The sequence below is a fragment of the Geotrypetes seraphini genome, chromosome 9, assembly GCF_902459505.1.
Source record: "Geotrypetes seraphini chromosome 9, aGeoSer1.1, whole genome shotgun sequence".
Classification (NCBI taxonomy): Eukaryota; Metazoa; Chordata; class Amphibia; order Gymnophiona; family Dermophiidae; genus Geotrypetes; species Geotrypetes seraphini.
In genome coordinates this window covers 170500997-170573085 of record NC_047092.1, presented here as the reverse complement: position 1 = coordinate 170573085, position 72089 = coordinate 170500997, and the positions used below count along the sequence as shown (strand labels likewise).

Below are 72089 nucleotides of genomic sequence, written 5' to 3'. Positions count from 1 at the left end.
TTTAATGAGACAGAGTCAGTATGGGTTCAGTCAAGGGAGATCTTGCCTCACCAATTTGCTTGACTTCTTTGAAGGTGTGAATAAACATATGGAGAAAGGTGAGCCAGTTGATGTAGTGCAGGGGTAGGGAACTCCGGTCCTCGAGAGCCATATTCCAGTCGGGTTTTCAGGATTTCCCCAATGAATATGCATTGAAAGCAGTGCATGCAAATAGATCTCATTGGGGAAATCCTGAAAACGACTGGAATAAGGCTCTCGAGGACCGAAGTTCCCTACCCCTGATGTAATGTATCTAGATTTTCAGAAAGCTTTTGACAAAGTTCCTCATGAGAGGCACCTGAGAAAATGAAAGAGTCATGGGATAAGTGGCAAAGTTCAGTTGTGGATTAGCAATTGGTTATCGGATAGAAAACAGAGGGTAGGGTTAAATGGTCATTTTTCTCAATAGAGGTTGTGGTAAGAGTGGATCGTGTAGCTGGTTTTAAGAAAGGTTTGGACAGTTTCCTGGAGGAAAAGTTCATAGTCTGTTATTGAGAAAGACATGGAGGAAGCCACAGCTTGACCTGTATTAGTAGCATGGAATGTTGCTACTCTTTGGGTTTTGGCCAGGTACTAGGGACCTGCATTGGCCACCATGAGAACGGGCTACTGGGCTTGATGGACCATTGGTCTGACCCAGTAAGGCTATTCTTATGTGATAAAAAGTACCCAAACTAACCAGATTCAAAAGGAAACCATCTCAGTGCTACTTTCTCTGATTGCTTGTACACAGTTTGGGTAAACATTAAAAGCTGGAATCATTTTTTTTTTTTTTTTGCACATTCTCACAAAGCTACTGTCTCAGAAGATATTTGACTACATCCCCATTGACATGGGAACCTAAAAGTGCCGATGTCAGGTCAAAAGTGCGCCGGGAAAAAGGCGCGCAGACAATTGAGCGCAGCGCGGAGGCGCACGCCAAAGAAAATTACTGTTTTTAGGGGCTCCGACGGGGGGGGCGTGGGGGGAACCCCCCACTTTACTTAATACAGATCGCACCGCATTGTGGGGGTGTTGTGGGGGGTTTGGGGGGTTGTAACCCCCCACATTTTACTGAAAACTTCACTTTTTCCCTGTTTTTAGGGAAAAAGTTAAGTTTCCAGTAAAATGTGGGGGGTTACACCCCCCAAACCCCCCACAACGCCGCCACGATCTGTATTAAGTAAAGTGGGAGGGCTTCCCAACAAAACCCCCCGTCGGAGCCCCTAAAAACAGTAATTTTCTTCGGCACGCGCCTCCGTCTTGCGCTCAGTTGTCGGCGCGCACCTTTGTCTTCCACGATTATGTCTATGAACCAAAAGTGCCAGACTTGCTGAGAAGTCCTTGTTACAATGAATCTCCCAGTTATCAGCCTGTGCTTGCAGTTCCCGAGACTGTGGATTTAGCAGCAGACTGCCAACTGCAAGTTCTGGCAATCTGGCAGCGAGACGCGTTGATTCACATTCGCACAGCCAATTTTTTTCATTTTCGGGTTTGGCTTCGTCTGAAACCAAGCGATATGTTTCAGCTGCAGTTTTGGGCTTGGGCCGAAAGTGGTTAAACAGTTTTGAAAGCCACTTCAGTTTCGTTAGAAACTGGAAAAAAGCCATTTGGGTCTGAGGGGGTAGTTACTTTTTCACATGGGTGATGGGTGTTGGAAAACATTGTTGCTTAAATAAATGAAGTAATTCTAAAAATGTGTTGTTTCCCTTTACCTAATATCATAGGCAGCGGAACGCTGCTTTGTTTGAGGGGGCCCAGGCTCATGACCTCTAAACAACTCCCAAGTCCTCCACCCACCTCCTCCCAGCAGTCCTAGGGGAATAATTTTTGGTAAAGCATCAGCTTGTGGGGGTTTTGGCCAACTAAAATGTCTTTTATTTCAGAAAGCCTGTATGATTGGGCATAAATGTATTATGCAATTTGGGTTGCAGAAAGAATCTCCAAGTTTTTGGCATTGGAGGAATCAATTACATCGCTTATTTTTATTTGAGAGTTGGGAGGTTCGATGTTCGCCTAAAAAAACTCGTCTTTTTATGGACGTTTGGGATCCTTATATTCAGAATCTTTCACCAAAAATATGAAGTTTGGTTATCAATGATTTATTGTGAAAATTTGGTTTACTAATTACATTCCAGTTATTTATTTTAGTTCTTTATTTTCGTCAACTTTCATCCAGGGGGAGGGATTTCATTTAGGGGAAGATAGTGGGTAGGAGATGGAATTAAGGGGGGTGTAGATAAGATTGAATTAATTCAGATGGAAATTAAATTTGAAAGAATGATTTAAATTTGTATGAAATATTATTGTAATTCTTATTGTATTGAATGTATTTTTGTATTATCCTATTGTACTGATTATTTGATTCTTTCAATAAAAATTGTTATACATAAATCTTCAGCAGCCGCCATGCAGCGTCCATGAGCAGGCCTGCCCCTGGAAGTAGAATGAAGGGTTCCGGGGGCAGGCCTGCTGTTTGACGCTGCCCAAAGATTTAAGCAAACACTGAGAGAAGGGTGGGCAGGAGGGCCAAAACCAGAGCGACCGAGAATTTGGGGGGAGGCCACGCTCCCTATGGCCTGCCCCATTCCAACACCTATGCCTAGTATTACATTTTGTTTAAAGACCAGGAACCATTCAGAGTGATATATATGCAACAATAGAGGCAATCAGAAGAGCGATAAATACTTTTTCACATTACTATAACTGCCCGGTTTGAATTTACATCCTTCTATGAGCGCCAGTCCTAAAGAATATGCCTGTTCTAATTGATCCTTTCATTGAGCCATGTATGTTTGCTGCTATAGGTGCTTTTCAATAATCCAGCTATTGTTAACAAACGGAAGGAGATTAGGAGCTTTGATTGGTTTTCCACCTCAGTGGCATACTACATGTAGCTTTCTGGCCAGCTTCATTCATCGTGTGCAACTAGTGAACTCATACAAGAGACGCCATTAAAGAGTTGCCCTATTAGGAAGATAAAATAGTGAATTTATTTTTACTACTATTTACACCAGACACTCAAGAGCAGGGATCTCAAAGTCCCTCCTTGAGGGCCGCAATCCAGTCGGGTTTTCAGGATTTCCCCAATGAATATGCATTGAAAGCAGTGCATGCAAATAGATCTCATGCATATTCATTGGGGAAATCCTGAAAACCCGACTGGATTGCGGCCCTCAAGGAGGGACTTTGAGACCCCTGCTCAAGAGGAAAGTGGAAATAAGTATGTTCTTAAAACAGGGGTGTCAAAGTCCCTCCTCAAGAGCCGCAATCCAGTCGGGTTTTCAGGATTTCTCCAATGAATATGCATGAGATCTATTAGTATACAATGAAAGCAGTGCTTGCAAATCGATCTCATGCATATTCATTGGGGAAATCCTGAAAACCCGACTGGATTGCGTCCTCGAGGAGGGACTTTGACACCCCTGTTCTAAAAGAAAAAGCCTCAGTGCAGCTAGAATGGTAAGCAAAGCTCAGGCATTCATCTGTCTTTATGTTTGTGTTATTTTTCCCACAGCCCCAATGAAAGAATTATCTCTGCTCTTCATTAGCCCAAACAACAGAGATCCTGAGCTCAGGTCTCTTCTCTGATTCCCCAGATTACAGGAATTCATGTTACCACACCACGCAATGTCAAGTTGGCTCTCGTTGTCAAAGTGCTGCACTTATCACACTCATCTCATCCTGTATTTGTTTATTTAAATATTACTGCATATTTTTTTTCCAGCTATATATTGAGGTAGTGAATAATTAGCTTCTCCCTTGTAGTAGTCGGTGCATATTCATAGCTTATTCAGATTTCAGAGGGATGCCTCGGGACTAGAACAGAAATGTATAATGTACCAAGGCTCTTTGTCGGTGGGCAGAGCTGTCTGTGGATAAGGTTTATTGTTGATTTTCTGTCTTACCATTGTTAGGCTGTCTCTCCTGGGACAGATATTCTGCAATGTCTTGTACTGAGTCATTACATGACTAATTTTCTAGGGGCACAGAATTCTCTCTGCATTGGGCGTAGTTTTGCTCCGTCCATTTAAATATTGTGATTTATACATATCTCCTGTTTTAACTCCTCTGCACTCCCTTCTCTTGCCGTAATAGGAATCATGCTACCAGAAGGCGTTATGTGCAAGTTTCCAGGTCCATGCTGCCCTGTTGCCGGGGAGTGATATATTGCGAACACAGATGGTTTCTGTCTCTGTGCAATAGCAATGAGTCAAATCTTTAGGGGATTATCTAAGGTGCCTTCTTTAGACTGAAATTTCAAAATGGGGTCTAGGGGGGAAGGAATACATTCTCCCCCGTGAGTTTGTCAGTCTTGCAGTAAGTAGAGCACTCAAAAGAAGCTACATAAGGTATAAATACCGGACCCCGTTACAAAATCACCTTTGTTATTATTTTGTCAGCAGCGATTAGAAGTCAGAAGGCAATTTGCTTTTTAGTGGAAGATGTTGCGTTACTATCTAGGATAAAATGATAAATATAAGAAATGGCTGTAGGTGTAGTAATAAAAAAAACAATGCTAGCCTTTACTGTGATATCAGAATACCTGATTTTGACATGTAATCGCCATGCAATGTGCACAACAACGGGACCCGCCCAGGGTTAACACCACATCTTGCTGTGTTGGAGACCCCAGTTTCACTCTCACTGCACCATCCAGCAGGGTCTGAGTGTGCCGTGGAGGAAGCGTCATAGTCCCAGTGGGAGGGAATCCAACAGCGCCACCTACTGTTCGGTTTATGGTGAACGCCATTGGAGCCAGCTGTGTGGGTGCTTGAGCACTTCCAGTATTGACCAAACTCCTTGACTGTGTCCAGGGAGAGAGAACTTCCATTGGGTATAGCACCCCCTAACCATTTTGAAAAATTGGCTCCCACGATGGACACCTACTATTTCTGAAAGTAAGTCTGGTCTGTGACTCTCCGCCCCATCGGTTCTGTTGCTGTCACGACTGGTTAAAGAGGAAGAAGGGTAGAGAACCCCACAGTGCCCTGACCACCAGGAAAGGCAAAGGATGTCTCAGCTGTGAACCAACCTCTGCCATAAATGATAGTGTGAGGGAATGGAGTACTGTGAAAACAAAGCTAAAAATAAAAATACATAGGGACGTGCCCTCTGCTGCTGATTATATTATTACTGCTGAATCATTATTTCATTACAATTCTATTATGACTTTGGAGACAATTAACAGAAGAACTTTAAAACACTGCAGAATTCCCCAGCCATACAAAATGGCTGAATAACTCCAGCTTTTAGTCCATGGCAGTTGCTTTATTTTTTTAATTTGAAATTTATTGAATTTCAACTCAAATGCCGAAAAGCTCAAATCCAACAAAATGCCACACTGTAATGGGCTTAATTAGAATCATTTTACACTGTTTCTTCAGTTAGGGTTACCATAAAAAGGAGAACGGATTGAGACATCTGGGTTTTACTTCCATTGCTTTCAGCAGAAGTAAAACCCAGATGTCTCAATCCATCCTCCTTTTTCTGGAGCCATATGCTAACCCTATTTCTTAATCTAAACTGAGCAGGAATCCTCCAACTACAGTCCTGCCAGCAGGAGGTGCTGTTTCAATATCATATATTGGCAAGCCCTGCAGGACTCCAAGGATTGCCTGTCTCTGATGATTAAAAACACAATATTGAAATACCACCCCCTACTGGGAGTAATGCTAGGGTTACTAGGTGTTCAAATTTACCAGAATATGTCCTCTTTTTAGAGGACTGTCCAACTGTCTGGATGGATTTTGAAAATCCTGCAGTTTGCCCAGGTTTTGGAAGGCTCTGGCTCTGAGGTCGCTTCTGGAGGGCCTCCGAACATGCACAGATATGATGTGATGATGTCACACATGTGTCTTAAGAACATAAGGTTTGTCATACTTGGACAGACCAAAGGTCCATCAAGCCCACTATCCTTTTTCCATCAGTGGCCAATACAGGTCAAAAGTGCCTGGCAAGATCCCAAAAGAGCAAAACAGATTTTATGCTGCTTTTCCTAGAAATAAGAAGTGGATTTTCCCAAGCCCATCTTAATGGTTTATGGACTTTTAGGAAATTATTCAAACTTTTTTAAACCCGTCTAAACTAACTGCATTTACCACATTCTCTGTCGACAAATTCCAGAGTTTAATTACACAACCCTGACCTGCTACTCATGCCAGTGTCAGCATTTCCTCTGGCATCACTTCCTGGACCCATGCTTATGCGCAGCAGGAGGGGATGTGGAAGGTGGGGGTGGGGAAAAGAAGGCAGGGGAGGGACACCACTTATTTATTGAATTTACCTGTAAACCGTGCTGAGCTCTATCATTATGGAGATGATGCGGTATACAAACTTAAGGTTTAGTTTGGTTTAGTCCCGGGCACCTCTAACTAACTATTCCTTCTTTGAAAATAATTGGGACCAGAAGAGCAACCATCTTTTCAGTATTAGCTCCCCAGCAGTGGAATAATTTGCCAATTTACTTACACGGCGAACCATCCTTAGACAAATTCAAGCGCACCTTAAAAAGCTTCCTTTATAAAGATGCATTCAACATATAGATAGAGTAATCAATTAAATACAATATCTTGACCCTAAAGAATTAAACGAATAGGTCTTCAAAGTATAAGATTTAAGCATTCCCTAAAACCTTTTTTCTATAAAGAGGCTATTAATACATAGACTATTCAATTAAACCTAATCTATACAAATTATTAAAGTATCTTCATTCTATTCATTTTATACCTTTCTTTGTTTGTATAACAATTTTTATTGAAAGAATCAAATAATCAGTACAATAGGATAATACAAAAATACATTCAATACAATAAGAATTACAATAATATTTCATACAAATTTAAATCATTCTTTCAAATTTAATTTCCATATGAATTAATTCAATCTTATCTACACCCCCCTCAATTCCATCCCCTACCCACTATCTTCCCCTAAATGAAATCCCTCCCCCTGGATGAAAGTTGACAAAAATAAAGAATTAAAATAAATAACTGGAATGTACCATTAGTAAACCAAATTTTCACAATAAATCATTGATAACCAAACTTCGTATTTTTGGTGAAAGATTCTGAATATAAGGATCCCAAACGGCCATAAAAAGATGAGTTTTTTTAGGCGAACCTCGAACCTCCCAACTCTCAAATAAAAATAAGCGATGTAATTGATTCCTCCAATGCCAAAAACTTGGACATTCTTTCTGCAACCAAAATTGCATAATGCATTTATGCCCAATCATACAGGTTTTCTGAAATAAAAGACATTTTAGTTGGCCAAAAACCCCACAAGCTGATGCTTTACCAAAAATTATTCCCCTAGGACAACCTACTATCGAATTACCCCATAAAGAACCCCAAAATAATAGGATGGCAGACCAAAATGAGTTGATCAAAGGATACAACCAAAAAGCATGAGATAATGTGCCAGGATCTTTATTACATTTAATACAAATTGAGGTATCTATTAAATTTGCATGAAAAGCTTGAATTTGGGAAAAATAAGCCCTATGCAAAATTCTATAAGTACATTCTCTCCAAACATACCCTTTTATAATCTTTTATACCTTTCTTTAAGTGATCCCATCCTTTATGTTTTTACCTTAAATGTTCCTCTTTTTTTTTTTTTTTTTATAAATTGTAGTCCCTCCCATTATCCATTTGTGCCAGTTTGTATTAGTTTGTAATAGAACAAAAATGATCTGTATGTAATGTCTTATCTTACCTTATTTTGTCCACCCTGTTTTTTTATTTTTTATTTTATATAACAGAAACATGTTATACGTATTGAATTATATGACTTTGCGTAAAAATCAAACTCTATTAAACTTGAACTTGAACTCCCTTCGCCACAGAGCATATTTACCAATTTTGACGGCTGCTATAGAACATGTGGAAAATTTAATGGACGGCGTAGGAAGGTTTATCTTGGGGGAACTCCTGTGATGGTCTCAGCTCCTGAGGACGCCTTTCAGTGAAACACAGTCTGATGTTGAGCGAGACGTATTCACACTTGCCGGATGAAATTAGATATGACGTCAACTTGAACCCATTTAAAGGGGAATTATTTTCGGTTTGAAGACTGGAAATAGCATTGTTTTTGAACCTTGGATTTCTTCATTTTAAGAACAAGAAATATATTTGAACAATGATATGAAGACTGTTTTAGAACTACAGGAGTTGTATCAAGGACTATGTAAAACATATGTTAGGAAATGCATGAATTTACTAAAAGAGAAGCAGTGTAATAATAATATATAGCATTTTCATATCTTGATATTGTATGTGGTTGTTGTTATTTCAGGGATTGTGTAACAGCTTCTTTATAGAAGGTGGATCTGTAGGTTGCATAGTCATTGATCTATGGCCCTGACCGAGAGGCAAATTCTTTCATTAGTATAGAACAGTAGTCTCAAACTTGCGGCCCGCCAGGTACTATTTTGAGGCCCTCGGTATGTTTATCATAATCACAAAAGTAAAATAAAACCGTTTCTTGATCATATGTTTCTTTAGCTATAAATTACAAAATTATTATTAAGACTTAGCCAAAAGAAAAGATTTATAAACTATAAAGAGTTTTAGAATGCAAAATTGTAATTTCTTTAATAAGAAGACATTAACTATTTTTTTCTGAGGCCCTCCAAGTACCTACAAATCCAAAATGTGGTCCTGCAAAGGGTTGGAGTTTGAGACTACTGTTATAGATGCATCTTCTAATCATTAGAAAGCCTCATTCTACAATTTATTTTTACAGCTTTGGCTGAAATGTGCCGGCAACCCTGAGAAACATGGTCAGAATATTTTTCAGTTCCTCTGCTTCACTGTAGTCCGAAACAAGCAATGAAAACAGAGGACATGAATCCATTGTCTTCTGGCACATTGCTAATGAATAGCAAGTGACGTCAAACTATATGCTTAGTGACAGGGGTCTTAGGGCAGGTGGTTAATCAAAAGACCATGTGACCATTGACTGAAACCTTGTGTTTGAAGTTCAAAGCTGTTCCTAAACACAGGGTTATAGAGTCCCTCAAGGGCAGCCTGCTTTTATGTCCTGTGCCAGAGTACAGAGGACTTCCCTATGTGTCCCTGTGTCTGAGGAAACCAGTGATGAACGTTTGACTAAAGCGCTGGCCCTGCTCCCATTAAGGGCGATAAATCTAACCATAGGCTGTAGCATAATTATCCACGCACAAATATAAATATGGAGCCCACTACGTATGGGGAGTGTGTGGTGCAGTGGTTAGAGCTATAACCTCAGCACCCTGAGGTTGTGGGTTCAAATTCCTCACTGCTCCTTGTGACCCTGGGCAAATCACGAATCCCCTCATTACCCCAGGTACACTAGATAGAGTTTGAGCCCACCAGGTCAGACAGGACAAAATGGTTGAGTACCTGAATGAATTAATATAAACCGTTCTGAGTCCCTCCCCCCCCACCCCATGGGAGAACAGTATAGAAAACTGAATAAATAAATAGTGTGAAAATCTTCAGCCTCTGATAACCAGAGCTGGTATTGTGACATCATAATGCCTCATTCCACCAATGCCTAAGAGCCAACCTCATCAGTGATGTCACAATGGCTTGATTGTCTTATACTTGGCTCACTTTTACTACATTTTGATTTCTAGAGTGGCGCAGTGGTTAACGCTACAGTCTCAGCACCCTGAGGTTGTGGGTTCAAACCTATGCTGCTCCTTGTGACCCTGGGCCAGTCACTTAGGCCCAAATTCTGTAACCAGCGCCTATAGGTAGGCACCTATTTCGGAGGCGCCCAACTAGATAGGCGCCTATCTAAATTGAAGAAGATCAATTAAGCTTTTTAATCAGCACCGAATGATACATAGGCGCCCATCAAGAAAGCGCGATTCTGTAACAAGGCACCTCTAAAAATTTAGGCGGCCTTCAAAAAAATAGGCGTGATGCATGTTAGGCCTGGACGTGGCTACGTGTTAGGCGTCTTCTTACAGAATCGCTGCTCTTAAGCGTGCTTACGCGCTCGCATGGGCGCCTAACTTTTAGTTGTGTCTAGAGCTGGCCTATTTATTGGGCATCTCCAAAATAGGTGCCGCTCAGCGCAATTCACTAAACAGCAGCCAGTTTGACTTGAATCGCGCTGAACAGTGCCTAATTAGGCGCCTAACCTTTTGGCCGCTTCTTATAGACTTTGCCCTTTAATCCCTCCCATTGCCCCAGGTACATATCATAACATTGTGCTTATTGACCGCGTAACCAGAAGTTCAACGCGGTTTACAAAAAGTTATAAAAGTAAACATGTTACATGAAATAAGATGATTCGTTAAACAGTCAAATATTTAGAACAAAGATAGGTCTTCAGTTGTTTTCTAAAATGGCCATAGGAATGGGTAGTAAGCAACGATATTCGGAATTCGTTGTCATGAAGAGCTGCCTGAGATGCCAAAGTATGATTTAGAAATGGGACTCGGACAAGAGGTCATGGACTGAAACTGAGGACAAATATCAGGAAATTCTGTTTCACACAACGAGTGGTGGACGCTTGGAATGCTCTCCCGGAGGAGGTTGTGACGGAGACCACCATTCCGGGATTCAAGGGCAAGTTGGATGCACACCTTCTTGCAAATCACATTGAGGGATACGGGTGAACAAGGTCTTCAGCAGGGAACACCTGGATTGGCCTCCGCGTGTGCGGGTCGCCGGACTGGATGGACCTAGGGTCTGATCCGGTGAAGGCATTTCTTATGTTCTTATGTGAGCCCACCGGGACAGATAGGGAAATATGATAAAGTACCTGAATGTAAAACCACTTAAGATATAAGTGGTATATAAATAAATAAATAGAAACATAAAAAAAAAAAAATAGGAAGGTGCTTACCAGTGAACAAAATATTTTTGCCTCATGTTACTAAAGCCGAGTGTAAAGCGGATTTGGGATTTGAAAACTCTGTGCCAGTGCTTTCATATACACGCATACGGCACTGCAGGGGAATTTTTTATTGGGTGAAATGTTCTCGTTGCACACCGGCTTCATGGATGCAGCGGTAGCTGTTTAGAAACCCCATTCAGTTTCATTTGCATATTGTATTCCATTACAGATGTCTTTGCCTTCTCTGTGTTAGGAAATCTAATCAAATCAGAGCAGCCCATGACATCAGCAGCTGTCAAATAAGAAAGCCAGGCAGACAGGGCCTGACTGCAATATTTCACTGGATTAAAAATGCTGATGTTCAGCCCTTGCAATGCCCCTAATTAAATTTCCTGTTTCTATTTTCCTAGCTTCCATGTAGATTTCCTTTGAGCTTATGTGTACTTTGGAGGAAAGGCGGGAGAGGGGAGATATGATAGAGACGTTTAAATACCTATGTGATGTAAATGCTCATGAGTCGAGTCTCTTTCATTTGATAGGACGCTCTGGAATGAGAGGGCATAGGATGAAGTTGAGAGCTGACAGGCTCAGGAGTAATCTAAGGAAATACTTTTTTTACAGAAAGAGTGGTAGATGCGTGGAACCGTCTCCCAGAAGAGGTGGTGGAGACAGAGACTGTGTCTGAATTCAAAACGGCCTGGGATAGGCACGTGGGATCGTTCGGAGAGAGAAAGAGATAATGGTTACTGTGGATGGGCAGCTCTATGACCTCACAATGCAGGCACAGAGCCTTAGCCTATAGGAAGAGGACATGCAAATGTTAAGAACCTTAGCCAATAGGGAGAAGAGGAGATAATGGTTATTGCGGATGGGCAGACTGAATGGGCCATTTGACCTTTATCTGCCATCATGTTTCCTTTAGATACCAAATAGGGAAAACTGTTTAGTTCATCAGACCAATTGTCTCTTCTTGCTCTGGATTTTCAGGTTTACATGTTTCTTGCCGTGTTGGTCTTTTCTCCTCTCTCTCTCTCTCTTTTGTTTATATTTGTTTTCTGCTTTGGATATGTGGATATGTGGAATCTCACCTTGTTCTGTAGCCTGTATGTTTCTATTCATGTAAAAAAAAAAAAAAGGACTTTAAATGTATTTAGATGTTTTCGTTCAAATTATTTTAATATAGAGGGGAATTTTACGACAAGGCAGTTGGACAGAAAAGGACCTAGGCTCATATGTTAAACCTGTTTCATAAAGTTAAACTGTGTACCCATGTGCCTTTGTTAAAAAAAAAACCCAAAAACAATCCTACCAGAAAGAGCCTGTACAAAGTTATATAGAAACATAGAGTATGACGGCAGAAAAAGGCCATTGGCCCAACAAGTCTGCCCAAAGAACCCTCCCTCAACAAAACCTTCCTTCTATGCATTTCTCCGGAGCGAACCCACATGTTTATCCCATCGTCCCTTGAAGTTGAGTGCGTTACTGGCTTCAACTACCTGACATGGAAGACCATTCCATCGATCAACCACCCTCTCGGTGAAGAAGTATTTCCTGATGTCACCATGAAATCTCCCACCCTTGAGTTTGAGCGGATGCCCTCTTGTTGCCGTGGGACCCGTAAGGAAAAAGATATCTTCCTCCACCTCAATACGGCCCGTAAAATATTTGAATGTTTCTATCATGTCACCCCTCTCTCTGCGTTCTTCGAGAGAATATAACTGCAGCCTGCTTAGACGTTCTTCATATGGGAGATCCTTAAGTCCTGAGACCATCTTAGTGGCCATTCGCTGAACCGACTCCATTCTCTTCACATCCTTTTGATAATGTGGCCTCCAAAACTGAACACATGCATTAAGGCCCAGATTCTTTAAATGACATCTAAAGTTAGGCGCTTAGATCAGTTCGCTTAGCTGATCTAGGCATCTTAACTTAGGCCCCCTTTTATGAAGCCACATTAGGCTTTTTTATTGCTGGCCACGGCGGTATTAGCTCGGACACTCATAGAATTCCTATGAGCGTCGGGGCTAATACCACTGTGGCTGACGATAAAAAAAAAAGCCTAATGCGGCTTTGTAAAAATAGGAGATAACTACTTAAAAAGCTTAATCGGTGCCAATCACTGGTAAATAAAAATTTGTAATTGACATGCATGGCACTTAATTGGATGGTAGGCGGTTACCACTTTCAGGTAGGAGCCTAATCCTAGGCACCTACCAGAGAGTAGGTGAGTTGGGGGGATGTGGGAGGATCGTGGGCATGTTGATTAGGGGTTAGGGCATGTGGGTTGGGGTTAAGGGGGGAATCGTTGGCATGTTTTTACATGCCTGTTTCGGAGTTAGGTGCCATTAGGCATCTAACTTATGCACCGGTATTAAGGCCAAGAAAACCCTGGCATAAATATGGTGTGCCTAAGATTAGGATCAATGGCATAGTAAGGGAGGGCGTGGGGGGGCACTGGCACCCTTCCTCCTCTCCACCCCCACCCCCCTCTTTCCCGCTCCTTCCCCTGCCACACGCACACCTTTACTTCCTCCTCACCGTACATTTCAAAACAGGAAAGACAGCCATTTAAAGGAAGTACTAAAGGGAGGGCATCCCATTTGTAAAGTGAAGCTAAAACGAGAGCGAAGCTCTAGAAATGAAAGCGTATTAGAGGCTAAAGCAGACATGGCCAACTCCGGTCCTCGAGGGCCGGAATCCAGTCGGGTTTTCAGGATTGCCTCAATGAATATGTATGAGATCTATTTGCATGCACTGCTTTCAATGCATATTCATTGGGGAGATCCTGAAAACCCGACTGGATTCTGGCTCTCGAGGACTGGAGTTGTCCATGTCTGGGCTAAAGGCATCTTTAAATAGAAACGTTTTTAGTTTTCCTTTGAAACGTTCTAATACACTTTTTGTCCCATAGATCTGGAGGCATTGCATGCCAGAGAGTAGGGACTGTGAATGAAAAGTTTGTTGTTTGTGTAGTACTAGGGCAGGGGTAGGCAATTCCGGTCCTCGAGAGCTGGAGCCAGGTCAGGTTTTCAGGATATCCACAATAAATATGCATGAGATAGATTTGCATCTCAAGGAGGCAGTGCATGCAAATCCATCTCGTACATATTCATTGTGGAGATCCTGAAAACCTGGCCTGTCTCTGGCTCTCGAGGACCGGAATTGCCTACCCCTGGTGTAGTACTAAGGATGCGGATGGATGGAATGGTTAAAAGATTTTTTGACTGTGACCTGAGTATTCTAGTTCTTAACACTTCATTTTAGTTCTTCCTTTGCTTTCACCTTCTCGTATTCTTTTTCTATTTTTCTTCCCTATCCTATCCTCCTGTTCTTAACTCTTGATATTGTAAACTTTTCCTGACCTTGATTGTCACTTTGGCCCTCTTTTAGAAAGGCACGCCAAGCGTTGTAGCGCAGATTTAGCACGTGCTAAATCAACGTGTGCGCTAACCGCTAACGCGTCCATAGGATAATATGCACGCATTAGCGTTTAACATGTGTTTGGCACGCACTAATATTTAGCGTGCACTAAAAAGCTTAGCGCACCTTTGTAAAAGAGGGGGCTTGTGTCTAGTATTGTTAATTGTACAGCATATGTTTTCCTGTTCTGGTTTCTTAAAAATGATTTCCCTTTGATTTGTATCTATTGTTAATCGCTTTGATTTGACTTTTTTTGTTGTTAATAATGGCGGTATATCAAATAATATGATATTAACCATAGTAGGTGTTAGCCAGTTTGCATGCTAGCTGGTTAATGCTTCCGTGCCCATCCCCTGCCCGTGCCATGTTCCCTCACGTAAAAATTCTTTAAAAATCAACAATGTGTGGTTTAATGTGTATAAACAGGGGAAATACTGCAAAACGCTTTAATGCATTTTCACAGAAGCATATTTTATTTGTATACAATTCATCACTTTTTCATAGTGTAGTTGGTTTCAAGAAAGGTTTGGACAAGTTCCTGGAGGAAAAGTCCATAGTCTGTTATTGAGAAAGACATGAGGGAAGCCACTGCTTGCCCTGGCTCGTTAGCATGGAATGTTGCTACTCTTTGGGGTTCCGGAATGTTGCTATTCTTTGGGATTCTGTTTGGAATGTTGCTACTATTTAAGGTTCTGGAATGTTGCTACTCTTTGAGATTCTGGAATGTCGCTACTCCTTGGGTCTTGGCCAGGTATTAGTGACCTGGATTGGCCACCATGAGAACGGGCTACTGGGCTTGATGAACCATTGGTCTGACCCAGTAAGGCTATTCTTATGTTCTTATGTTCTTATATTTCTGCGCCATTAAACATTCCTTAAGCCTCACACAATCTCATTTTTTCTATCTGCATTTTTTTTTACAGACTCCCCAAAACATCTTGAATTCCAGCAGGAGAAGCATATTACCTCCCTGTGTCCATGTCTGTGATTTAACGCCAATGTGGTTCCTGCATAAAAGCGCAGGAAACATTTCCAGCTGAAGTCCATGCTGACACATCCCTTTTGAATACTGCGTTGCGCTCACCAGGCTTTCTTAAACCGTTGGCCTCTTTCTGAAGACAATGAGTGGCTTCTTTTCGTACATGGATCCAAGACGGATCCAGTGGGGTGCCACACGGCATGCCATCAGCTCCAGGATTTTGCGCACCAAACCAGTGGAGTCGATGCTAGAGGGGACAGGAATGACCGGCTCTCATGGAACCAAACTGGCCCGGGTCCTTACCACAATGGATTTGGTTTCGCTAGGTGTTGGGAGCTGTGTGGGTACCGGAATGTACGTCGTATCTGGCCTGGTCGCTAAGGAGATGGCAGGACCAGGCGTCATTGTCTCGTTCATCATTGCAGCTGTCGCTTCCATTTTGTCAGGTAAGCGGTTGACGCCAAGGGAGATGAGCAGGAAAGAACGAGTCCGTCTAGTTCTGCACATTGGAAGCAGTTCTATAATTGGGTACTCTGTTGTAGGTGCCCTAGTTCTGCATGGTTCGAAGTTTATTTAACAGTTGATATACCGCCATGGAGGAACATCTATGTGGTTTACTTATAAAACCAAAAATTAAAATAGTATTAATAAAAACAGCATTTCAGTGCCCAAATTATTTTTTTTTAGAATATTATCATAACTTGGCATCAGAGTACCTGTATTTATGCAGCCACGGTTACCCCATCCACGGACCTGACAGAACTGGGCCTGTGGCGTAGCCAAGGGAAACCTTGGAGGCTTAGGCCCTCTCAGCTTTGCTTTAGGCCCCTCCTGCTTTAATAGCTGGTGGGAGTGGCAAGCCCTGCCTGATAAAGAGGTCTCCTCGCACGAACCACTTAAGTCAGCAGATGCTCTTTGGCCACCGATGCTGGGTCTCTCGCCCATGCTCAGTTTAGCGACTGAACAGAGTGGGAGTGTCAACGTCAGAGGCTGAAGTGGCCACACAGAAAGGACTGACATGACAACCTCTTTGACTGGCAGGGCTTGGAATCCCCATCAGCATAGGCAGCAGGGGGCGAGGAGTGGAAAGAATACCTGGCCCCCTCGGTTCACCTTTGAGCTCTCCCCCCTGCCCCCATTGACTTTTGACTATGCCCCTGAATTGCGATCACATAAAGGCAGCAAGAAATGCATAACTGACAGTGCTTTATATTCACTGTAAGTTGCATGCCTAAGTGGAAGCAGTGGGGGGGGCGAGGGGGCCATGTTGGTTGGGGCGCCGTCACCCCTCCTCCCCCACCTCTTCCCATTCCTCCCCTCCACGTGCACCCCCCCTTCCCTTCCCCCATACTCTTTGCGATCCCTTCAGCTCTCCCGCTGACATCACTTCCGGGTGCCTCGCATAGAAAGTGATGTCAGAGGGAGAGCCGACGGGGTCGCGAGGAGTACGTTGTTGACCGCCGCAAGCAACAACTTCAACTAGAGGTACAAGGGAAGGGAAAGAGCATGCGGCAGGCGGGATCGGTGAAGGAGCGGAGGAGGCGGAGACAAGGGCAGGGGAGGGGCTCCACTGAGTGGCAGCCCAACCCATGCTAACACTCCTTTGCAATACACAATATGCCACTTAGGCTTGCCCCTACAGAATAGAGTTCGCAGAAACACCCTCCAAAGGGCTGGCTTGGAGGGGGGGTAGGGAGGGGTGTGTGTGACTGACTGGGGAGTGTGCGTGGGGTGTGTTTGCTTGTTTGATTGCTATGTGTTGTCTGGTATGTGTGTTGTCCCTTGCGTAGGGAATTTTTGGGGAGGGATGACACATATTAAAAAACTTTCTGAGGCCACCAAGAGAGACGGGCTGTTTTTGCTCTTGGACAGTCCAGTGTTTTAATGGCGCGTATTGAACTTTTGTTGCTGACTCATGTGCCCTTGTACTGGCTGCTAATGTTTGTATATTTCCTGTTTTATTATGGAACCATGCTTGCTCTCGTGTGGACTCTTTAATAAAAAATGATGTTTAAAAAAAAAAGAATAGAGTTTACCCATGAGAGCGCTAGGATTCCGTTCATTTATGCCCAAAAGCGGCCATGTAAATGTGAGCACCAGTTGTGGAAGTGCCCTTCACGTGCTTAGATGCACCAAAATTGGTTTTATGGTTTGTCTTATATTGATTTGATATACTGCAAATAAATGTGCATATCTAAATGGGGTGGGGCTAGGGCGAGACTGAATATTAATAGATGTCCCGTTTCGATGAAAAAAATAAATGGTCACCGCGATTAGCACAATTATAGCTAGCTCTTCCAGAACTTTATACAGTAGATCAGTGGTCTCAAACACGCGGCCCGCCAGGTACTATTTTGAGGCCCTCGGTATGTTTATCATAATCACAAAAGTAAAATCAAACAGTTTCTTGATCATATGTCTCTTTAGCTATAAATGACAATATTATTATTAAGACAAAGCCAAAAGGAAAGATTTATAAACTATAAAGAGTTTTACCTCATGCAAAATTGTCATTTCTTTAATAAGACATTAACTATTTATTTCTGAGGCCCACAAGTACCTACAAATCCAAAATGTGGCCCTGCAAAGGGTTGGAGTTTGAGACCACTGGCCTATAGGAAGAGGAGATGCAAATGTTAAGAGCCTTAGCCAATAGGGAGAGGAGGAGATAGTGGATGCTATGGCTAGGCCATTTGGCCTTTATCTGCCATCATGTTACTATTTCCATAACCATAAAGTTCTATGACATCACAATGCAGGTGTAAAGAGCCTTAGCCTATAGGAAGAGGAGATGCAAATGTTAAGAGCCTTAGCCAATAGGGAGAGGAGGAGATAGTGGATGCTATGGCTAGGCCATTTGGCCTTTATCTGCCATCATGTTACTGTTTCCATAACCATAAAGTTCTATGACATCACAATGCAGGTGTAAAGAGCCTTAGTCTAGAGCAGTGGGCTCAAATTCACGGCCCGCCAGGCACTATTTTGAGGCCTTCGATATGTTTATCATAATCACAAAAGGAAAATAAAACCGTTTCTTGATCATATGTCTCTTTAGCTATAAATGACAATATTATTATTAAGACTTAGCGAAAAGGAAAGATTTATAAACTATAAAGAGTTTTACCTCATGCAAAATTGTCATTTCTTTAATAAGACATTAACTATTTATTTCTGAGGCCCACAAGTACCTACAAATCCAAAATGTGGCCCTGCAAAGGGTTGGAGTTTGAGACCACTGCAGTAGATCAAGTCAGATTATAACGGCATGAGCAAGGGCGTGGGTGCAGAGCCTTCTCAAAACCAGCTACTCAGAGGGGTGAAAGCACAACAAACCAATTTATTTATTCAAAAAAAATGGTGCATCCTGTTACCTGGCTCCCTGCTCTGCCTTTGACTGAGCCACACCCTTTCTGCTTTGTCCGCACTGCAGGATTTAAAGTGGCTCTGTGAGAGAGTGTTGCTAAGGGGACCCAGTAATTTCCACTCCATCACACAGACCTATTCCATTTTCGCTTTGTGATCTTTGCAGTATGAGGTAACTCTGTTTACATAAGCGGAGGAACTGTGCGAACCCCAGGAAATGGATGTGAATTGCCAATTAAACAATTACTAGCACGTGAAGACAGGGCACGAGTGCACACTGAGACATTGTGGTTATGCTGTGAAGTGCTAGGCCAAGCTAGAACAGTCTTTAACCAGAAAGCAGAATTATTTACACACCCCGGTACTTTCTTCCTTACTTGCATTCTGAGTAAATAAGCGGGTAAACATGTAATGAAGTGGGGAGGGTGCTTTTTGTGAAAATTATCAGCACACGGCTACATGTTATCATTATGAAAACAGTCCCAATACAGACAAGGCATGGAGGTCCTGAAGTAGGATCCAGTGGAGTGCAGAAGGGAAGTGTGTGTCTGCCGCCTCACCTCAGTGATGTCACAATAGAACAAGAGCAGAAATTCCTATCCCGATCCAGGTGAATTAAGAGCAGTAGAATTTCTGCAGTTGGAAAATTATTCAACTACTAGTCTTTAAGCCCGTTACATTAACGGGTGCTAGAATATATGTCTGTCTGTCTTTCTTTCTGTTTTTCTACCTGCTCCTGTCTTTCTTTCTGTTCTTTGTCTATCTGTCTCTCTCCCTGCCCCTATCCCACTTCCCTATGCAGCAGCATTTCCCTCCCCCCTCCCCCAACTTTCCTGTGCAGCAACAGCAGCGGTATTTTGCGTGCATTCTAGAGGAGGAAAAGAATCTAAAGTGCCTTTCAGGCGATGCCTGGTCGGGACCTGGCGAGCAAAGAGTCCCTTCCCCTCCGCTTGGGTGCCTTTTGGATTGCCGCCAGCAGGTGGCGCTGCCACCCCTTCCCCAATGGCGTCCCGCACCCCTGAGCCCAGATCCTGTCACTCCGCTCCTCGCCCGCCGGTGATCATGGTGCTGGAGGGGGCCCCCGTCACCTTCCCCCCGCGGGGAACCTGCCCTTCCTCCTGCTCGGGCCCTGCCAGCTGCCTGTCTCCCTGGGGCGCATCGGAAGAGCAGCGGCTGCTGCCGGGGAGCGGCTCGCGCTGCTCAGCACCTCGTTTGTGCTCCAGGGGGGATGCATCACACAACCAGGCGATGGTGCACTGGACCGGCGAGAACAGCAGCGTAAGTGCAGCCCCGGAATGCCTGGGAATACCTAGGCGCACGCTCGTGCATACTCTAGGCTGTTTTACGGCGAGGCCAGCAGCAGGGTGACAGGTCAAAAGCACGCGCCGAGACAACTGAGTGCAGCGGCAGTGTTCTGGCCTGCCTCCGTGTTCGAAAATTGAATTCGGCACAGAAGTACACCTCATGGAGCCAGGAATCACAAAACTCTAAGTGCGCATGCGTGCTTAGAGTTTTATTATTATTGATTCTATACTGAACAGTGAGAAAGTAAAATGAATAAACAGTCCTACTCTTACTGTTAATAAGCAGCAGGGTCAGACCAATGGTCTAACAATAGCCAAGCCAGCTCCCAAGTACTTGGCAGAAACCCACAGAGTAGCAACATTCCAGAGCAGAGCTTGTGATGTCATAATGCCTCATTCCACCAGTGCCTAAGAACCAACCTCAGCAGTGATGTCACAATAACTTGATTGTCCTATACTTGACTCACATAAGAATTGCTGTACCATCAAGCACAGAATCCTGTTTCCAACATTGGCCAACCCAGGTCCCAAGTACCTGGCAGAAACCCAAATAGCAGAATCTCTCCCACCCAACCAACACCCCCCTCCCCCCTCCAGGAGAGATGTTCAATCTCTCCTGCCACCAACCAACACCCTCCAACTCCCCTCGGCAGTGGGAGAGATGCCCAATCTCTCCCACCCAACCGATACACCCAGGGGGGTGCCAGTACAGTGACAGCACTGTTAAAAGTGCATCTTGTAGTGTGTGTTTTGAATGTGGCTAATGAAAAAAATTACATGAAGAATCAAACTGTCGTCTATTTTATTTTTTAGTGGTAGTAGTAAAAGCATGCTTCTTGCGCCTGTGTATTATAGCCCCCTTTGGCAATGGGAGAGATGCCCATTCTTTACCGCCACCAACCGCCACACGCCACCAGCAGCGGGAGAGATGCCCAATGTCTCCTGACACTAACCAACACACCTCCCCAGCAGCGGGAGAGATGCCCATTTGCGCACACATTCTTCTACCTTTAAGTACAAATTACGGCACTGTAGACAACCTCGAACTCCTGGCGTGTCCCACCAAGTCTGAGCCTGCAACATTTTCATATCCTGTGTAACTCCACGCATCGTTAAGCGGCAGTTAACCAATCAATCACTATTTCTGCTCTTGCAAACTTATGGCCTGATTTACAAATGCTCATTATCCCATTCTGCAAGTGTATCAAGGGGACAAGATCAGGCCCCGAGCAAGTCTCATATATTTTAGGTCCTCATACCGGCTGGAAACCGTTCTGAGCTCTCCTGGGAGAACGGTAGTGAAAATTGAATAAATAAATAGGAAGTATCTGTATTGATACAGTGCCACTTTTTCTACCAGGGCAATAGTGAAGCCAGTGGCATAGAGAGGGTGACCGGTGATAGGCGCCCGGGGCCTTCCCCATATCTTTTTAACTCTGGCATAAGCAGCGGCGAATTTGCTGCCCGTTTTGGCTTTGGAGCGCTCTATGATGTCACTTTCCTCCCGAAAGTGACATCAGAGAAAGCACAAAAGCTGACGCGGGCAGCAAGTGCGTCGCTGCTCATGCCGACGTTAAAAAGTAAGGGAAAGGGGCAAGGGCACGCGGGAGGCATGAAGAGGAGTGGGAAGGGGAGCAGAGAGGAGGAGGGGTGCCGGCCCCCTGAGGAAGACAGCGCCTGGGGCGGACCACCCCCTCGCAATCCCCTTACTACGCCACTGAGTGAAGCATTAGTAATGGTGGAAAGTTACAGTTCTAAAGGGCAGGGGAGGCCTGTACATAAGACAGTGCCCCCCACCCCGTTCCTGTAGTAATTAACTAAACTAAGGTTGTGTCCCTGTACCTGAGGAGTTTGTGTTGTTTCAGTCGTAGCAGTGGTCAGCCCAGGGGTGGGCAACTCCGGTCCTCGAGGGCCGGAATTCAGTCGAGTTTTCAGGATTTCCCCAATGAATATGCATGAAATCTATTTGCATGCAGTGCTTTCAATGCTTACTCATTGGGGAAATCCTGAAAACCCGACTGGATTCTGGCCCTTGAGGACCGGAGGTGCCCATCCCTGGGTCAGCCTATGTGCTAAGGAAAATGACCTAAAACAATTAGAACACGCAAGTAACTATCTCATTTATTTATAAACATCTACCTCCCCTCCTTTTAGTAAGCCGCATCAGAGAAGCATCGGAGCAGCGTCAGAGCATATAGCGCTCTAAGCCGCGGTAGAAACCTGTACCGCAGCTTAGTAAAAGAAGACCTTAGCAATTTCCTTCCCAGAGAAGCCCATTCAAAGTGGTTGACAAGAAAATTATAAAATCAAATTTATGAAAAAAGCTCTTATTTTGAAAGCCCAGTTCACATTTGATAGGTGCATATACCAGTAGACCAGTGGTTCCCAACCCTGTCCTGGAGGAACACCAGGCCAATTGGGTTTTCAGGCTAGCCCTAATGAATATGCATGAAGCAAATTTGCATGCCTATCACTTCCATCATATGCAAATCTCTCTCATGCATATTCATTAGGGCTAGCCTGAAAACCCAATTGGCCTGGTGTTCCTCCAGGACAGGGTTGGGAATCACTGCAGTAGACATGTATCTTGCATAAACGTCTAATTTCCCATTTTACAAAATCAGGATAACCAAGTCTCCAACCTATTGACAACCACCCCAGACTACAAGATGTTCAGAAAGGAAATAAAAACTATACTCTTCAAGAAATCCCTTAATAAAGCTTAATACCATGATAAAGCTTAACCCCCCTCTTACCATCCCCTCCCTAACCCCAGATCCTACTTTTCCCTCTCTTGGAAACCTTCTCTGATCTAACGTTGTAACCCTTCTTCCATAACTCTTTTTGTAATCCGCTTTGAACCGAAAGGTAATGGCGGAATAGAAATCTGTAATGTAATGTAATATGCACATATCAAACCAAGTCCATTCAGATGTCAAAGGTCTGGGCGTGATTTGGAAGAGACAAGCACATGACACGTTCATGGATAAGTTCATGGATGTTTATTCCCCATTTCCAGGGTTACCATATTTTACGAAGGGCAAACCCCGATGCATGGCCACTCTCTGTTCCACCCCAGCCCTACCTTGTTCCACTTCCAACCCGCCCCACTTCGCCTCCAGCTCCACCCATAAAAAGCCTCATCTCTTTTTCCCCCGACCTCCAGGCCGCGTCTGGAGGTTCTCCAGCATGCGCGGATGCATGCGACGTCGTCCACGCGTGCTTGATGAAGGTCCTCCAGACACAGCCAGAGCTCAGAGCTTTCCAAAACCCAGACAACCTGCCAGGTTTTGAAAAGTCCGTCCAGGAACCCAGACCATCCTCTAAAAAGAGGGCTCGTCCGGGTTTTCCCGGATGTCTGGTAACCCAACCCATTTCAGAAGAACTAACCCCCTAATTCTATATATGGCACTAAAAACTCCATTAGCTTGTGGCAACTGCAAAAAATTAATGCAGGATCATTGGCCACCTCCTATGTAGGAGGAGCTAAGAGCTTCTGTGTTCACCCCGCATTAACCAGTTAGCACACACTAATGCACTAGTGCTGCCATTCCCCCACCCATGTCATGGCCCCTCCCAAAAAATAATTCAAAAACCTAAACAGCGTGCAATTAACATGCTTTTTAGGAATCTTTATCTGCGATGAGTTATGACTCAGTATTGTTTTCAGTTTTTAATCCACATGCTTTTATATCAGGACTTTTAGGGACCCCTGAGGAAGACGGCATTGTCGAAACATAAGCTCCCAATGGTTTGGGTCCTGGATATATTTTATGTGGATTATCAAACTGTATGTTTTTAAATAAAGCCTGCATCTTGAACATCACCATCTCCACAGAGTTTTGTTTTCGCTGGATGTGTATTATCTGTAGAACTACGGGTCAAAATTCTGTTGCTTGGGCAATTAACAAGTGCAATCAGAAAAATTACTGCAGGACATGCTAAAGCAGTGTTCTTCAACCTTTTTACACCTATGCACTGTCAGAAATAAAATAATTATTTTGTGGACCAGCAGTTAAAGAACACTGGGCTAAGTCGTGGGCCAGACCCCACCCATCTCTACCCAATCTCCACCCCAGACCCCGCCCCCAAAATAGTACTAATTGTAACACTATTTTTTCCATTCATTTTTCACAGATACACAATATAATTTTATTAACACATAATGGTTAACCACAAAATTAAACTACACAAAGCACACTGACAGCAGATGTAAATTCTCAAAATTGACATAAGTCAATCACTAAATTCAAAACTAAATCATTCCCCCTACCTTTGTTGTCTCCTTCCCTCCATGCTATGCCTTACCTTCTGGCCTGCTCCCGCCTGGCCATTTTATGCCAACCCCGGTGTTATCTTCAGGCCGGCTCCCTCTTCCTCACTGATGCAGTGCACAAAGCTGCGGCCAGCGGCTCCTTGCGTGTCCCGTGCCTCATCTGGAAGCCTTCCCTCTGACGTTGCAACGTCAGAGAGAAGGCTTCCGGTTCAGTCGTAGGACGCGCGTAGGAGCCACTGCCCGTGGCTTTGTGCACTGAATCAGTGAGAAAGAGGGAGCCGTCTCGAAGATAACGCCGCATCGATCGCACCGTGGACCGGCGGTTGAAGAACACTGTTTTGGGCCTGATGCACGCTAGCCCTGTGGACCGGCAGGAAATTTCTGTGGACTGACACCAGTCCACGGACCGGTGGTTGAAGAACACTGTGCTAAAGCACCTGTGGTAAGCACTTAGTCCACATTAAGGTTTAGTGCACCTTAAGAAAAGGGGCCCTTAAGTTAGCTGAGTAACCTAGTTAACACTAGAGTACGTGAATATGTTATCTGGCTGTCCCCAAGCTCGGAGCCTGAGATACGGAATTCCTATGAGATATACCGAGTAACTCCTAGGTTACTTCACATTGCATCTCTGGATTTGCAGTGCTGTTGTTCTTGGAGTAGCAAGAACTGCAAACCCAGGGATGCGACGGGATAAAATCGCGAGTGGTACAGTCTGTCCCTTAAAACATGTTTGGCTATCTTAGGGGTCCTTTTACAAACCCCCTCATTTACAAAGATGTGCTAAGCATTTTAGAGTGGATTTAGCGCAGGCCAAATCAACGCGTGCACTAACCGCTAACACATCCGTAGGATAAAGTGCATGCGTTAGCGTTTAGCGCGTATTTAGCATGTGATCGTATTTAGCATGCACTAAAAAGCTTAGCTCACCTTTGTAAAAGAGGGGGCAAGGTGCGCTAACCAATTTAGCACGCGCTAAATGCTAAGGCGTCCATAGAATATAATGGGTGCCTTAGCATTTAGAGCGCGCTAAATCAATTAGCGCGCCTTAGTATAATGACCCCTTAATCTACTTCTTTAGCGTTTTCTAAAATTGATGCATTGATATAACTAGTCATAACTGCACATTTACCTTTTGTAAGAATCTCATTTTCCATTGTTCATTTCCATTCCTGACTTTCGTTGGTCTCTAAAGGTGTTTGCTATGCTGAATTTGGAGTGCGAGTCCCCAAAACTACCGGGTCAGCGTATACATACAGTTATGTGACCGTTGGTGAATTTGTGGCATTTTTCATTGGCTGGAATCTGATCCTGGAATACCTGATTGGCACAGCTGCTGGCGCCAGTGCTCTAAGCAGCATGTTTGACTCATTAGCAAACCACACAATCAGCCACTGGATGATCGAAAGTGTGGGCACCTTAAACGGACTGGGTAAGCAAGAGATCAACGCATGCATGTCAGTAAATATGCAAAGTTATTCTGCACCCTCAACCCTATTTCAGTCCTGTAGAAAATAAACCAAGGAGATCGTGGTTCGTTCATGGTTTACCACTGTGATCTCACGTAATGTGTCAAAATGCAGAGGCCACCCATTGGATCAGTGGCAGTGCTATGTACTACCCTGTGTTTAATCCAAGCCACACGTTTGCTCCTCAGTGAGGTCATTTGCGCTGCATGCTGATCAGGGCTGAGGTTATTGTGGCAGTGATGCTCACAGACGCTGGAGGAAGGAAGTGCCATGATCACACAATAGTGACACCTATTGACCAGAATAAAGGTACGCACGTATTGGAAGAAGTCAAGGTCCCATGGTCCCTTCTGGAGGATTTCTACTTTGATGAGAGAGTTAGATGGAGGAGGGGGAAGAGGAGGTCTTAAAACTGCTAGCTGCAAACAAAGGGTCATATATATTCCATGGAGAAAGATTTATTACTGCTTTTTCTAATAAAACCTCAACAAAGGTGCGCTAGCGTTTTTAGCGCACGCACCGGATCAGCGCACGCTTAGCCGTAAAACTACCGCCTGCTCAAGAGGAGGCGGTAGCGGCTAGCGCACGTGGCATTTTAGCGCATGCTATTCCGCGCGTTAAGGCCCTAACGCACCTTCGTAAAAGGAGCCCTAAAAACATTAACAGAAAGCAGACCAACAAAACGTGAAAAATAATACGAACAAGGAGTACACTGTGAACCACGAACTTAGCTTTTCTAGAACATAGACAGTCTGGATGTTGAGATTGCTTTTCCCACAGTAGAGATGTTAATTTATCTGGATAGGAGACAGCCACCATTGGTGCTGAGACTGCAGGGGCATCAGTTGCTCTGCTATGGTTAAAATTTTCCTCCTGAATGCCGTTTCTTGGAAGTGCGCATATATTTGAAAAATTAAATAATACATTAAAAAGGATAATGTGGTGTAATAACCATGTTAGTCTGCGTTTAAAGGTAATAAATAGAAATAAAACAAATAAGATGACGAACCTGTCTCTCCAACATAACACCCTTCTTCACATTTTTTAAATTTAATAATATACACTACATTTGGGCCCTCTCTTACTAACCCCCTGTTTTACTAAGGTGCGCTAACCGATTAGCGCGCGCTAAACACTAATGTGTCCATAGACTAACATGCATGCGTTAGCGTTTAGCGCGCGCTAAATCGATTAGCGCGCACTAATCGGTTTGCGCACCTTAGTAAAAGAGGGCCTAAGGTGCGCTAAGCATTATAGTGCGTGTTTAGCGCACGCTAAATCAACACATGCGCTAACTGATAATGCATCCATAAGATAACATGCACGCATTAGTGTTTAGCATACACTAAATCAATTAGCATGCACTAATCGGTTTGCGCACCTTAGTAAAAGAGGGCCTAAGGTGCGCTAAGTGTTTTAGCGTGTGTGTAGCGCATGCTAAATCAACACATGCGCTAACCGCTAATGCGTCCATAGGATAACATGCACGCATTAGTGTTTAGCATGCACTAAATCGATTAGCACGCACTAATCGGTTTGCGCACCTTAGTAAAAGAAGGCCTAAGGTGCGCTAAGTGTTTTAGCGCGTGTGTAGCGCACGCTAAATCAACACATGCGCTAACCGTTAACGCGTCCATAGGATAACATGCACACGTTAGCGTTTAGCACATGTTTAGTTCACACTAATATTTAGCATGCGCTAAAAAGCATAGCGCACCTTAGTAAAAGAGGGGGGTTGAAGATAAACGTGTAGGATCCTATTATGCTGAATATTTTTTCCTCGCATGGGAGTGACTGTAGGCATTGGCGCAGTAAGGGGGCGGGGGAGGGGTCCCAGCACCCATCCTCCTCTCCACCCCCTCCTTCCCCACCCCACACGCGCACACTACCGAGCACCGCTTCCCTTCCCCCGTACCTTTTTAATGTTCCCGGCACGAGCAGCAACCCCAGCGTCGGCTCTTCTTCTGATGTCACTTCCTGGACCCGCGCCTAGGAAGTAGCGTCAGAGGAGGAGCTGACGCTGGCGCGACCAGCAGGTGGAGGCAGCTGCTCTCGCCGCGAATGTCAAAGAGGTATGGGGGGGAAGGGAAGGGGTGCATGCGCACAATAGGAGGGGGAGGGGAGGAGCGGATGGGAGTGGGAACGGAGAAGAGGGTGGGAGAGGGGTGCCTCCACCCCAGGCGCCTCTCACCCTTGCTACGCCATTGACTGATATGCGCTTGCCCAGTTTGCTGGGAAATGTGCCATTCTCTTGTACAGTTTCTATTGGAAGTTTGCTTTTCACTAATATTTTCTTCAGATTTGGTGACTGTCCATAAAAAAGGTATCTTGTTTTCTTTCGTTTTCTTGCTATTTACTAAGGCCCTCTTTTATCAAGCTGCGTAGGGGTTTTTTTTATTGCGGTAAAAACTCCAACGCTCATAGAATTCCCAAGAGCGTAGGAGTTTTTACCGTGGCGGCCGACGATAAAAAATCCTAATACAGCTTGATAAGAGAGGGCCTAAATAAAAAAAAAATAATAATAATACATTGTTTTCAAGTCCAAAAGTTAATTTTGAATGACTGCTTTGTTATACAAAGTTGTTTGGGAGGGTATTTCCGTCCAGCTGTTCTACTACAGATGTTTTTAGTTCTTCTTGCTGCCCTATTCTGTGTTACTCTCCCTTCAGTAGAGGGGAGGTGGCGTTTCACCAGTTTGTCACAAGAGCCTCATATGCTGCCCATTCCATTATGCAGACGTGAACAGGCTCTTGTTAAGTCCCAAAATTAAAGCTACGCCCTCAGCACCTTGGGGTTGTGGGTTCAAACTCATGCTGCCCCTTGTGACCCTGGTCAAATCACTTAATCCCCCCTTTGCCCCAGGTATATTAGATAGAGTGTGAGCCCACCGGAACAGACAATGAAAAATGCTTGAAACACTCTGAGCTCCCCTGGGAGAATGGTATAGAAAATTGAATGAATGACATGAGGTCATGGACTGAAACTGAGAGCCACCAGGCCCAGGACAAATATTAGGAAGTTCTGTTTCGCACAATGAGTGGTGGACGCTTGGAACGCTCTCCCTGAGGAGGTCGTGATGGAGACCAGCATTCTGGGATCCAAGAGCAAGTTGGATGCACACCTTCTTGCAAATCACATTGGGGGATATGAGTAAACGAGGTTTCTCAGCAGGGAACACCTGGCTTGGCCTCCGCGGGTGCGGGTCGCCGGACTGGATGGACCTAGAGTCTGATCCGGCGAAGCCATTTCTTATGTTCTTATGAATGAAAATTAGCTGATAAAGGCTTTTTTTCTAGGTTAAACAATATGGCAGATGAGTTTTAATCGCAAGGAAATTGTAAGCAAAATCTACAAAACAGGAGGACAAAAGCCGGTTCACAGCCTGGTAATTGCTGAAAGATTAGCAGATCCATTTCTGCTCCTCGGCACCTCTGTTCTGTAATTACATCGTTCATAAATCATTTCCTGGCACACGCTAAATGATAGATTCTGTATAATACATACTATAACCGAAAATTACACGGCTTTCTTCAGGCTCCTGGTCCCCTATTTTCTCTCACTGTGCTGTTGTCAATCTGCCTTTCATGAGATCAAGAGCCTCAGCTGTACGGTCTGTTGCCCAAAAAAATGCATTTCAACTGGGAATTTCCATCAGTAGTTTGGTATTATGCTTTTTTAAATCTTACAAGGGGACGCTGAAAAGTTCTCAGCCCAACCAATAACGTTGAGGCAGTCTCCATCGAGGGCTACACTCTCAGTCCAGTGATTTCCCACTTTTTCCATTCCATATTTTTTCCAACAGAATGAAAAAAGTGGAAAATCACTGGACTAACCCCTTTTTTTTACAAAGGCACTAGCTGATTTAGTGCACGCTAACTGATTTAGCACATACTAAACACTAACACACCCATTATAGTCTATGGACGTGTTAGCGTTTAGTGCAAGCTAAATTGGTTAGCATGCGCTAAATCAGTTAGCACACACCAAGACGCTTAGCGCGCCTTTGTAAAAGGACCCCCTAACCCCCTTTTACTAAGGTGCGCTAACCGATTAGCACGAGCTAAACGCTAACGTGTCCATAGACTAACATGCACGTGTTAGCGTTTAGCGCGCGCTAAATTGGTTAGCATACACTAAGATGCTTAGCGCGCCTTTGTAAAAGGACCCCTAATCCCCCCTTTTACTAAGGTGCGCTAACTGATTAGCGCGAGCTAAACGCTAACGTGTCCATAGACTGGCATGCACGTGTTAACGTTTAGCATGCGCTAAATTGATTAGCACACCTTAGTAAAAGAGGGCCTAAGTGTATAGCCCTCGATGGAGACTACGCCGACTTTGTTAGTTGGGCTGAAAAATTTTCAGCGGCCTCTCATAGTTTTCTGTAGCTTATATAATAATCATTCAATTCATATAGGATAAGGGATATACAAAAGTAATAAAACAAAAAGAAAGAATTAAACATTTATATTGAGGGAACATTATTAATCCTCTTTAGACAACATTATCATCCACGAAAAGGAAAAGAAATAAATGTTGCTTGAAGGGCAGCAAAGGGCATAACTTTCTACAATCACCGAGCTTAAACATACATCATGTAGATTTATCCAAGGAGACTCAACAAGATTCTGTAACCAACTGGCACAACTGGATTACTCTCTCAAAATCCACCTACCACTCTCTTGCCCCGCTTTCCACCAAAACCGTCACCTACTCCCGTAAGGCCCCCTGGTACCTCCCACACCACAGGGTACTAAAACAAAAATGTCGATCCCTGGAACGCATATGGAAAAAATCTAAATCCCCCACAGACAAACAAATCTGGAGAGTCAACATTAAACTTTACAACAACACTCTCAAAAGTGCTAGGAAAAACTTCTATGGTGACAAGATCTCCAGATCAAACAACCAGAACAGCATGCTGTTCAATATCTGGCGCTCCCTAATCCCCAACACCAACCCTTCCATACTCCCCTCCTCCCCATCAGCCGACCTACTAGCAAACTTTTTCAATGGAAAGGTCACCGCCTTAAGAAGCTCTTTCCCTCCCGTAGTCTCCTACAATTCTCTAGTGTTCGCCACCCCCATTCCTACTCCAAATGTCACCACCCCTGTCCCAGTCAATAGATCCTGGACTGCCTTTGAGCAAGTATCCGAATCGCAGGTCCTCAAGCTCTGCCAGAAATTGAAATCCTGCAACTGCACCTTGGATCCATTTCCATCCTATCTATTTGAGAAAATACCCGCACAGGCCATCTCATCTCTCACCAAACTCATAAATTCTGCCCTATTATCGGGCCTCTTCTCACCTGAAATGGGACACATTGCATTGACCCCCCTACTGAAGAAAGCTGACCTAGATCCCTCCATCCCATCCAATTACCGCCCTATAGCGAACATTCCGCTCCTAACCAAACTGCTTGAGTCCATTGTCTCCTCCCAACTCTCAGCCTACCTGGAAAGATTCTCTACCCTCCTACCCTATCAATACGGCTTCAGACCCAACTTCAGTACTGAAACCCTCCTGATTTCCCTAATCTCGAAGATCCAACAACTTCATTCTCACAAAAAATTTGCCGTTCTCCTTCAATTCGACCTCTCTGCAGCCTTCGACGTTGTCCATCATGACATTCTAATCTTCTTACTCTCCGAGATAGGCATTAGCTCCACAGTCCTTGACTGGTTCTCAAACTTCTTACGCTCTCGCTCTTACAACGTTACCAAGAATGGTACCTCATCCTCCCCGTGGAAACCGACATGTGGAGTCCCACAAGGCTCCCCCCTATCTCCTATCCTCTTCAACATTTATATGTCCTCCCTGAACCTCCTCCACCTTTCCCCCCTAGAAACACTCTACACTTACGCAGACGATATCCTGGTCCTCCTCGAGACCGACGCAAACCTCACCAATCTCGCAGCAAACATCTCTTCATGCATAACCAACCTTCAATCCTGGGCCCTCGCTGTACAAATGAAACTGAACGAGTCCAAAACCAAACTACTTTGGCTTGGCCCTAAACTTGATCATCTACCCACTTCCATCCCACTGCCCACAGGCTCCTCTCTACAACTGGAGTTCTCTAGCAAAGTCCTGGGCATCACCATAGATTCCTCGCTATCCTTCAACGACCACCTCAATTCCCTGATAAAAAAATGCTTTTACAGCCTTCACATGCTGAGGAAAGTGAGGTCCTGCTTCCACCAAAAACACTTTGCCGTGCTCGTACAGTCCATCATCCTCTCCAGATTGGACTATTGCAATTCCATTTACCTTAGCTTAACAAAGAAAAGCTTCCACAGACTCCAACTAATCCAGAACACAGCGGCCAAACTTATCTTCTCAAAAAGTAAATTTGACCATGTCTCTCCGCTCCTGTCCAAGCTCCACTGGCTTCCTGTCATCTCCAGGGTCCACTTTAAATGTGCCTGCTTAACCTTCAAGATCCTCCACGGTATCCTTCCACCTCTTATTCCTCTATCCTGGAATTCCTCAAATCCATTCTTCACTAGATCCACGCAAAAACTAAAATTATCCCTCCCCTCCTTAAAAGGTATCTCCCTCGTTGGTAAACTCGGTTCCTCCCTCCACTTCAGAATCGCTCAGTTATGGAATAGTTTCCCTTCCCCTCTCCGCAACTTGAGCCCCCTTCTACCATTCCGTAAGCTTCTGAAGACCTGGCTCTTCTCCAAAACGTAACCTCATCCCCTCCCTAGTATTATCACACCTAACCTCTCTTCTTACCTACTTCTATAAATCTACTGGAGTTCTGTTCCTTCACTAACCATGTAAACCGTGTCGAGCTCCACCTGTGGAGATGTTGCGGTATATAAACCCAAGATTTAGTTTAGTTTAGTTTAGTCTAACGGCCTCTTTTACAAAGCTGCGCTAACAGCCCCGAAGCCCATCGAGATTTAAAGGGCTTCGGGGCTGTTATCGGGCGGCTTTGTAAAAGAGGCCGTAAGAGCCCCCAAAAATCTTGCAGTTTGGGAAGAAGGAAGAGGTAATTATTTACGGCTAAAGGGAAGGTCAGAACAAAATTAGTACCCAAAGTAACAACCCTAACTTGAAAGCAAAAAAGTCCCTTTGCCTTTTCTCAGTGTCATGTGGAAAATATAGAAAAATGTGCCCTCTTGATCCCCAAAATTGCTGAGTCATATTTCAAAACCCAAAATGAAGGGCCATATTCATATGGGGCCCAAAGGCAAAAAGCACACCAGCAGTGCGATCCACTAAGTCATCATTTTGAAGTCCTCAAGGAATTCCAAAAGATTCAGCATGAGCTCCATTTCCTCCACTCATTTTAAAATGAGTTCATACAGCGGGAGGTGATCCTTCATCAGGTATCTTATGCACTTTTTAAAGATATTTTTCAACCATGTTCACTGGCCCCCCACTAAGGGAAATTTAAGATAGCGCAGATTATTTGCCCTGGTTTGATTTTCAAGATATTCCAATTTACGAACCAAACAATGCTTGTCCTTAGCCTGTGTTGCAGGCCTACTAACGTCTACTCATTCTAGAGATGTGCTACTCCAACTTTCGTGCCTGAGCATACCCAGCAGCAACTAAGGTCCTATAATTATGCTTAAACTTTCCAGAAACCAACAAAAAAGAGTTACATAAGAACATATGAGTTGCCATACTGGAACAGACCGAAAATCCATCAAGCCCAGTATCCTACTTTGAACAGTGGCCAATCAAGATCACCAGTGCCTGCCAAAATCTGGACCAAAATCAGAGCCAATAACAAAAAAGCTTAATGTGGCTTCATAAAGGGTGGGGGGGATAGTCACTGTTTATAGAATACCACTCAGTGCTATCCTTTTTGACACCAATTTTATAGGTCCCATTTATAGAATCTAGTCTCGGGGCCTATGTTCATTTACAGAGTAGGCTCCTACCAAGCTCGCAGTTCTATTTGCAATTGCCTCCTTTGTTTTTAAGGGGGAAATGCTTACATGTATATGTGCGTAGGTTCCAAATGTTGGGTTATTTAATATGCTTTTTGTTGTTTCAGGGAAAGGGGAGGAATCGTACCCAGACCTTCTTGCTTTGCTTATTGCAATCATCGTAACAGTTATTGTTGCTCTGGGAGTGAAGAACTCTGTTGGATTTAATAACCTGCTTAATGTCATTAACCTGCTGGTATGGATATTCATCCTGATAGCCGGCCTTTTCTTTGTCAATGGCGCCAACTGGTCTGATGGGAAGTTTTTGGCCTGCGGATGGTCAGGGGTGAGTTTCTTCCTCGTGAACTGCTACTTTTAAAAACATTGTCTTGTTAATCATGGTGGGGTAGTGTATGGCGTGGTGGTTGAAGCTACAGCCTCCGCACCCTGGGGTCACATAGTAGTAACATAGTAGATGACGGCAGATAAAGACCCGAATGGTCCATCCAGTCTGCCCAACCTGATTCAATTTAAATTTTTAATTTTTTTTCTTCATAGCTATTTCTGGGCAAGAATCCAAAGCTTTATCCTGTACAGTGCTTGGGTTCCAACTGCCGAAATCTCTCTTAAGACTTACTCCAGCCCATCTACACCCTCCCAGCCATTGAAGCCCTCCCCAGCCCATCCTCCACCAAACGGCCATATACAGACACAGACCGTGCAAGTCTGCCCAGTACTGGCCTTAGTTCAATATTTAATCTTATTTTCTGATTCTAGATCCTTTGTGTTCATCCCACACTTCTTTGAACTCAGTCACAGTTTTACTCTCCACCACCTCTCTCGGGAGCGCATTCCAGGCATCCACCACCCTCTCCGTAAGGTAGAATTTCCTAACATTGCCTTTGAATCTACCACCCCTCAACCTCAAATTATGTCCTCTGGTTTTACCATTTTCCTTTCTCTGGAAAAGATTTTGTTCTACGTTAATACCCTTCAAGTATTTGCACATCTGAATCATATCTCCCCTGTCTCTCCTTTCCTCTAGGGTATACATATTCAGGGCTTCCAGTCTCTCCTCATACGTCTTCTAGCGCAAGCCTCCTATCATTTTCGTCGCCCTCCTCCACGCTGCTCCTTGTGACCCTGGGCAAGTTACTTAATCCTCCATAGCCCCAGGTACATTAGATAGATTGTGAGCCCACTGGGACAGAGAGGGGAAAATGCTTGAGTACCTGATTGTAAAACCGCTTAGATAACCTTGATAGGCGACATATTACATTACATTAGGGATTTCTATTCCGCCATTACCTTGCAGTTCAAGGCGGATTACAAAAGAATTATCCAGGATGTATTACAACAAGAACTTACAAAAAAAAAAAACATTGGTCATTTTCAAAGAGAGTAAGAAATGGGTAAGGTTATTTGTTTGGGGTAGTTGGCTTTAGTGAGAGGTGGAGTTTGAGACTTGCAGTATTATTTCTTTTTTCAGAGTTTTCTTGAAGAGTATGGTCTTTATTTCTTTTCTAAAAGTTTTGTAGTCGAGGGATGCCGTCAGTAGATTGACGATTTGGTTGTCTAGTTTGGCTGCTTGAGTGGCCAGGAGTCCGTTTGACTTCCTTAATTGAGGGGTATGAGAATGGGGTGTGAGTTTTCCTATGTCTGGTTGAGGTGTTGTGGATGAGGCGGTTATTCAGGTAGCTTGGACTGTCTCCGTATAAAGTCTTAAATAGTAGACAGTAGAATTTAAATTGTATTCTTGCTGGGATTGGAAGCCAATGCGATTGGAGATAGGCTTCTGTAATGTGGTCATGTTTCTTTAATGAGTAGATGAGTCTTAGTGATACACAGAAGATGTCAGCAGATAGGACATCTTGGTCTACTCGGTTTGCCCATTAGAACCTGCCTATTAAGCTGTAGAAGACCCTTTTCAACTTGCTCTCAAGGGGTGGGGGCTTATGAGATCTTCCTGTGTGTTTTGTTTACTCCTGATTTTTAGGACATATCATACAGTACAGATTCTGAGAAAGATATTTAGAGGGAGTTCATATATACACTATATGGGGGGAGGGGAGTGCCACACGAACACAATGGTTAGCTCTTTAGGAAACTTCTTGAGCTCTGGTAGAGAATGACACGGTGACAAAATTCATCACCGTTACCGTCCCCGTGGATAACCGTGGTAAATAATCTTCATGTCATTCTTTAAGGAGAGAGGGAAGAATCAGAGTATGAAAGGCCACAACCACTGACCCTCAAGCTTTGCTTTGAAGAATGCTGGTGTAGAAGGACTGAGTCTGAAATAGATACTAAAAAATGACATGGGATTATTTCCCGTGGTTATCCGCGGGGACGGGAACGGTGATGAATTTTGTCACCGTGTCATTCTCTAATCTCTGGTTTTCTTCCATCCTTACCTCACCATTAAGGTTCCTTTGTGCCTGTTCAAAACAGGTCTGAATTCTGCCACTTTTTCAAGAAGTTGGTGGATGCCTGGAATGCGGTGGAGAGGAAAACGGTGACTGAGTTCAAAGAAGCGTGGGATGAACACAGAGAATCTAGAATCAGAAAATAATATTAAATATTGAACTAAGGCCAGTACTGGGCAGACTTGCACGGCCTGTATATGGCCATTTGGGGGAGGATGGGCTGGAGAGGGCTTCAATGGCTGGGAGGGTGTAGATGGGCTGGAGTAGGTTTTGACGGAGATTTCGGCAGTTGGAGCCCAAGCACAGTACCGGGTAGAGCTTTGGATTCTTGCCCAGAAATAGCTAAGAAGAAAAAATTTAAAAAAAAATTTAAATTGAATCAGGTTGGGCAGACTGGATGGACCATTGGGGCCTTTATCTGCTGTCATCTACTATGTTACTATGTGTCCATTGCCTTCTCAGTGAACAAGTACGTTCTTGCGTTTCTTCTGAGCTCACCTCCTTCCCAGTCTTTGAGCATCTTATTCAGTGCTACCTTCTGGTAACTGTGTGGAAGGCTACAAGACATTCAGAGTAGAGAATGACACGGTGACAAAATTCATCACCGTCCCCGTTCCCGTGGGTAACCGCGGGAAACCATCTTCATGTCATTCTTTAAGGAGAGAGGGAAGAATCAGAGTATGAATGGCCACAACCACTGACCCACAAACTTTGCTTTGAAGAATGCTGGTGTAGAAGGACTGAGGTTGAAATAGACACTAGAAAATGACATGGGATTATTTCCCGTGGTTATCCGCGGGGCCGGGAACGGTGATGAATTTTGTCACCGTGTCATTCTCTAATTCAGAGGTTCCAATCATATTTCCCCTTTCCCTCCTTACAACTGAGCTGCTTGTATGTGCTTAGGCAGAAATGTCTTCGGCATCCTCCCCCCAGAATAAATATTAACATTCCTATTTTTCCTTCCAATAAAGTGGGCTACAAAGATTCTACCTTGTGCAACTTCAGACCCTATTGTGACTTTAATAATGAAAGCACCACAATTTACTTTGCAATTGCTGGATTTAGTGGAGATTATATACAGTTCTCATTTTTAGCTTGCAAGAACCGATTTCCATCCAGAGACGAGCAGTCTGGAAACATCGTGCTGGACTGAAGCCAGGATTGTGTATGGATCACACGCTGCTCAGTGGCAGACAGATCTGTGCTGTGGCAGCAGATTGCAGTGTAACAATGACTCCCGGTCTCCACAGTTAACGGGAGACTCTCGGACTGATGCGCAGCTCCTGAAACCTTCGTACAATGTTTGTATCCGAAGATGGATCGAAGGCCATGGAAAACCAGGAAAGAAGCATTTCAGTATCTTGCTTCTGAGTCGAGGTTTTACTGCATTATATCTGCAGAAGATGGTGTTCAAGCTGAGCTCATGCACTGCAGCACCTTTTAATGAGAGAAAAATAAAATAAAGATGATGTCAGCCTGGAAAGATTCCAGTTGTCTCCAAGACCAAATAGCTACAGGAGCTCTACATGAATTGCATTTAAAAATACCATATCAACTTAGATTTCCTTGTAAATGTTGTATTACGTATCAGGCGAACAAATACATCTTCTATGAACCAGAACAACTGCAATTTTTTTTCTGGAAGGCAAGGCTGCCGTAAAGGCTCCAGACCCCTCCGTAATTTCCACTAATCAGGCCTAAATGTAAATAACCAAAAAAAACCCTGTATTTCTGAGGACATGTGTAAATATGACCGTGAATGATTTCTTAAGTTCAGCTTCCCTTGATTGGGTACGGACCTTGGTTTCACCCCCTCCTAAAGGTGGTCTATGATCATGGTATTAGTAACAGGAGTGAAGGTTTTCACCCTTTTTTTTTTTTTTTGCTTTTCGGTAATAATTTTCTTTAAGATGTATATTTAATTTCCTTTAACAAAGTTTTAGTTCTTTGATGTGAAAATGAATAAATATATATATATAATATATAATAAAATAAAATAAAAATACCATATGGTTAACTTTTGTTATATACTGGCCCTGTCTTTTAAAATCTTAGGTTTTAAATTCAGCTGAGACCAGAGCAAATGGTTGACATAGAAACATTGCGGGCAGATAAAGGCCAAATCCATAGCATCCACTATCTCCTCTACTCCCTAAGACAGTGGTTCTTAACCTTGTTGGAGGTACTGAACCCCACCAGTTTCATATGCGTGTTCACTGAACCCATCTTTATTGGAAAAATAAAATATGATTTTTACAAATTCAAAACATAGGTATACAGTGAGGGAAAAAATAATATCAATTTTGAAAACAAAAAAGTTCTCCTATATTTCGAATAATAATAACATAATAATGAAATTTACTGCAAATCAGTGTGACTTCTGCTGTTGCCTCTCAGAGACCAGTTCAGAAATGCGCGGCTTTACCTTGGCAAGTGCCACTCTCATGTCATTTTCGCAACAAAGTCTGTTCCTTTTCTTCGTTTTTATGATTGAACATGACCGAAGCGCTATATGAGTCGGAGGTGTGTTTTGACCTCCGCCGAACCTGCGAGACTGACTCACTGAACCCCTGGGGTTTGGTCGAACCCAGGTTAAGAACCACTGCCCTAAGAGCTCCCACATGCCTATCCCATGCTTTCTTGAATTCGGACATATTTTTTTGTCTCCACCACCTCTACCGGGAGAACATTGCACGCATCTCTTGCTGTAAAAAAGTATTTCCTAGCTTACTCCTGAGTCTATCACCTTAACTTCGTCCCATGCCCTCTCACTCTGGAGCTTTCTTTCAATTGAAGAGACTCGCCTTATGCGTATTTATGCCACATAGGTATTTAAACGTCTCTTTTATATCTCCCCTCTCCCACCTTTCCTCCAAAGTATACAGATTTCGATATGTGAGTCTGTCCCTGTATGCCTTATGACGTAGACCAAAACAAAAGACGAAACTGCAGGCAGGCAGTGTTTATTTCACGTCAAATGAGTAACGGGACCCGACACGGTCCATGTTTTGATCGACAAGTCTTCATCAGGGGTCCCAAAGATGGTGGTAAAAAATATATACGCAACAATTTTTACCTGATCGCAGTTTTGTGGAAGGGGGGCTTAATTTTGAGATTTCCTATGGGACTAAATACATGTACAGTTGTAAACAAGCTTTCCAACTGAATGCGCTGTCATTCCTGGACCACCCTTATAGCAGTATTTTTTTATTTCTTTTTTAATAAAGCCTTCACAAAAAAATCATAGACAGCTGGTTGATTTTCAGGCACTTTAATTGACTCCATAGAGTAGTATCCTAAAATGGCTTTTACTGTGACTGCTTTTAGGTAGTTCAACAGTCTTGTCTTCCCTGCTGAGCAATTATGAGCATTTGTCGTTCCCAAGGGGAAGAATTCTCCGTTGTCATAGAACAGTGAGACTTGATAGCTGAATGGAGAGTCTACCATTGCAGAATTCCAGAGGGAACCCCAGAACAAGAGCTCGGTTGCTGCTATGAGTACGTTTGACGAGTTGAGAGGAAATTCACCAAATAGAAGTGAATGAGAGTTCCTAGTGCCATAGTTCAAGAGAGGCCAAATTTGATAGAAATGCAGACCTGAAGTAGGAAGTGGTCAGATATCTCTCCCTCACCCACCTCCACCCTCCCCACCCCCCGAAAAAAAAACAACACAGATAGCAAAAATGTGTGTGGGGGGGTTGCAACTAGAAGTTAAGACCAAGATGCAGCTTACCAACTTTTGTAGAATGGTAAAGCCTTTTGTGTCCCAGAGTTTTGGGCATGAAATTTTTATTGGGGGGTTGATAAAAGTGCTGTATATATCTTCTAAATTCTACCTACAGGTTCTACAAGGTGCGGCTACTTGTTTCTATGCCTTTATTGGGTTTGATATCATTGCCACCACCGGAGAAGAGGCAAAGAGTCCTAATACTTCCATCCCATATGCAATCACTGCCTCCTTAATAACATGTCTAACAGCTTATGTGTCTGTAAGTACTCTTCTTTATGTCTTTTCTGTTGTCTGAGCACTGCTGAAAATCATTTGCATAATGGGTTATTGGGATGATGTTTAGTGTAAGTCCAGAGCATGCAATCACATGTCCAGGATGGCTTCCTTCCCCCAGAGGTGGGGCTCTCTTTGCTGTGGGCGGAGTTTGTTTGCTCTGTCTCTTGTGGATTTTTGTGAAATAAATTGAATTGTACCTTCTGTCCATTTATAAAAATTAATTACTGTTTGGGGGTCCTTGAGCTTTACAAGACTCAAAAGGGCTGATTTGTAGATTTGTGTATGGGGAATGAAATTAGGAATATCTCTTCTAACACTGACTCTCCAGATGACGAGTGGAAAATTCTCTCTCTTTCTCCCCATGTAATAACCAATGCTTTTAGCTGGTTATGATGCCATATCAATTGCCACCTAATTTGCATTCTGCCCTGAAACTTGCCATGCTCTTTGGAATTCCAAAGGTCCTGCTGGTGCCAGTTGCTGCATCTTATAAAGCCAAGATACTTACCTGAAGCAGGTGTTCTCTGAGGACAGCAAACATACTTTCACACGTGGGTGACGTCATCCACGGAACCCAGTACGGACACTACCAAGTCAATGTCACTTACCTGTAGCAGATGTTCTCTGAGGACAGCAAATATACATTCATTCACACGTAGGTGACATCATCCACAGAACCAAGTACGGACACTACCAAGCGCAATGTCACTTACCTGTAGCAGATGTTCTCTAAGGACAGTAGGCATACATTCACACGTGGGTGACATCATCCACGGAACCCAGTATGGACACTACCAAGTGCAATGTCACTTACCTGTAGCAGATGTTCTCTGAGGACAGCAGGCATACATTCACACGTGGGTGATGTCATCCATGAAACCCAGTACGGACACTACCAAGCGCAATGTCGCTTACCTGTAGCAGATGTTCTCTAAGGATAGCAGGCATAGGTTCTCACATCCCACCCACCTCCCCTACTGGGTTTCTAAGCTTTGTTACTGAACTGATGGTCCCACGAGCTGATGCTGGGCAGGAAGGCACGCATGTGGTATGGGCACTGCCTAAAGATTTAAAGTGACAGTGCACTCAGTAGCGTAGTAAGTGGGGTTGGGGGTGGACCGCCCCGAGTGCCATGATGGTGCGGGTGCCGGCAACCCCCTTCCTCTCTACCCCCGCTTCTTCCCCCACCCCACCCCCGCTGCGCACACATCCCAAACTTCCCTTCCCCATACCTCTATTGTTCACTACCGCGAGCCGCAACATCAACGTGCTCCTCGCAACCGCGTCGATTCCTGCTGATGTCACTTCCAGGTGCCCTGCATGGGAAGTGATGTCAGAGGGAGAGCCAACGCGGTCACGAGGAACATGTTGAATTTGCGGCACCCCGCCTCTATCCACTCCTCCCCCCACTGCACGCTCGCCCCCCCTTTCCTTCACCCCCATGAGCCACGACGTCAATGTGCTCTTCACGACCGCGTTGGCTCCCATTGACGTCACTTCCAGGTACCAGAGAGGAAGAGTCACGGTCACGAGGAGCATGTTGAAGTTGTATGGGGAAGGAAAGGGAGGCACGTATGGCAGGGGGTCATGGAAGGAGCTGGGGGAGGGGTGCCTCTCACCCTCGCTACCCCACCGAGTGCATTTGCTAGTGTTCCTACTGGGTTTCTTGGATGGTGTCACCCTCAGGTGAGAATATTATACCTGCTTGTCTTTGGAGAACAACCAGCTTCCTCAGACTGCTGGACTTGCCCTCCCCCACCCTCCCCCCCCACCCCCACCCCCACCCCACCTCTCAAACGCCACTGAGGTACTGAATTTGCTTCACCTTCACTTTCCCTAAGGAAAATCTGGACCCATGGCCACGCCCCCCAGGCACGCCTAGTTCCACCCCATTCTACCTGTGTCATGCCCCAGTCCGCCGCCCAGCCCTGCCCCCCAGGCGGCATCCGCACATGATGTGACTGCGTTGCATCCGTGCATGCGCAGATTCCCCTTCCTGACGAGATTGTGACCAGGACAAAGTGTCAAGTTTTGAAAAGCCATCCCGACCGCCGGACGTGTCCTCGAAAAGGACAAGTCTGGGGAAATCTAGATATCTGGTAAGCCCTCCTAAGACTCCATGCTTTCCTGTCACCCACTAGGTTATCCTATACTCTTCTCCCCACCCATTGATGCACCTCTCTGCTCCCCACTCTCCAGACTCCTGCCGTGTCACCACACCTCGTACATTCATGTACCCCTAACCTGGCTGACACACTGCTCTCATCCGACTGCTCCAACACACTTTCTTCTCCGCCATATCTCACATCCCCTGCCAACATAACAAACACAACATATGCCCAGCCTTCACACCATTCTCTCTTCCCAATTATCTCCACAGTTTTACTTTATAACAATTTTTATTGAAAGAATCAAATAATCAATACAATAGGATAATACAAAAATATAATCAATACAATAAGGATCATAATAATAATATTTCATACAAATTTATATCATTCTTTCAAATTAAATTTCCATATGAACTAATCCAGTTTTATCTACACCCCCACTCCCTACCCCTCTACCTTTCCCCCTGAATGAAATCCCTCAACCCGGATGAAAGTTGACAAAAATAAAGAATTAAAATAAATAACTGGAATGTAATTATTAAACCTAAATTCATACTAAATCACTGATAACCAAACAGTCCCAGGCAGCTTACAAGATTCACATACATGATTTAGAATCACATATAACAAAACATCACAGGACACTACTTTATCATCAAAAATGACCCTCTTGTATCAGACAGGGCTGATAGTTAGTCACTGTCAACAATGAAGTTCCCTATCAGCACTTTGGAAGCTATAGGATGTGGTTGGCAGGGATATTCAGGAGGCAGCGATGGAAAGAGAGAAATAAAAAATGAAAGGGATGGATGAACGAGGAGATGGCATAATGAGAATTGTGAAAGACGGATGGAAGAACAAAAGACCAAAAGAGAGAAGGAAGAAGATAAGAGAGGAGTGATGAGTAAAGGTTTATAGCAGAGGGTTAGAGAGATGAAAGGTAAATAAGGGGAAAATATTACAGAAGAGAGGGCTAGATTCACTAAGGGATCCGATCCGTGTCTGGGGGGCTGATTCACAAATCGCCCTCATGCAAATGAGGGCAATCGGAATCTCGCCCCCAACTGCCTGCCCGGATCGCTTTATAGCGATCCCAGCACATGCGCAGGACCTCCGAGCCTGGCAGAGATTTTTTTTCTTCTTCTTTTTTTAACTTTTTTGGAGCCCGTGGTTTTAACCCGCTTTAAGCCCGCAGGTTAAAACCACAGGCTTGCACTGCGGGGAAGGGTGAGAGAGTCGGGGCTGCAGGAGAAAAGACAGCTCCTTTCATTTTAGCCAGGGGATGCAGTTCGGGTCAGGCAGGAGATTGGGGCAGCAGGAGATCGGGGCTGACAGGGCAGAGAGCAGGGCGGCAGAAGGCAGGGCAGTCGGAAAGGGCTTGAGTGACTGGTCTTCAGCAGTCGCTTGTTTGTGATCGTCCAGCCCAGTCGGTGTTGCAAGGTTTTGGTTAATGAATCACGTCCCTGCCTACTTTGCATGCAGTTCCCCTCAGTTGCATGCGCGGATTGGAGGATGGTCGGCAGAGAGGTAAGTGAATTGGGCCGGAGGGAAATCGGGTCGCAGACCGATTGGTACACGATCGGTTTGCTTAGTGAATCTAGCCCAAAGAGTCATTGGAACTAGGGAAACGTAAGCAATTAAGACAAAAAGTAGCATCTCTGAGAAGGAGAAAGGCAGTTTAGAGAGCAGGGTGAGAGGGAAGAAAAAACCCCAAAAAATTATGAAAACTGAAAAACAGGCACAACCGTTTATAAAATAGGTCACTTTGAAGGAGAGTTTTTAAAATGTGATATATTTTCCATGAGATGTTTTGCAGATATAATTATATGCAAATGTAAGTATATATGCCAACATCTTAGATACTTGTGGTGCAGCAGTGGAGTTCAATTTGTTCGAGATTTGACATATTGCTTAGCCGGAAGGATCACAGCAGTGAACAATAAAAAAATAAACAGCAATTGAGATGATAAAGGAAAGGAACTCCACTAATGACAGGAAAGAGGCCGTCAATCATTCTACTCACATAAGAAAACAACGTGAAGGAAGTTAAATCCGTTCAGAATCTGGCCCTCAAATGAAACACAAGTGAACCTTTAGGCAGCTTTAAGTGTGCTCTCATGCTTCCTTGGGCCTGAAGGCCGAGAAGCAATTGATTTCCAAAGCCAAGGGAGCTACCTAAAAGGAGGCAGAATGTCGAGTGGCAACCCAGCATGCCTTGAAGTGGCGAGGGAGAACCGTCAGAAAATCGACGAAAGAACAAGGGGATCTATTTTTTTTTTAATCTTTATTAATTTTCAAATATTAGTGCAAAACAATTAATTAAACATAAAACACTTCACAAAACGCACTTTAAATACACAAATAATTTGAAAAACAATCATTTTCTCCCCCCCTCCTCCCCTTAACTAACAAAAGTAGAAGTACATATTTAATTTCAATAATATAAATAAATTAAGTATAGCAACCAATAATACTTTCCTCTTCCCCCATCCACCTACCCACCCTCCCACCCTGGATGTGTAAGGAAGTCAGATAAAAAGAAAGGTACTAGACCAGTGGTTCCCAAACCTGTCCTGGGGGACCCCCTGCCAGTCAGGTTTTCAAGATATCCCTAATGAATATGCATGAGAGTGATTTGCATACCTGTCACTTCCATTATATGCAAATCTCTCTCATGCATATTCATTAGGGATATCTTGAAAACCTGACTGGCTGGCAGTCCTCCAGGACAGGTTTGGGAACCACTGTACTAGACAATTATTGTGACTCAATAAATGCAGTCAATGGGCAAATGGATCTATTAAGTACGTGTGGAGAGGCCAAGGCCACAAGAGAAATAGGAGTCTGTTCATCAAAGGCCCTATGAGCACGAAGCAAGATTTTAACCTTGATGTGACATTTAATTGGGAGCCAGTGAAAATGAACAGTGCCGCAGGAAATATCGGGGAGAGGGAGTCATGATACCATTCTTTCTTCTAATAATAATAACTTTATTTTTATATACCGCCATACCACAAACAATTCTAAGTGGTTTACAAGGGAAGAGACTATATACAGTCAGCGACTTTACAGAGAACTTTCAAAATTACATTGGCACGCTAAGTTTAGTCAGGTTTATCTAGAAGTGTTTTGGAAGTACATCAGGTTGAAGTGGGGTCAGAGAAATTTGTCAAAGAGATAAGTTTTTATTGACTTTCTAAACGTTTGGTACAAAAGTGCGTTTGAGATGAAGTTGGTTAAACCATTGGTTCTTGGGAATCCTGCATGCACCCAGGCACAGACAGCCAAGAAGCTGATGAGTTGGGGGTTTGTGTTTTTTTTTAATGGTTTTTTAACATCAAACTAAAAATGAGTGAAAAAGGAAAATTACCCCCACCCGCCAATATCTTTTTGCGCTAAAAATTTGTCCCGATGAATCGATTTGGGGAGAAGTTATCAACATGGACTACTGTTAAGTCAGATTATTTAAGAGCAGGGTCCCGTTTTATCCAGGCCTGCGTGGATGCAACGTGGTGATGTCATGCGCACACGCACATGTGCGGGTGCCCTCTAGAGGTGGGGCTGGAGGCGGAACGGGGTATGACGCAGGCGGAATGGGGCAGAACTGGGCGAGCCTAGGGGCATGGCCATGGTTCCGGATTTTCCTTAGGGAAAATCTGGTAACCCTACTTGTGGTAAAATAACCAGACTCAACATTAGCCTGTATTAACATCCCACTTTAGTGGTACACGAATACTTGCTTCTGTTTTGGGACACTATTTCATCCTTCCTCCTGCTTTAGAAGTTATGGCAATGATACATCTGGTGCCATTCAACCAGATAAGAGGCTAGAGCAGAGGTAGGCAATTCCGGTCCTCGAGCCGGAGCCAGGTCAGGTTTTTAGGATATCCACAATAAATATGCATGAAATAGATTTGCATCTCAAGGAGTCAGTGCATGCAAATCCATCTCATACATAGTCATTGTGGATATCCAGAAAACCTGACCTGGCTCCGGCTCTCGAGGACCGGAATTGCCTACCCCTGGGCTAGAGTAACGCCCTTCTGATTCAAAAAATACCTAACCACAGCTCTTCTTTATCTTGTTCAGTTGGTTTTTTTCTCTCTCTCTTTCACAGGTGAGTGTCATTTTAACTTTGCTGGTTCCTTATTATGCCATCGACACGGAGTCCCCTCTGATGGAGATGTTTGTAGCTCATGGATTCTATGCTGCCAAATTCATCGTTGCAATTGGATCCGTCGCAGGGTTGACCGTGAGCTTGTTCGGTTCACTTTTCCCCATGCCAAGAGTGATATATGCCATGGCTGGCGACGGACTGCTCTTTCGGTCAGTATCCCATACTTTGTATCCTTTCTCCCCCGCTGCTCAATCATTTAGGGCTCCTTTTACAAAGGTGCGTTAGGGCCTTAACACGCAGAATAGTGCGTGCTAAAATGCCCCGCGCACTAGCCGCTACCGCCTCCTGTTGAGCAGGCGGTAGTTTTTCAGCTGCCAATCTGGTGCGTGCGCTAAAAACGCTAGCGCACTTTCGTAAAAGGAGCCCTTAGTTTTGGCTCACATATAAATTTTTGCAAGTCTTAGGTAGAGAGTTGCGCGGGGACAGAAATCCCACCCATCCCCGCCTGTCCCCATCAGGATCCTCTCCGTCCCCACCCGTCCCCGTCAGGATCCTCTCCGTCCCCACCCGTCCCCGTCAGGATCCTCTCCGTCCCCACCCGTCCCCGTCAGGATCCTCTCCGTCCCCACCCGTCCCCGTCAGGATCCTCTCCGTCCCCACCCGTCCCCGTCAGGATCCTCTCCGTCCCCACCCGTCCCCGTCAGGATCCTCTCCGTCCCCACCCGTCCCCGTCAGGATTCTCTCTGTCCCCACCCATCCCCGCAAGGAATTACCTCCATCCTTGCCCGTCCCCATAAAAAAGCAGCAATTCCTTCTGACAGGATCATCAATTCCACAGTTTCTTTTGCTGTTTTCCTTGTGGAATCTCTTTGGTGGAACCCTTTTGTTGTTTTCTGTTCAGGTAATTAACTTATAAACCCCCTCTTTTACTAAGGCTGACGTGTCCATTATATTATATGGACGAACCCTGCTTCCAAAGCCTTCCATCCCTGTGGGAGTCCCGTGGGCCAGAAGGGGGTCCCCATGGGAGTCCCATGGATTATGGGGGGATTCCCGCGAGATTCCTGTTCCCGTGCAGACTTCTAGTCTTAGGGCCTCTTTTACGGAGGTGCGCTAACCAATTAGTGCGTGCTAAACGCTAACACGTGCATGTTAGTCTATGGACGCGTTAGCGTTTAGCCCACGCTAATCAGTTAGCGCACCTTAATAAAAGAGGGGGTTAGTTTAAACCTGCGGCTTGTGTCTTCTGTCTTTCGTGTTCTTCAAGTTATTTTACGTAAGGAGACCTGCAAGAGCATTTGATAACTACTGAAAGTATAAACAGCAGAATGGGGAGGGCTAGGGTTCAAAGTTTATTTAAAAGATTATAAAAGGGTATGTTTGGAGAGAATGTACTTATAGAATTTTGCATAGGGCTTATTTTTCCCAAATTCAAGCTTTTCATGCAAATTTAATAGATACCTCAATTTGTATTAAATGTAATAAAGATCCTGGCACATTATCTCATGCTTTTTGGTTGTGTCCTTTGATCAACTCATTTTGGTCTGCCATCCTATTATTATTGGGTTCTTTATGGGGTAATTCGATAGTGGGTTGTCCCAGGGGAATAATTTTTGGTAAAGCATCAGCTTGTGGGGTTTTTGGCCAACTAAAATGTCTTTTATTTCAGAAAGCCTGTATGATTGGGCATAAATGTTTTATGCAATTTTGGTTGCAGAAAGAATCTCCAAGTTTTTGGCATTGGAGGAATCAATTACATCGCTTATTTTTATTTGAGAGTTGGGAGGTTCGATGTTCGCCTAAAAAAACTCGTCTTTTTATGGACGTTTGGGATCCTTATATTTAGAATCTTTCACCAAAAATACGAAGTTTTGTTACCAATGATTTATTATGAAAATTAGGTTTAATAATTACATTCCAGTTATTTATTTTAATTCTTTATTTTTGTCAACTTTCATCCAGGGGGAGGGATTTCATTTAGGGGAAGATAGTGGGTAGGGGATGGAATTGAGGGGGGTATAGATAAGATTGAATTAATTCATATGGAAATTAAATTTGAAAGAATGATTTAAATTTGTATGAAATTTATTGTATTGAATGTATTTTTGTATTATCCTATTGTACTGATTATTTGGTTCTTTCAATAAAAATTGTTATACATAAAATTGGATATATCGCCTGTACATAGTTTCAAGGCGGGTTACATTTAAAATTAGCATGTAGCCTGACAGAAGTCAAAACATTTATTAACAATACACACAACAAATTAACTTACTGGGAACAAGAGGGTAGACAGGGAGAACTACAATTTTGAATAGAAAAGAAACAATTAAGGCAAGAACAATAGGTTGCCTGCTGAGTTGGAGCAGTGTGGTTTGTTCTCTCCAATGGGGGCTGATTTAAGTATTTGGAGTCTAGATAAATAAGGGTAGATACGTTATAACAGATTATATATATTAATTAGGAGGTAGAGTGTTTGAGAAGATGGATATAGGGTGTTATATATTGGGTTGTTGTTGTGTTTTTTTAAAATTTATGCAAATTTAACAATTTATAATATCAAATGATACCAAAGAAAAAGGATTCTTACACAAAGTTTTACAATAATTATACATATAATACAAAATTCCTTTTCAAGCCCACAAGACTGGGGAGCCATACCACTATATCAACTAACATAAGATACAAAGAAAACTAAGAATTGGTTCTTGGTTCATTTGAATCTTAACCATTCCCTATTAATTGGGACTCTAACATCCTCCAATTTTCTCAGTAGTGAAACATTAAACCAACAGTCCTCATTTCTGTTCTCGAGCCATTAAAACTTGTAATTGAATGGGATCCCAAAATACATATTCAATGTCTTGTAGTTGGACAAGAAACAAAAAATAAACTCCAAAAACCTGCCAAAGAAACTTAACAAGATACCAAAAAAAGAGGCAGTAAAGATCAATCGGTCCTCAAAGAGACTGCTCACTGACCAAACAATTGTGAACACACAAGTAGTGGAACTCCGGAAAGTAATTAATATAATTTAGTAAAGGAGTGCCCTCAGTGTGATAAAGCAGCGAAGGGAGCAATACTCCTACGCTTCACATCATGAGATAAGGACAACCAGTCCCTGCCCCCACACCATCATGGGTTACTTCCAAAGTGTGTGATATAAATCAATAGAAGTGCAAAAAATAAAGCACAAAGCAACAAACACAAGTGAGGTCAGTCAAACAGTCTCTTAGAGAACCTCCCCCAGAAAACTCCCACAAGAATCAAAACGCCGACTTAGCTGAAGATAGGTGGTAAATCGGTCTCCCAAGAGCAAGAAGATCCGCAGGATACCAAGGTCAACCAAGCATGGTTTCGGGAACAAAAACTCCCTTCTTCAGGAACCGAAATAACTAGACTCTGAAGACCATCGAGCCGGCTTGGGGAGGCCTCTTTTTTTGGTATCTTATAGTTGGACAAGACATTTGTATGGAAATTTTAGATAAAATGATGCCTCAAGAGCTAAAACTCTTGCTCTTAATTTCAAAAATTCCTTCCTTCTTAGTTGCGTAGCTCTTGAAACATCGGGAAAAATCCTAACCAAATCTCCACAGAATTTTGTCACCCTATTTTTAAAGTAAAGTTTCATTATTAATGTTTTATCTATCTCACTCATACATGTTAATACCATAGTGGACCTACTCTGTTTATTATTTTTTGAATTATCAGATAATCCCTTCCTGAGGAAGCACACATATCGCGAAACAATAATAATAGGTTACCAGATGTCCACATTAGGACATGTCCAGGGGGTTCGGATGGTTTTTCAAAATCCGGCATTTAGTCTGAGTTTCGAAAAACTTCCTTGAAATCACATCGGGCAGGAGGGTATCTGCGGATGCACCCCCTGCCCAACGAGAGCAAGCAGTGGAGGGGGGGGGAGCAGACTGTGGTGGGGGGCTGGGACTGGGGTATAATGGGGCACAGAGGGGTAAAACTGGGCAGGCCTGGGGGGCAGGCCTAGGGGGTCCGGATTTTACTAAAGTACAATCTGGTAACCCTGAGGCCATGGTCTAGCAAAGAGCCATTTTATCCTAAATGTTTGACCCAAGATTTACAAAGAGCCACAATGAGTAGAGAAGGGCATCTGAGATATGATTTTTAATGTGATATGGATATACAGTATGGCTAAATCAACATGAATTAAAGAAACAAAATATTTGTTCAAACAAAAAATACTAATATGAACTGTAGAACAAATTCATATCAAGTTCTATTGAATTACCAGACCTCAAATACCAAAGGCACTACTTGAAGAGTTTTTCATGCGCTTACTGGGGTGGTTAATTCATCATTGGTCTTGGTAAAGTGACATGTGCTGTAAATATTTTTTATATTCTTAATTTTAATTTCAATCAATAAATATAAAGTGCGTGTTAGTGCATAAGGTGCTAAAGAAAGGAAGGCACTTATCTTTTGGGCATACCACCCTAATAAGGGCATGAAAAACTCTTCAAGTAGTGCCTTTGGTATTTGAGGTCTGGTAATTCAATAGAACTTGATATGAATTTGTTCTCCAGTTCATATTAGTATTTAACCAGTGGCGCCAGCGTCGGCTCTTTCTCTGATGTCACTTCCTAGAGTTCAGGGAGAGGCCTAGCAGGGAAAATGAAATACTGTAATAATTAACCTTCATATGAGTTAGTTGGAGGTAGGGTTTCCAACCTGCCAGTATTTGTACACTACCTTGGGTGATTTTGCATCATACGTTTATTTTTGTGCAGCAATCACGCTGTCTGTAACCCACCTTGAACTCTGCTTTGCGAAGATTTGGTGGGCTATAAGATTACGTAACTCATAACATCACTTATCAAATCCCAGTAAATAATACAATTACTCCCATATTGCTGGCCGTTGACCTCGACAGCAGCAAAGCATTCTCCCCTACTTCTCCACAGGTCATCCCCTCTGGGCCTAGTTGTCAAGGCAATAGGAGGGGAAGTAAGAAATTCGAGACACGTGGGCTGAGTGGGCTTGCCATATGGCCCCGCCTAGTTCTACCTCCCAGCCCCGCTCCAATCCGCCTCCAGCTCTGCCCTGTTCCGCCCCCACACAAACCTCCCTGAGCTCAGGACTGTGTCTGTGCGTGTTTTAGGAAAAATGCTTGAGTACCTGAATAAATTCATGTAAACCGTTCTGAGCTCCCCTGGGAGAACGGTACAGAAAATGGAATACATAGTGTGAAAAGCTCCAGCCTCTGATAACCAGAGCTGGTATTGTGACATCATAATGCCTCATTCCACCAATGCCTAAGAGCCAACCTCATCAGTGATGTCACAATGCCTTGATTGTCCTATACTTGGTTCACTTTCACTATATTTTGATTTCTAGAGTGGTGCAGTGGTTAAAGCTACAGCCTCAGCACCCTGAGGTTGTGGGTTCAAGCCCACGCTGCTCCTTGTGACCCTGGGCAAGTCACTTAATCCCCCCATTGCCCCGGGTACATTAGATAAATTGGGACAGACAGGGAAACTACTTGAGTACCTGAATAAATTCATGCAAACCGCGTTCTGAGCTCCCCTGGGAGAACGGTATAGAAAATTGAATAAATAAATAGTGTGAAAAGCTTCAGCCTCTGATAACCAGAGCTGGTATTGTGACATCATAATGCCTCATTCCACCAATGCCTAAGAGCCAACCTCATCAGTGGTGTCACAATGGCTTGATTGTCTTATACTTGGCTCACTTTTACTACATTTTGATTTCTAGAGTGGCAGGTTGTGGATTCAATCCCACACTGCTCCTTGTGATCCTGGGCAAGTCACTTAATCCCCCCATTGCCCCAGGCACATTAGATAGATTGTAAGCCTGCTGGGACAGACAGGGGAAAATGCTTGAGTAACTGAGTAAATTCATGTAAACCGTTCTAAGCTCTCCTGGGAGAAGGGTATAGAAAATTGAATAAATAAATAAGCACTATTAAGAGTGCCTGAGTCGCATGTAAACTGCCTACAGTGCTGCAAGCTATCGATGTCCTTTTTATTTGTCTCCCTTTTGAACACGAATATAGAATGTCAGGTGCAACTAGGTAAAAGCAAACAGGAAAAGGACCTGGGTGTACTGATAGATAGGACCCTGAAACCGTCAGCGCAATGCGCAGCAGCGGCGAAGAAAGCAAATAGAATGCTAGGCATGATAAAGAAGGGAATCACGAGTAGATCGGACAAAGTAATAATGACGCTTTATAGAGCGATGGTCAGACCACACTTGGAATACTGTGTCCAACATTGGTCTCCGAACCTAAGGAAGGATATAAAACTGCTGGAGAGGGTGCAGAGACGAGCAACGAAGCTAGTAAAAGGTATGGAGAACTTGGAATACGAGGAACGACTTAAGAGACTGGGATTGTTCTCCCTTGAGAAAAGGAGACTGCGAGGGGACATGATCGAGACTTTCAAAATACTGAAAGGAATCGACAAAATAGAGCAGGAAAAACAATTATTTACGATGTCCAATGTGACACGGACAAGAGGACATGGACTGAAGCTAAGGGGGGGACAAGTCCAGGACAAATATCAGGAAGTTCTGCTTCACGCAACGAGTGGTGGACACCTGGAATGCTCTCCCAGAGGAGGTTATTGCGGAATCCACCGTTCTAGGATTTAAAAGCAAACTAGATGCACATCTCCTTACGAGAGGCATAGAGGGATATGGGTGACTAAAATTACGCCAGTTGTACACCTGGCTGGGCCTTCGCGTGTGCGGATCGCCGGACTTGATGAACCGAAGGTCTGATCCGGAGATGGCAGTTCTTATGTTCTTATAATGCCTCATTCCACAGTACCTTAGAGCCAACCTCATCAGTGATGTTACAATGGAGTAGCAACATTCCAGAATCCCAAAGAGTAACAAAAGATTCCAGAACCCCAAAGAGTAGCAACATTCCAGAGCTGAGATTGTGACATGGACAAGAGGACATGGACTGAAGCTAAGGGGGGACAAGTCCAGGACAAATATCAGGAAGTTCTGCTTCACGCAACGAGTGGTGGACACCTGGAATGCTCTCCCAGAGGAGGTTATTGCGGAATCCACCGTTCTAGGATTTAAAAGCAAACTAGATGCACATCTCCTTACGAGAGGCATAGAGGGATATGGGTGACTAAAATTACGCCAGTTGTACACCTGGCTGGGCCTTCGCGTGTGCGGATCGCCGGACTTGATGAACCGAAGGTCTGATCCGGAGATGGCAGTTCTTATGTTCTTATAATGCCTCATTCCACAGTACCTTAGAGCCAACCTCATCAGTGATGTTACAATGGAGTAGCAACATTCCAGAATCCCAAAGAGTAACAAAAGATTCCAGAACCCCAAAGAGTAGCAACATTCCAGAGCTGAGATTGTGACATGGACAAGAGGACATGGACTGAAGCTAAGGGGGGACAAGTCCAGGACAAATATCAGGAAGTTCTGCTTCACGCAACGAGTGGTGGACACCTGGAATGCTCTCCCAGAGGAGGTTATTGCGGAATCCACCGTTCTAGGATTTAAAAGCAAACTAGATGCACATCTCCTTACGAGAGGCATAGAGGGATATGGGTGACTAAAATTACGCCAGTTGTACACCTGGCTGGGCCTTCGCGTGTGCGGATCGCCGGACTTGATGAACCGAAGGTCTGATCCGGAGATGGCAGTTCTTATGTTCTTATAATGCCTCATTCCACAGTACCTTAGAGCCAACCTCATCAGTGATGTTACAATGGAGTAGCAACATTCCAGAATCCCAAAGAGTAACAAAAGATTCCAGAACCCCAAAGAGTAGCAACATTCCAGAGCTGAGATTGTGACATGGACAAGAGGACATGAACTGAAGCTAAGGGGGGACAAGTCCAGGACAAATATCAGGAAGTTCTGCTTCACGCAACGAGTGGTGGACACCTGGAATGCTCTCCCAGAGGAGGTTATTGCGGAATCCACCGTTCTAGGATTTAAAAGCAAACTAGATGCACATCTCCTTACGAGAGGCATAGAGGGATATGGGTGACTAAAATTACGCCAGTTGTACACTTGGCTGGGCCTTCGCGTGTGCGGATCGCCGGACTTGATGAACCGAAGGTCTGATCCGGAGATGGCAGTTCTTATGTTCTTATAATGCCTCATTCCACAGTACCTTAGAGCCAACCTCATCAGTGATGTTACAATGGAGTAGCAACATTCCAGAATCCCAAAGAGTAACAAAAGATTCCAGAACCCCAAAGAGTAGCAACATTCCAGAGCTGAGATTGTGACATGGACAAGAGGACATGGACTGAAGCTAAGGGGGGACAAGTCCAGGACAAATATCAGGAAGTTCTGCTTCACGCAACGAGTGGTGGACACCTGGAATGCTCTCCCAGAGGAGGTTATTGCGGAATCCACCGTTCTAGGATTTAAAAGCAAACTAGATGCACATCTCCTTACGAGAGGCATAGAGGGATATGGGTGACTAAAATTACGCCAGTTGTACACCTGGCTGGGCCTTCGCGTGTGCGGATCGCCGGACTTGATGAACCGAAGGTCTGATCCGGAGATGGCAGTTCTTATGTTCTTATAATGCCTCATTCCACAGTACCTTAGAGCCAACCTCATCAGTGATGTTACAATGGAGTAGCAACATTCCAGAATCCCAAAGAGTAACAAAAGATTCCAGAACCCCAAAGAGTAGCAACATTCCAGAGCTGAGATTGTGACATGGACAAGAGGACATGGACTGAAGCTAAGGGGGGACAAGTCCAGGACAAATATCAGGAAGTTCTGCTTCACGCAACGAGTGGTGGACACCTGGAATGCTCTCCCAGAGGAGGTTATTGCGGAATCCACCGTTCTAGGATTTAAAAGCAAACTAGATGCACATCTCCTTACGAGAGGCATAGAGGGATATGGGTGACTAAAATTACGCCAGTTGTACACCTGGCTGGGCCTTCGCGTGTGCGGATCGCCGGACTTGATGAACCGAAGGTCTGATCCGGAGATGGCAGTTCTTATGTTCTTATAATGCCTCATTCCACAGTACCTTAGAGCCAACCTCATCAGTGATGTTACAATGGAGTAGCAACATTCCAGAATCCCAAAGAGTAACAAAAGATTCCAGAACCCCAAAGAGTAGCAACATTCCAGAGCTGAGATTGTGACATGGACAAGAGGACATGGACTGAAGCTAAGGGGGGACAAGTCCAGGACAAATATCAGGAAGTTCTGCTTCACGCAACGAGTGGTGGACACCTGGAATGCTCTCCCAGAGGAGGTTATTGCGGAATCCACCGTTCTAGGATTTAAAAGCAAACTAGATGCACATCTCCTTACGAGAGGCATAGAGGGATATGGGTGACTAAAATTACGCCAGTTGTACACCTGGCTGGGCCTTCGCGTGTGCGGATCGCCGGACTTGATGAACCGAAGGTCTGATCCGGAGATGGCAGTTCTTATGTTCTTATAATGCCTCATTCCACAGTACCTTAGAGCCAACCTCATCAGTGATGTTACAATGGAGTAGCAACATTCCAGAATCCCAAAGAGTAACAAAAGATTCCAGAACCCCAAAGAGTAGCAACATTCCAGAGCTGAGATTGTGACATGGACAAGAGGACATGAACTGAAGCTAAGGGGGGACAAGTCCAGGACAAATATCAGGAAGTTCTGCTTCACGCAACGAGTGGTGGACACCTGGAATGCTCTCCCAGAGGAGGTTATTGCGGAATCCACCGTTCTAGGATTTAAAAGCAAACTAGATGCACATCTCCTTACGAGAGGCATAGAGGGATATGGGTGACTAAAATTACGCCAGTTGTACACTTGGCTGGGCCTTCGCGTGTGCGGATCGCCGGACTTGATGAACCGAAGGTCTGATCCGGAGATGGCAGTTCTTATGTTCTTATAATGCCTCATTCCACAGTACCTTAGAGCCAACCTCATCAGTGATGTTACAATGGAGTAGCAACATTCCAGAATCCCAAAGAGTAACAAAAGATTCCAGAACCCCAAAGAGTAGCAACATTCCAGAGCTGAGATTGTGACATGGACAAGAGGACATGGACTGAAGCTAAGGGGGGACAAGTCCAGGACAAATATCAGGAAGTTCTGCTTCACGCAACGAGTGGTGGACACCTGGAATGCTCTCCCAGAGGAGGTTATTGCGGAATCCACCGTTCTAGGATTTAAAAGCAAACTAGATGCACATCTCCTTACGAGAGGCATAGAGGGATATGGGTGACTAAAATTACGCCAGTTGTACACCTGGCTGGGCCTTCGCGTGTGCGGATCGCCGGACTTGATGAACCGAAGGTCTGATCCGGAGATGGCAGTTCTTATGTTCTTATAATGCCTCATTCCACAGTACCTTAGAGCCAACCTCATCAGTGATGTTACAATGGAGTAGCAACATTCCAGAATCCCAAAGAGTAACAAAAGATTCCAGAACCCCAAAGAGTAGCAACATTCCAGAGCTGAGATTGTGACATGGACAAGAGGACATGGACTGAAGCTAAGGGGGGACAAGTCCAGGACAAATATCAGGAAGTTCTGCTTCACGCAACGAGTGGTGGACACCTGGAATGCTCTCCCAGAGGAGGTTATTGCGGAATCCACCGTTCTAGGATTTAAAAGCAAACTAGATGCACATCTCCTTACGAGAGGCATAGAGGGATATGGGTGACTAAAATTACGCCAGTTGTACACCTGGCTGGGCCTTCGCGTGTGCGGATCGCCGGACTTGATGAACCGAAGGTCTGATCCGGAGATGGCAGTTCTTATGTTCTTATAATGCCTCATTCCACAGTACCTTAGAGCCAACCTCATCAGTGATGTTACAATGGAGTAGCAACATTCCAGAATCCCAAAGAGTAACAAAAGATTCCAGAACCCCAAAGAGTAGCAACATTCCAGAGCTGAGATTGTGACATGGACAAGAGGACATGGACTGAAGCTAAGGGGGGACAAGTCCAGGACAAATATCAGGAAGTTCTGCTTCACGCAACGAGTGGTGGACACCTGGAATGCTCTCCCAGAGGAGGTTATTGCGGAATCCACCGTTCTAGGATTTAAAAGCAAACTAGATGCACATCTCCTTACGAGAGGCATAGAGGGATATGGGTGACTAAAATTACGCCAGTTGTACACCTGGCTGGGCCTTCGCGTGTGCGGATCGCCGGACTTGATGAACCGAAGGTCTGATCCGGAGATGGCAGTTCTTATGTTCTTATAATGCCTCATTCCACAGTACCTTAGAGCCAACCTCATCAGTGATGTTACAATGGAGTAGCAACATTCCAGAATCCCAAAGAGTAACAAAAGATTCCAGAACCCCAAAGAGTAGCAACATTCCAGAGCTGAGATTGTGACATGGACAAGAGGACATGGACTGAAGCTAAGGGGGGACAAGTCCAGGACAAATATCAGGAAGTTCTGCTTCACGCAACGAGTGGTGGACACCTGGAATGCTCTCCCAGAGGAGGTTATTGCGGAATCCACCGTTCTAGGATTTAAAAGCAAACTAGATGCACATCTCCTTACGAGAGGCATAGAGGGATATGGGTGACTAAAATTACGCCAGGTGTACACCGGCTGGGCCTCCGCGTGTGCGGATCGCCGGACTTGATGGACCAAGGTCTGATCCGGTGATGGCAGTTCTTATGTTCTCTGAAGCATTTGCACAAATGTTTCCATTTTATGTGAAACGCCTAGGTACTTAGGCGGAATATCAAATACAATGAACTTGAAACTTGATGAAAAGAAATCTCCCCATGGAGTTTCTTTTTGAAAATATGGGGCCAGCAAATACCTGGGTACAGAGTCTCTATGAGCTTCTCGTCTGCTTTATACTAAAAGCAAGTGTGCCGTTTCTGCATGGAGGACAGGTTTCCACTCGGGCAATTACCCAGATGGTGCCTTTGGAAAAGATGTCCCCTGAAAGCCCTAACTTTTTGAGGGGAGAGGTCGAATATAATATAATTATGAGGATGATAAAAGAATTTCATATAATTAGAAACAAAGTTCCTTTTTATATACACCAGGGGCCTAATTCTCTAAAGGACACTAATCTCGGCAGCTGACAATCGCGTGTCAATCGCACATTGGTGTCCTTTAGAGAATCACGTCTTTTTTTTCTAACAGACACTTTAAATATAGGGCAGCATTTTACAGGTCTACATTTAAGGCATCTGTCTCATGCCTACAGAGATGCATAGAGACGCTTACAGATGCCCAAGGCTCCTTCTGGTGGAAACCACGCCCATGCCGGCCTTGGGCATGGTAGGTGTGTCTAAATGCCTCTGTAGGCGCAAGTCAGACACCTATATTATAGGGGTCCTTTGCTGCATGGATTTTTAAAAAAAATATGCATCCCAATTGGCTGGTGAGATGGCATAGAACAGGGGTGCCCAATACGTCGATCGCAATGCTTCTACAGGGTGAGCTTGGGGCGGCAGTGGCTTGGGGGCCTGTTCCCCGATGGTAGCAGTGGCAAACATAGTGGCTTGGGGAGGGCAGGAAGAAAGAAAGAAAGAAAGGGGGCAGGCAGGGAGATAGAAAGAAGGGGGGGCAAGGAGACAAAGAAAGAAGGGAAACAGAAAGAAAGGGGGAACAGGGAGTCAGAAAAAAAGGGGGCATGGAGAGAGAGAGAAAGAAAGGGAGGCAGGGAGACAGAAAGAAAGACGGGGCAGGGAGAAAGAAAGAAAAAGATGGGGGAGAGAAATGAGGTCTGGAGGAGAGGAAGCATACAGGAAGTTGAAAGAAGGGAAGAAATATTGGATGCACAGTCAGAAGAAGAAAGTGCAACCAGAGACTCATGAAATCATCAGACAACAAAGGTAGGAAAAATGATTTTATTTTCAATTTAGTGATCAAAATGTGTCCGTTTTGAGAATTTATATCTGCTGTCTATATTTTGTACTATGGCTCCCTTTTACTAAACTGCAATAGTGGTTTTTAGCACAGGGAGCCTATGAGCATCGAGAGCAGCGCGGGGCATTCAGCGCAGCTCCCTGCGCTAAAAACTTTTATTGCGGTTTAGTAAAAAGGGAGGGGGTATATTTGTCTATTTTTGTATGGTTGTTACTGAAGTAACAGTGCTTAGAGTCATCTTCCATGACCTCTTTGAAAAAACCCGGAATATAAATGATAATTAACATTTTCTCTGCGTACAGTGTGCTTTGTGTTTTTTAAAAAAAATTTTTATTGTTGGTAGATCATTTTGACTTGGTCATTTTAAAAATAGCTTGCAAGCCCAAAATGTGTGGGTACCCCTGGCACAGAACATCTACCACTGGCTACAGTTGGAACGCCTTTTGTAGAATCAGCCCCTAGGAGTATGAGTGAATATTTATAACAAATGTTTGCAGCAATGTTTCTTGCTGTAAGACAATGGACTTTATTCAAAGAGAACTGGCTCCATTCTGAACTAGCTCCATTCTGTGCCAAAAAAAGAGTCTGATTGGGCTGATCTAACATCTTGTCTTTCTGTCATTAGGTTTTTGGCCCATGTGAATACCTATACAGAGACTCCAGTGGTGGCTTGTATTGTCTCAGGATTTCTAGCTGCACTACTCTCCTTGCTGGTCAGTCTGAGGGACCTTATAGAAATGATGTCCATCGGCACTCTTCTGGCCTACACATTGGTCTCCGTTTGCGTCCTGCTTCTACGCTATCAGCCAGAGAGTGATATTGATGGTTTTGTGAAATTCCTTTCAGAGGAACATACAAAGAAGAAGGAAGGCATTTTGGCAGACGGTGAGAAGGAAGTTTGTTCTCCGGTGAGCGACGGAGAGGACTACACCGGCCCAGAAACCAACACTTGTGGTGCTAAAAATGTACCTTCCTTGGGAGACAATGAAATGCTAATTGGAAAATCAGATAAATCAAATTACAATGTCAACCACCCCAATTACGGTACAGTTGATATGACTTCAGGCATAGAAGCAGATGAATCTGAAAATGTTTACCTAATAAAGCTGAAGAAACTGATAGGTCCACGTTACTATACAATGAGAATCCACCTTGGTCTGCCAGGAAAAATGGATCGTCCCACGTTGGCCACTGGCCGCACAGTCACCACATGTGTTCTCCTGCTCTTCATTCTCACCTTCGTCTTTTGTTCGTTCATCATTTTCGGGGTGGACTATATCTCGAACCAGAGTTGGTGGGCGGTGCTCTTGCTGCTTCTCATGCTCCTGCTTCTGGTTGCGCTGGTGTTTGTGATCCTCCAGCAACCAGAAAACCCCAAAAAGCTGCCTTACATGGCACCGTGTGTCCCATTTGTGCCAGCCTTTGCCATGCTGGTGAACATCTATCTCATGCTAAAGCTCTCTCCGGTGACCTGGATCCGGTTCGCTGTCTGGTGTTTTGTAGGTAAGTCATTCTTTTTGGTATTTGCATCAGACTGTCCCGGTGAAATACAGTTTTCCAAACTGAAAACTTCCACTGGAAAAACGGTGTCAGGTCAAAAGCGCGCCGGGACAAAGGCGCACCCAGACAATAGAGCGCAGCGCGCGCCGCCGCACCACTCTAAATTACTGTTTTTAGTGCTCCGATGGGGGGGGCGTGGGGGGAACCCCCCCCACTTTACTTAATAGACATCGCGTCGCGTTGTGGGGGCGTTGTGGGGGGTGTGGGGGGTTGTAACCCCCCACATTTTACTGAAAACTTCACTTTTTCCCTGTTTACAGTAAAATGTGGAGGGTTACAACCCCCCAACCCCCCATAACGCCGGCGCGATGTCTATTAAGTAAACTGGGGGGGTTCCCCAACAAAAACCCCCGTCGGAGCCCCTAAAAACTGTAATTTAGAGCGGTGCGGCAGCGCGCACTGCACTCAATTGTCGGCGCGCGCTTTTGTCTTTTGCGCCGTTGTCTATGAACCGGAAAGGAGTGGAGAGGAGAGAAGTATGTAGAATGTTTCATAGAAATTCCTAACTTTACAGATAGAAGCACCTTTTATGTAAATGATATCTAAATGAATTAAAGTAATATGTAAAAAGGAATAGAAGGGAAGAACCGTTAAACCAGGGGTAGGGAATTCCGTTCCTCGAGAGCCGTATTCCGGTCGGGTTTTCAGGATTTCCCCAATGAATATGCATTGAAAGCGGTGCATGCAAATAGATCTCATGCATATTCATTGGGGAAATCCTGAAAACCCAACTGGAATACGGCTCTCGAGGAACAGAGTTCCCTACCCCTATGTTAAAGAATAGAATTCAGGGATATTCAATTAATAAAATAAAAAGAATAGAGGTAAAAACAATGGCATAAAATTTAAAATAATTCATAAACTGGAAGAAAAAAATTGAAAACCAAAATCAAATAAGTCTGGCAGAAGTCCAATTTCCTGAAGCAGCTCTCTTGCCTCAGCATATTTTAAATAATCCCAACGGCAAAAGTCCAGACTGGACAGATATCACTCGGGCTTTCCAGCTGCTGCAGCCCTGACTCGTCACTTCCAGGCAGAAGATGCACATTTACCCTAAACCATTAACTTTTTCTAGAGGTTTGTCCTTATACACTAATTAACTTGCTTTTGAACTAGGGATCAACGTCATAGCTGCTTTTCCATGAGGCTGTTGTGTTGGTAGAGGAATTATTCCATTTTACTTACTGTAATAATAATAATGATCAGGAGTTATCAGCAGCTTTCAGCTTTTCCTGTTTAGGATAGATTTGTTGTCCCGGACCAATCACTGTTTACTTCCCCTATTCCTACAGCTATTGTGTCAAAAAAACATAATTGTGAAATCTGGGCCATGGGGACGGAGGCATGTCTCCCATTTGCTTCCTATTATATCTATGTAAAAATGACTAGGAAACTAATGTTTTCTGTTTTATCCTAGAAACATGATGGCAGATAAAGGCCAAATGGCCCATTCAGTCTGCCCAGCCGCACTTACCATTATCTCTTCCTCGCTCTAAGAGATCCCATGTGCCTATCCCAGGCTTTCTTGAATTCAGACACAGTCTCTGTCGCCACCACCTCTTCCGGGAGACTGTTCCATGCATCTACCACCCTTTCTGTAAAAAAAATTATTTCCTAGTTGAAATTGTTGCTACTCCTTGGGTTTGGCCAGGTACTAGTGACATGGACTGGCCACCGCGAGAACGGGCTACTGGGCTTGATGGACCTTTGCTCTGACCCAGTATGGCTGTTCTTATGCTCTTACGGGTGCCAAGTATAGGACAATCAAGCCACTGTAACATCACTGATGAGGTTGGCTCTGAGGCATTGTGGAATTATGACATCACAATCTCAGCTCTGGAATGTTGCTCTCATTGGGGTTCCGGAATCTTGCTATTCTTTGAGACGCTGGAGTGTTGCTACTCTTTGGGTTTTGGCCAGGTACTAGAGACCTGGATTGGCCACCATGAGAATGGGCTACTGGGCTTGATGGACCATTGGTCTGACCCAGTAAGACTGTTCTTATGTTCTTATGACAGAATTAACTATTCTGTGTTGCAATCAAACTGGTATGCATATTATATCCAGGCACTTATTTTGTATCTGGGACAATAGAGAGTTAAGTGATGTGGTGGGGACATTTTCAATAGGACGTCTAAGACTGAGGGCTAGATTCTCAAAAATTTGCATTAAAAACCGATGGGCCACTGTCACAGCCGTTATTGTAGTGATTAAAAAAAGCTCATGCAAATGTATATGCATGAGATTAATTTGGACTGCTTCCATTGTATGCAAATCAATCTTGAGCATATTCATTGTGGAAATCTTGAGCACCTAACTGGGTTGTGGTCCACGAGGACTGTGAAGGCCCACCCCTGCCCCAAAGGAACTATAAGGAAAAACAAGAGAGGAAAGCCATACCAATTTTAATATCAGTAAGTCAAAAGACAGAGTACAGAATAAATAATTGACAGTCTGTCTTGTCCTGTATCCTATTGCTGTTCTGTAGTCTTCCTGGTCACAGAACACAGGGATGATACCCCAGTATAGGGTGACCATATGGCTCCAGAAAAAAGAAGGACGGATTGAGTCATCCGGGTTTCACTTCCATTGCGTGCAGTGAAAGTAAAACCCGGATGTCTCGATCCGTCCTCCTTTTTCTGGAGCCACATGTGTATGCTTGGTTGTAATCTGCCTTGTTTTTTTAGGGTTTTTTTGTTGTTGTTTTTTTTAAATAAATCTTTATTAATTTTCAAAGCTAATATACAAAGTACCATGAATTATATATACATTAATAACAAAATAAGCATTTAAATTCCATTAATAACAATGCAGAAAACAAATATCCCTCCCCTCCCATCCAACAATTTAATCAAGAAATGAACCAGAAAAATATTACCCCCTCCCCCCACCCTCCCATCCCATCCTGGATATGTATAAAAATAAACTAAAGTTTAAACAAAGACAACTATGTTGAATTAACAAAGGATGTCAACGGGCCCCAAACCAATTTAAATAATTTGCTATACCCTGATATATCTGCATTCATCTTTTCATATTTGTAACTTAAACATAAACTGACCCACCAGAATGTTTAAAGGCGGAATATAAACTATGAAACTCTGCCCCAAGCACCACTGGCCTTTTTCTGCTCCGTCCAGCCTCTCTTCTCATCAGCAGCCTTCAAAGATCAGGAAAGGAGGGCTGGGACACGGGAGCAGACAGAACAGAGCGGAGAGGACTCACGCTGCTTCCTAGGCCAGCCCGTCCTCTTCTGCCATTTCCTAGAGGAAAACAATGATGCCAGTACTAGGCACGGCCAAGTCCTGGTGGAATAAAGGCGTAATTTTTGTATTCTATATCTTATCAATCTGAGGTTGCCTAAACTGCCCTAGAGAGGTCAGATTCCATGACTGTGGCACAGGGGCTGGTTTCTCCGTCTAATTCTGTCAGATGTGGGTGTGGCTGCATTAAACAGACATTTGAATATTTTAAAGGAAAGAATTTCAGATGCAGGTGATGAATCCCGGGCAAAATTCGGGTGTGTCAACCATAGGCAGGCCAGAATTATTTACTTTAATTTGTAACATTTTATTGAAGGAATCAAATAAATATACAATAATATAAATACAAAAAGATATTCATTACAATTAGATTCTCAGTTATCATTTTTCCATACATATTTCTATCATTCCTCCAAAATATATTTCCATATGACCTATTTCATTCCTCTATAATAATAATAATAATAAACTAAACTAACTAAACTAAACCTTAGGTTTATATACCGCATCATCTCCACAATCGTAGAGCTCGGCACGGTTTACAGGAGTTGAGAGAAAGGAGCTCCATGAAGGTTAAAGGGTATAGAGAAAGGGTGAATGGGGGGCTTACGATGCCAAAGATGGGGTAAGTATTACATTTTTGAAAACAGCCAGGTTTTCAGATGTTTGCGGAAGAGTTTGAGAGAGCTCAGGGTCCGGAGGGGGGAGGTAAGGTTGTTCCAGAGCTCAGTGAGTCTGAAGGGGAGGGAGGTCCCTAGTTTTCCTGCGCGGGAAATGCCTTTTAATGAAGGAAAGGATAATTTAAGTTTGTGAGTGGGTCTGGTGGTATTAAGATTTAAGGAGTTCCAGGAGAGTGGGATGAAGGGAGGGAGGATGCCATGGAGGATTTTGAAAGTTAGACAGGCGCATTTAAAGTAGACCCTGGCAGTGCTCCCTCTAAGCGGGCGGGTGTTGTGAGCAAAATTTTTTTCGCTGTGCGCTAAAAATATCGGGCGCCAGCAAGTTATGAGCCAACTCGCCCGATTCTCCTCTCGCTGCCCTGCCCGCCGTGTGCTGTGACGTGAAACTTGTGCGCTGGATGTAATATTTTGTGCGCCAGCGCACGCCAGCGCAGCTTAGAGGGAACACTGGACCCTGGCAATAATCGGAAGCCAGTGGAGCTTGGACAGGAGCGGTGAGACATGATAATAATAACTTTATTTTTCCATACCGCCATAGTCAAACTGACTTCTAGGCGGTTCACATAGAAAGAAGGCTGGACAATCAGCGAATTACAAAATGCAAGAAGAAGGAAGTTACATCATGAATTGGAGAAGCATGGGGAAAGAATACATGAGAGACGAAAGATGTTACATAATACAATGGGGTTATAAGGGGAAGAAATAAAAAATAAAAAAAAATACCTGAGAGAGGTGATCTGATTAAGCAAGGAATTTGCCAAATAGAATGGTTTTAATTGATTTTCGGAATGTGTTGTAGGTCTGTCTGGCTTTATTTATGTGGTTTCCCAGCCAGGATTGCTGTCTGTTTGCTTGGAACATGAAGGTTCTGTCTAGGAAGGATTGGTATTTGCAGCCTGTGATCTTTGGGTATGCAAAGATGTTTTTGTTTCTGGTTGTTCGTGTGGGGTTGTATAGAGTGAAGTGCGTTTGCAGGTAGGAAGGTGCTAGGCCCCAGACTTATTTGAAGCAGATACAAGCAAATTTGAACAGTATTCGCGCCTCCATTGGTAGCCAGTGTAATTTCTTGTAATAGGAGCTAATGTGGTCTTTTTTTCTCAGTCCGAAGATCAAGCGAACTGCAGTGTTTTGCACTAATCTTAATTTTTGTACTGTTTTTTGGGGGATACCCAGGTAGGCGATGTTGCAGTAATCTAGGGTAGATAGCATCAGCGACTGCGCCAGTAATCTGAATGATGTTGTGTCAAAGTATTTTTTAATAGTCCTTAACTTTCACAGCATGTAAAAGCATTTCTTCACCAGTAGGTTTGTGTGGTCAGTCATGGTTAAGTGAGTATCTAGAGTGATGCCCAGTATTTTTATGGTTTTGGAGATTGGATATTCATGGCCGTTTATTTTTAACGATGTTTTCGTTATTTTGTTGTTGGGGCTTGCCAAAAAGACTTTTGTTTTCTCTGTGTTTAGTTTTAGTTTGAAGCTGGTGGTCCATTTTTCGATTTCTATCATTGTGTGTGAGAGGTTATCTATAGTTTCATTTGTGATGTCATTTAAGGGGATTAGGATGGATATATCGTCTGCGTATATATAGTGTTTTAAGTTTAATTTTTGTAGTAGGTGACCTAAGGATGCGAGGTAGATGTTGAATAATGTGGGCGATAGAGGGGAGCCTTGGGGCACCCCTGATGGGTTTTCCCATGGGTTGGAGTCATTTCCATTGCTGGTTACTCAGTAGGATCTGTTTGTTAGGAATTCTTGGAACCATTTCATTACCTTTCCTGAGATTCCTATTGCGTCAAGGCACAGTAGCATGATTTCGTGGTCTACTGGGTCGAATGCACTGCTGAGGTCAAGTTGCAGAATCAATGCGCTTTTGCCTTTGCTGAAAAGATCATAGAGGTGGTTTAGTATGGAAGCTATGACTGTTTCTGTGCTGTATCCTTTCCTGAAGCCTGATTGGTGTTCACTGAGGGTGTTAAATTTGTTTAGGTAGTCTGTTAGTTGTAGGTTGACCAATCCTTCCTGTAGCTTTGTGAAAAGGGGAATGCTTGCTATGGGTCTGTAATTGGTTGTTAGTGCTATTGAGGTTTATTTGATCTTTGGATATCGGAGTAATTAGTATGTGTCCCATATCCTTGTTTAATGTTCCGTTTGTAAGGGAAGTTGTTAACAACGTGAATAGTTCCATTTTGAAGTTAGGGGGGGCAACTGTCATGATTTTAGGGGAGCATTTGTCGAGTAGGCAGTTAGATTTGGAGTAGTTGTTGAATAAACTTAGGAACTGGTGCCAGTTTGGGAATTCGAAGTGATCCCAATTCATGTCTGCTCTGGGATCCTGATCATGGGGTTCAAGGTATTGAAGTGTATTGGTTGTGGGTGTAGGTAGAGTAGTTCTTAGGTGAGTGATTTTATTTTTTTAAAAGTTAGCAAGGGTTTGAGCGGATGGAGTGCTCTCATTGTCCTTTTTCAGGATTCGTGTTGTGTCTGTTAACATTTTTACTAGTTTGAATAATTCTTTACTATACACTCCCCTATTCCATTCCCCCCCTTCCTCCTTTCCCCTTCCCTCCCCCCCCCCCCGCCTCATTCATTTACTTTAAGGAAGTTTGTCCTAGGCATTTACTGTACACTAATAGTTACAAGTCTGAATTACAATAAAAATGAAAGATCTGTCCAGCGTAGGATTCTGGCGCAGTGCATTTCACCTTCGTAAATGTCTGCAATGAATTTCACCGTAGGTCCTCTATTATAGCTGGGGAGGGGGGGGTTCCTCTTGAAACAGAGCAGGGAGCATTTCTTCAGCGTTCCTTGAAAATAGAACAGTGACACCCTGACAATGTTTAGCAGAAAGAGAGCATGAACAGGAGACCGTGGTTAATATCTTGTGTACTAGTCTGGAACCTGACAAGACTGGTGAAAAAGAAATTGTGACAAGGTGGCTGATAAATCCAATTTTATTATAAAAGCAGGGAATGCTGGGGAGTCATCTTCTAGTTCTGAATACTGAATGCCTCAGAGAATGGACTGGCTCTAGCAACCAGGGGTTGTTGCTACCACCCTAGAGAGTGGCTGTTTCATATTTTCTTTTTTTTTAATTGTTCATTATTTATGCCTTTGATTGAACAGATCCAAAGAAGAAAGGAATAGCTTACAAGCTTAGGTGTAATTTGACTGTTTCATTTGGAGGGGGGGAGGGGACAAAGGGTGGGGCTTGACACATTAGCATATTCATTTACATATTCCTCATACATATTCATTATAGTTATTCATAAAATACACACACACTAGACTGCGTATGAAGCCAGCATATCAAAAGAGTGAGGGTTTGTGTTTTTTTAAACTGAAATGACAGCACCATGGGATATCTCTCTGACATTCACCCGAATTAGCAAGGGGAGTGGGCACCTTCTATCTCCCCCTTCTCTAGGCCCGACCCCAGCACTCTTCCTTTTTCTCTTCCTCCAAATCTCAGCTTTCTCCATCCCTCCTTACCAGCACTTCGCCATACCATGTGACATGAATAGAAAAAAAAATACCCCCCACCACCACCCCAAATAGGCAGTACTTTTTGCCTAGCCCTCCTTTCCCAGAGGCAGCCTCTCTCCCCACCCCCTTCCCTTTCCCGTACCTCTAGTCGTTCACTTCCGTGAGCAACAAGTTTATTGTTTTCCTTGTGACTGCGTCAGCTCTCATGTTGGCGTCGCTTCCGGGTGCCGCGCATAGGAACTGGCTTCAGAGACAGAGGCACAGAGGGGGTCGTGAGGAGCACGTTGAAGTTGTTACTCACGGCGGCGAACAACTAGACATACGGAAGAAGGGAAGAGGGCGCGCGTGTGGCAGAGGGACTCGAGAAGTGGGGCCCGGTAACCGCCAATTGCCAGCGTTCATAGCGAAGGTGGCACTTGCTAACGGTGAGAATTGCGAATGGTTTGCTGCTGCAATCAGGTCCTTATTTATTAAAGCCCTTTAAAGATGTACAGTTAATGCGAGTTAACTGCAAAAGTTAAGCCACAGTAGCCGCAAAACCTCTACGGTAATTGTAGGGAGTATTTCAGCACTTGGGAAAAGGCCACCATGAATCTAACATTCAGTACTTGCCACTGTTACATATTAGCAACTTGATCGCTAATGCAGAATGCAGTTAACTACACCTAAGATGCTGTAGTTAAATATTACGCATTAGCTGCAACGTTAACAATTAACACGTTAATGACCCTCCCCCTGCATTAACAGCAAGGCAAATTCTCCCCCTCTCCCACTGTCTAATATAAATGTCCACATTAGGGACCTGTTTTACAAAGCCGCGCTAGCGGCTGCTGCGTGGTAACGGCCCCGAAGCCCATAGAGATTTAAAGGGCTTCGGGGCTGTTGCCGCACGGCTTTGTAAAACAGGCTCTAGGGGTTTAATGAGGCAGATGACGCATTATTAACATGGGGCATTGAAACGGCTACCCTATAAACTAATAAGTGCCAAAATGGTGACCAAACTGACTAGATAGTAACATAATAAATGGAGGCACATAAAGACCTGAAGGGTCCATCCAGTCTGCCCATAAGTTATACTCATTAAAAAATACATAATTAGATTAACTTGTCTCTTCTTTGATATTTCTGGGTCGTAGACTGTAAAGTCCACCTGGTATTGCCCTAAGTTCCAAATGCTGAAGTTGACATCTAATCAAGCCATTGTGACATCACTGCTGAGGTTGGCTCTTAGGCATTGGTGGAATGAGGCATTATGACATCACAATCTCAGCTCTGGAATGTTGCTACTCTTTGGGTTTCTGCCAGGTAACATAGTAACATAGTAAATGACGGCAGATAAAGACCTGAACAGTCCATCCAGTCTGCCCATAAGTTATACTCATTAAAAAAATACATGGTTAAATGAACTTGTCTGTTCTTTGATATTTCTGGGCTGTAGACTGTAAAGTCTGGTGTTATCCAAGGTTCCAAATGCTGACGTTGCCATCCAAGCTTGCTCCAGCCTATCCAACCATCCCATTGTTTGCAGGGCATCTACCGTAAAGTCTGGCCAGTAACATCCTCCCGTTGCATATTAGTGGAGTTCACATTGATGCCCACCTCACCCCACCCCAGGGAACAATGTAAGCATGACCCCCCCCCATTCCCAAACTGGTCACTGACCCCTTCTCACCCCCCTCCCCCCAAAGATGTAAATTAAACAGTAGATACCTGCCTGTACAACAGCTTCAGATGTTATGGGCAGTCCTAGTGGAGCAACAAACAGGTTCGTAGAGTAACCTGGTGGTCAGGACAGGGAACTGCAGAGAAGGGGACCCAGGCCCAAATCCCACTCTAACTAATACACTTGTGGGGGAAGATGTGAACCCTCCAAAACCATCCGAAACATACTATACCCACATATAGGTGCTACCTACAGTAGAGAATGATATGAGGAAACAAATCTGTCCCCGTCACTGCCCCATCACCGGTCCACTTCACTGCCCCGTCCCCGCAGCATCCACCCTTCCCTCTCGCCACCTCATCGCACTTCAGCGGCCCAAGAATCTCCCTCCCTCCTCCTTACCTTCGCGGCACGTTAGTATAGAAACTTACTGAAGCCGGCGGAGACTGCCTGCAGTCGCGAGTGTGTGGGCGGAAGCTTCTCCTCTGATGTAACTGGAAGTTGAGTCAGAGGAGAAGCTTCTGCCCACACACATGCGACTGCAGGCAGATAGGCTTCGACGGCTTCAGTATCTGGGTTTCTGCCAGGTACTGGAACCTGGGTTGGCCACTGTTGGAAACAGGATACCAATTTACCTTCTGAGCACCTTGAAATAGCAGGCCCCTCTCGCACACGAAACACCTACCTATTCACCTTTCCCTCCCTAAAAGGCTGCCTCTACAAGAGATTCATTGATAGAACCCTAGCATTCCAAGCGGGCAAATGGAACAATTGCCTAACCGCCCTCATCTCCAACTCTCCGCCCTACCACCTGTTCAGGAAATCACTAAAAACCTACCTCTTCGACAAATTCCGCTAGCCCTCCTTTCCCTCCTTCCCTGCCCCCCTCCCCGACCTCGATATGCCTCAAAACTCCCTGACTTCGCCCTCCTTGCCAAGCCACTTATGGCCTCTCTTAATCAATCTCTGTTTTATCTAATTGTCCTGCCTATGTCAGGCCTCCATAGTATATGCCTTTTCATTGCCATATATGTAACATCGCTGTAAATGTACAGTCTCTTCTTTTGTTAACCGCATTGAACTTCCATGGTATTGCGGTATACAAGAATAAAGTTATTATTATTATTATTATTACTGGGCTTGATGAACCTTCGGTCTGTCCCGGTATGGCAATTCTTATGTTCTTATAATAAATAGGTCCTTTAACCTACTGCTGCATTGTTTTGTCAAAATGTTACTGAACTAGAACCATTTTCCATGTTAAAAGATGTGTATTTTCCCTTGCAGGCCTACTTATCTATTTCGGTTATGGGATGTGGAACAGCACGCTGGAGATCAGTGCAAGAGAGGAGGTGCTACATCAGAGCACATACCAGAGTTACGATGTGGATGACCCTTTCTCCACAGAAGATGGGTTTTCCTACGCTCCAGAAGAGGAGAACGACCATGACTGGGGTGCTCCCAAAGAAAAAGGGTTCTATTACCAGCAAATGCCAGAAGCAGAGGAGAACAGTCGGACGAGTAACAAACCGAGAAGCAAAGGAAAACACAAACAGAAACCGGATGCCCTCATTTCAAACGATGAGTTAGAAGACTACTCACCAGAATAGGAGCCAAGAATGTCTGCTTGTCATTAACCTAACCGCGTGGCTAGAATGTGAAGGCTTCCTGGGCTTTCGTTCAATATTTCCTTCCTCTTAAAATCCAGTGCTCAGAATCATACCATTTAATTAATTATGGTTTCTCTTCAGGGTAGTTCCATTAACGGTTTTATCCTGAATTCAGTAATTGTCATCTCAAAGTAAAGTAATATCAGGCTCTCCAGAAAACTATTTGGAATCCCGCAGTCACGGTCAATCATGTTCTATATTGTGAAGAATGGAGTGGGTGTGATTTGAGTTACAATTGATTCTCTTTACCTGCATTAAGCTATTAATAGGGAACGTATTTGGCAGCACTGACCGAAATGCTGACATGACTGATGTGCCAAAGAGGGAAAGGCACCTGGTGCTGAGCTCAGATGCAGCTTAAGGGACTCGGGCTGAAAATGGGATTTTGCAGCTGATCTACTGTTTTCGAGTTGGCAAAAGCAAGGACTAAGCAAGCTAGTCTCGTTTTGTTGGAGAAAAGGAGACACCGGTGCTGAGACACTGGCTCCTAGGCTCCCTCTGGTTCTGTGTCCCATGTTACTGAAACCAAGCTGCCTCCGCAGCCCCCAAAATTTACCAAAACAACAGATAGAATTTTAAAAGATCCATGATGCTCAGAATTGCACTAGCATGGCATGTCACGAGAGCGTGTGCAAGTCAAGGGATGTCAGTTTGAATAAAAGGGGTAACGAAGACGTTCTGCTCAGTGACTGTCAACAATTTTT

General features: G+C 44.1%; 1 protein-coding gene across 1 annotated transcript; it reads left to right on the top strand.

The window, feature by feature from the left end:
* Positions 1-15321: 15321 nt before the first annotated feature.
* Positions 15322-71417, top strand: SLC7A14 (solute carrier family 7 member 14). Its single transcript, XM_033959053.1, has 7 exons — positions 15322-15699; positions 25389-25625; positions 33678-33895; positions 39820-39966; positions 46212-46420; positions 59692-60569; positions 71003-71417. The coding sequence occupies exons 1-7, from the start codon at positions 15396-15398 to the stop codon at positions 71323-71325; spliced, it is 2316 nt and encodes a 771-aa protein (XP_033814944.1). The 5' UTR covers positions 15322-15395; the 3' UTR covers positions 71326-71417.
* The last annotated feature ends 672 nt before the right edge of the window (positions 71418-72089 follow it).

Excerpts from the sequence above, each read along its gene's own strand:
- SLC7A14 (XM_033959053.1), top strand. The coding sequence starts at position 15,396 with ATGAGTGGCTTCTTTTCGTACATGGATCCAAGACGGATCCAGTGGGGT. Across the intron at positions 25,626-33,677 it reads GGGCACCTTAAACGGACTGG|GGAAAGGGGAGGAATCGTAC; the intron begins GTAAGCAAGAGA and ends TTGTTGTTTCAG. Across the intron at positions 60,570-71,002 it reads CGCTGTCTGGTGTTTTGTAG|GCCTACTTATCTATTTCGGT; the intron begins GTAAGTCATTCT and ends TTTCCCTTGCAG.